The sequence below is a fragment of the Agelaius tricolor genome, unplaced genomic scaffold, assembly GCF_023055355.1.
Source record: "Agelaius tricolor isolate 1412-34295 unplaced genomic scaffold, bAgeTri1.0.p SCAF_1, whole genome shotgun sequence".
NCBI classification, from domain to species: domain Eukaryota; kingdom Metazoa; phylum Chordata; class Aves; order Passeriformes; family Icteridae; genus Agelaius; species Agelaius tricolor.
Window position 1 is genome coordinate 67,593,433 of NW_027269261.1, and position 72,089 is coordinate 67,665,521.

The window sequence follows — 72,089 nt, forward strand, 5'->3', positions numbered from 1 at the left end:
CATGGGAAATCATACTGTCTTTTATAAGAGGGTACAGAAAATCTATCCAAAGGCCAAAATGTACAGTAAGCTGCTGTTTTGTGAAAAACGAATATCTATTTAATTGCATTTATTTGCTCTTTTTTTTCAGGTGTCTGTTTATTCTTTTGTTTTTGTACTAAATCAAATACAGTGAACCTAAGGAATTGAGGTTTCTACAGGGCTTTAGTGAGGTTCCCTGACTCTATGTACAGTAAAGAGTGAAAATGTGCTCCATTCTTCTCATCATTCCCTGTATAAAGTAGTAAAAAGCGCTGCATTTTAAATTGATTAACAGAGTTCAAAATTCTGATTTTTAGAGACAAACAGATGACAAAATTGTTCCTCTACAAGAAAGTTGTTGTTTTATTTTTTTCTCTGAAGATTAGATTTAAATGCCCAAGGGTTAAGAGCACATAGTGCTTCTGTAGTACTTTTTATAGCATAGCAGATGTGTTTTGCTGACTGACTCTAAATTCCATGTAATGCATCAATTGCCCGTGACTACTTATTTTTTAATTCCAAGAACTTTTTCTCCACAGCAGAGGGAATGATTTTATTTCTTTTTTTCTTTCTTTTCTTTTTTTTTTTTTTTTTTGAAGAGTAGGCCTTCTGCATTAAACTGTGCCAAAGGATGTAGGCAGTGGAGAGAAAAAAAGAAAAGGCTAGTGTAGCTGCTGTGACAATAAGGACAGATTTCAGTCAAAGAGGGTAAGTAGATGTAATAATTTTGAATGTGTTTGTTGAGTGCTCTTGTCTCTAGTATTTTAGGAAAGTGACAAATCCCTAAACTCTGCACATATTTGTCCTGCAGTTAGACACTGAAAACTCAGCTAGCATCTAAGATGAGTGGTTACATGAACACAGCCAGCATGTGTCTATTGTGTACAGCAGTACAGCGATAGAGGTGGCTTACAGGAATAAAAAGAGCGGAGGCAAACAGGAAAAGGTAGTTTAGAGAAAAAAAAGGGGGGGTGCATTTTTCCTTTTCTGGGGAATGAAAACTCAAGGATTTTTCCAATTCCAATGCAATTGAAATTCTAAGCCATTTCTATGTCTTTAATATCGACTACTAACAAAACAACACTTCTTTCCTTGTAAGATCAGTAATTTCTGTAAATTCTGAATGCTGTTTAACTCTGTAAGTATTGCATCTTTCCAGCCTAGGTTATTACAGGATACTTTAACACAGCTTTCTAAAGACTTTGAAAGCACCATTACTTTTATTTTCCACATTACTTTTATTGTCTTGACTGAAAGCTTTGTTCCTCCTACTATTTGGTGAATATTTTATGGCACCTATTCCATCTCCTAGCTCTTTGGTTAGTATGAGTATAGTCTTTTTCTTACCTGCTGGTCTGAATTAAACACCAGACTCCAATGAAATCTAGTGAACTGAAGAGGATTTGTGATCAAGACACAACAGGGGGAGCATTCCATGGTAGGCTAAGAGCTCTTGAAAAGAGTGTCACACCAACATCCCAGTGAGTCCAGGCAGACTTGCAAATGCTTCGCATTAGAAAAAAAATAAAATTGTTTCTCCTTGGTAATGTAGCAGCAATTAAAAACCATTAGGGTTCGTAAAATGGAGCTTTACCTCTGGCCATCAACTTCGTGCTGCTGTCATCATCAAACCAGTGTAATCTGATAATCAGCCTTCTCTTTAGACTGACATGGCTAAAGTCCTGTTAATAATGGCACACAGAAGTATTTGCCCTAGTGATAGAATCTCATTTTTCAAAAGTTTTGATTTCAAATACAAATTACAACTATTAAAGATGTGCTTTCCCAGGCAGATAGCTTTTATTAGTGACAGTCTGAGCAATGTTCAAACAGAAAAGTATGGATGTGCTGTATAAAGAAAAAAACCCAAAAATCTCTAAAAGCTATTTTTACAAACTGCCACTTCTGCTGAGACATAAGAAAATACAGGTGGAGAAGCTAAAGGGAGAGTTGATACATTTTGCCAGGGAACTTAGAGATGTACCTTGTGGAGATAGATCTTTAAATCTCACTGGGTAGCAAATATCCAAGGTATTTCTGCAAAGCTTGAGCTTTGCTTGCAGCTCAGTTATCTGCTTAGGTGACAAATCAACAAATTTTTAAGAAAGCACATGCCCTTCAGATAGTGCTCTGGATCTGATGTTACAGTGTGAAAAGAAATCTTTTGAAATGTGGAAAGTGACATGCGGAAAGGTGGAATTTCAGTGCTTGCACAAATATTCAGTAGTGTGTGATCTAGCATACATTTTCAGTCTCAGTTGTGTTTCCATTAATAAATATATAAGACTTTAAAAAAATATAAACCAGAGAGTGTCAGAACACTGAGTACTATTCTATACTACAGGTATTATTCTTGTTTTAGGGATGACTTTCTTTTGTCAATATCTTTATACTGGATTTTCATTTTTTCTTATAAAGAAAAGTGTATTCTATCTGCAACACGAATAAAAAATGACACAATGAGTACTGCCCAGTGCTCTTTCCAATATGGTTAGTCAGTAATCCAAATTATCCCTGGACATCTCATTCTGAAAATGAAATTAGAGATTAATAGAATCATATAGGTTGCAAAAGACTTTTAAGATCATTGAGACCAATCATTAACCCAGCACTGCGAAGTCCACAATTAAACCATATTCCCCAGTGCTACATTGACAAGCCTTTTGAATACCTCCAGGGATGCTGACTCCACCACTTCTCTAGGCAGCCTGTTTCAGTGCTTGACAACTCTTTCCATGAAGAAATTAGTGTACAATCTAAACTTCTCCTGGCACAACTTGAGGCCATTTATTCTTGTCCTGTCACTTGTTACCTGGGAGGAGAGACCGACACCCCCCTGTCTACAACCCCTTTCCAGGCAGTTGTGGAGAGTGATAAGGCCCCCTCTGAGCTTCCTTTTCTCCAGGCTAAACCACCCCAGCTCCCTCAGCTGCTCCTCACAGGGCTTGTGCTCCAGACCCATCACCAGCTTCATTGTCCTTCTCTGGACTCACTCCAGCACCTCAAGGTCTTTCCTATAGTGAGGGGCCCAAAACTGAGCACAGGATCTAAGGTGTGGCCTCACCAGTGCCAAATAATAATAATTACTGGATTTGATGAGTGACTTAAGTGATGAAAGTACTGCAAAAAAAAAAATCCTATGTAAAGCTATAAAATACAATCCATAAAGATAAAATATTTTTTTATAATTCTCAAAGAGAAGCACAAGGAAGTTACAGGAAAAAATGTGCTTGATTATCTTAACATCAAGAAATCAAGTGAGTGTAAAATATCAGATAAGTTCATATACTATCATTGTTTCATTTGCAGTACTTTTGAATGGAACTAAAGCAAAAATCTTTATTTCAAATTTTGTCAGAAGTTTTTAAAACATCTATTTCATTGTAGGAGCAAATTTTGACTCTAACCTCTATGGAATAAATAGAGATGCTAGGTTTTTCATCAATTCAGGAGTGATAGTCTGCAAATATAGACATGAGAATTTGAGTCTGGTTTTGTTGATTCATGGGATAATATCCACCTGTAAAAATTGGTGAATTCCTTCTTTAGGGTCTATCTTGTGGCTCTTAAAGAAGCAAACCTCCTGCTTCCCTAGAAGGAAGGAAGCTCTAGAAGGAGAGGAATTACACTAAGCAGTGTGGTCATCTCTCCTCAAGAGAGAGGGCAATTATTTATTTAGAAACAACAAGTAAGATAAGGCTGTGTTTTCCTTCTTTCAGAAAATGTAGAAGGGACTTGGGAGAAGTTAAATAAAACCCCATTTGTGACTATCTTTATGTTCACATAAGAAGTGCATCCTATCCCTCCCAACCACACACACCCACTCAATTTCCTCCACAAACTACTGAGTTTCTGCCTCGTGTACTTTTTGCAGAAGAACCACACTGCAGAGAGGTGTAGAAACTCCTTTCTATCCTTCTCTTTCACTTTCCACTGCCTGTCATTAATGACTTAGAAAACACTCCTGACAAAGAATTAAAATTTTTTTTCCTGCTCTTAAACTGTGCAAATGAGGGGTTGTATGTCCCAGACCATCACTGGAAGGCAGAGGCACAGGGTTTACAGAGACAGTGATGTACTGCCTTAATTCTACCCATCAGGATATACGCTGATGCTAAAACAATTGGTTACTAAAAAAAGAAAAAAAATACCCAAACAAGATACTAAACATTCCTGTAAATTGCATGAGAAACAACATAAATCCATGTTTTCTGACAAAAATAATCCATCTCTATTGATCCTTTGTTTTCTCTGACTAAGATTCTAATTCCAAGCTCATCAAAGCACAACTTGCTCTGATGTTATTAGATCTTGTTCAGTTCCTCACAGACTTAAGGGGTTTTACTCTCAATATGAGCATATTTTAACTTCCTAGATTTTTCAGCACTGGTTTAAATATAGACAGCAGACTACCTGAGATCTGCTTTACCAGGTATTATATATAGATCAGACTTGGAGATGGTGGTAAAATTAAAAAAAGATGTCCCCACTAATATAAAAACCAAAAGCTTTGATGCTTAGCTGCTGTACCTATGAGTTTATTCCAGAGTTGGACAGCAGCTTACAAGCTTTCATGCAGAATTTATTCTCACTTTCTAATGCTACAAGTAACTCACCTATTTACACCAGTAAAGGCATTTTATGAACAAGGGCCACATGAAAGCCTTGGATTCAGCAGGGGTTCATACAACCCTGAAGATAAAAGGTTAGTCTGTACTAGCCCCATGGAACTGCGGGTCATGTACCCGTGCTGGGACACAGAGCATGGACTCTGGTGTGCTCAAAGGAGGCAAAGGAAATGGAACAGCTGCCAAGCTGCACAGCAGCCACTAGTATCCATTAATCTTGCTAGAAAAAGAAAAGAAAAGAAAAGGGAGGAGGAAAATAACAGGTATATAGAGAGCTCAGAACACATCTAGGCAGGAAAAAACCCAAAAAACAAACCAAAAATAAAGCCAACCAACAAACCAGAATAAGTTTCTTAGTAGAATAAGAATTAATATTTGGGAGTTTGAAAGGGAGTTAAACATGCTCTGGAAGTGGGTTGGAGTAGTATCAATGGTGATAGTGCTCTGAAACTGACTTTCAGACCACTTTATGTGGTGCTTTCATAACTGAGGTTGGCACAGAGAAATTGCTGTTGACACACTGCTAAGAGATAATGTCAGAACTCAGTAGACTCAGAACAGCAGACAGGAAGAGCAAGAAAACTGAGCACTAGAAAGATGAAACGTGGTGTAGTTAAGCAGGAAATTTATCAGTTGGAAATGATGAAAGAAAATTATCTGCTAGTTATGTTTCAGAAATCCACGTGCCACCAATGACACAGTGATGACAAACGAGAACAGGAAACCCAGATACTTTGGATAGAATAATGTGCAAAGTTTTGGTTATGTGTTCGTGAATAAAAGCATTTTTTACCTGCAACTAGATAAAATAAAAGAGCAAGTTAAGTGAAATAAAAGGAACTATAGTAAGGAGTGTGCAAGAGTTGCTCATCTTAGCACAGAAAAATACAAACTGACAGTATAAGGTTATTTACCTTAAAGGCAATACCCAAGAAAAGAATTTCTAAAAAGCAGTGTTAACAGGAACAAGCTGTATAAAGATATATTTAAGTAGATTCACATAAAAAGATTACTAATCATCTGAAGGATGAAGCCCTACAGCCATGCTTCAGGTAGCATTGGAGAGGTAAGAAATTCTTAAATGATTTGATAAACTTATGAAGGTTGAATTTGACATTATTAGATTCAGCGACCATGGACATAACTTTCTACTGTGTCATGACAGTAAATTCTGTAGGGTCATTTTAAAAGTCCAAGAAATATCAGACCTATAATACCTGCAAAGACAGAACAACCTATGTGGAGGAAGTGCGAAGATAAAAAATGGCTTCTTTTTAAAATTTTCTTTTTGTTGCAAACTATAAATTATGACATACAATATTTTTCTACTAATTCAGAAATTTTATAAATCTTCTTTATAAATTTTATAAAGAATAATTGTGCAGCAATCTGAAGAAGAAAAAATTAGAGCAAAAAATTCAGAATTAGTGATCTAAATGTGAGAGGGACTGAGGGCCCTTGAAATACAATCTCTTTTGCTCAGACCAGAGGAAGCAAAAATTATCACCAGTTTACAAGCATTTAAACATATCAACAGTCACTGAGGATTATATATTGCAAGTTATGCTCTTGGTTAACAAATTTGAAAGAGAACACATTGATGAAAAAGAAAAAAATATGCAAGAAACATCAATCTGTAAGTGTGTATTTTCTGGAAAAAGAAAATAAAATCTGTAAGTTCTGTTGACAGGGTCACAGGAAGAAGAACACTTATTCTATTTGCTTTCCAAATAAAGCAGAGAATCTGTATTCCAAACACCTCAGACCAGCACTTTCATAAGTTTTCAATTCAAGAGAGCAATAGATTAAAAATAAATGGGGTGTGTGGTCAGACATACAGAACAAAAAAAAAAAAAGAAAAAAATATTTTTAAACTTTCTTAGTTAAAGGAAGGATCTTGGTCAAAATGAGACTAAACAAACTCAGTCTTGGCATAATTTCAGTAAAAACAGAAAGCATTCAACAACTTTAGAAGCCAAAGCCACCAATTGGTTAACACAGTTTTGTTCTTCTTCTGCTGTACAAGATTTACATACATCCATAACAAGTCTCAGGTGAGAGGTATAATTAAGCCTGAATTGAATTTTGTGCACAGAAAAAGGCATTTGAATTGCATCAAATAGCCTTATATCTGAGTTTGCCTGAAAAAGTGAGTGAAAAGTGACTGAATGAAATGATTTGCCACTGCAATGAGCTTTAGACAAAATACTTGTCTTGCCATGGGAAATTTTGCTAAACTCTGATGATGCTATTTTATATATCCAGACTCCAGGGTCTGGAGTAGCCATTGCAATGTAAGGGGTTTTTTTAATATTTTCTGGATTTCTGTGATCCAACCTCTCATAAAAAAGGAAAAAAACAAATTTAAACGTGTTTTTGTGTTTTTAATTCCAGCTACACAAAACTATAGAGCAGGGTTATAGAACTATAGAAGGGCTGTTTCAACTTCCCAGTAGTCAGTAAGAGTCTTGATAGGAACAGAGCAAAGACCTAAAGAGGTGCTAAATGTTTTCCAGCAGTGACAGCCAGCCCCTTAGCTGGCTAGGCTACTAATCTTATTTCAGTGTGAATCATGAAGTTTTGCATGCTGAAGTCCCTTCCTTATCACATAAAAGACTATTGCACTGCTGTGCTGATTATGCTGCACCCCCTGGGTATTTCTAAATTTACCTTAGAAAAAAGAAGGGCTTGGAAGTAGTCCTTAATTGCAATTAATTGTTCTGCCAGTTGTGCCCATACTCTCAGTAAGGTAAGAAGTAACCTACACTACTTTTATTAACTCAGCTGTTTTCCTGTTTATAACTAGAGTTTTAATTATTTTCTTAGACCTATTTAAAATCACACTTGACATTTCAATGCTCCTTTAAAGAGCAAATCTTGACAGCAAAAATATCTTATGATACAACATATGAAAGTCATCATTATTTCAGTCAAACAATCTAATAAAAGAGTAATTAACTAAATCAAGCATTGTGATAAAAACCAGAACAGAATATTATCCAATTAGGCCTTATCACAACCTCCTCATTTTAAAAACCTCTTAATTTCACCAGCAAATCTTCACCTCTTGTACGTGACAGGCACAAAATGAATTTTCATACTTGGACCTTGCAACCTGCCCTCTAAGAAAAAAATTCCATGCTTTTGGTCTGCTAAATTGCAGAACTTAACTAGGCAAAAAGGACATCTCCACTACCTATGCTGTTGTCAGCTGCTCTCCCCAGCACTGAGAGCCTTACTGGCTCTCAGGCATTATGATCCAATAGATGGTCAGGAAAAGGTCTGGCTAAACCTCAGCTCCAAGGGCTCTTAGAGCTGCTGAGGTGGTTGTGACCTTTGAGTGGGCACTCCATGTGTTGGGGAAGCTGAGAGAGGAGCACAACACAATTTTTATGAAAGATAGGGTCAGATCCCTGAAGTCTGGGGGAAACATATTTTAATTAAAGCACAGAATGTGTGAAATCTTTGGTTGCCCAAACTGCACAAGCCTGAAGAGCTGTTAAACGAGCCTGTTGTAAGTCTGGGCGACAATAATTGCAAAAATGGTCTATGAAAAAATAACTGATGACAAAACCAATTTGAATGATGGTAAAAACTTCACTAGCTACAGACTTACTTTTGCAAGTAAAGGCACAAGCATGCCTTTCTTTCAAAACCATGACTCTTGAAACATTCAGCTTTGAAAAGCCTGCAGAGCACCTTTTTATTAAAAAATATTGTCAGCAAAGCAGGTTTGAATAAAAAAATTGCAGTGAATTTCATAATGTGAAAATAACACCTTAACTTCTAGGTTTTGTACAACTTATTAAGGATAAATTTTGCAATATCATCCTTGTAATGAGATTATTTAACTAGATCATCTTTGTGTAATAATGTATTCAATGTACTGCTTTGAATTATAAATCAATTACTTTCAACATAGTACTAGCCAGAAGCTGTGCTTCTGACTAACAAATTAACTAGAGAATTCCTCTGTTACTGCTAATTAAAAAGTTCATTGCAAATGTTAAAAACTGGGAGCAGCCATGGCTATGGCATTGCTACAAGGATAAGGCAGCAGAATTCCATATGGCCATGATTATCCAAATTTTCATGTGCTGGAGGTTTTTACTGGCTCCAGCCCTCCTTGTCTCATAAAAGTCTATTAATATTTCAGAAGACTGATACAATGTTGCAGCTGTAATGGCATCATGGACTAATTCATTTATTCTGTTCTCATGATATTTTCTGTAACAGTATAAACAATTAGTGCAATTGGTACAATGGTGGACAGAATTATAGTCAACCAGTTACAGAAGGCATGGTAAACAAGATAAATCAGTGAAACTAATTCAATTGTGACAGTGGAGAATGCATCATGAATGGAAAAGAAAGAAGTTGTGTCAGTGGGAATGATGATAATCTGTTTTCCCTCACCACAAAACTCATGTGAAATAAGAGCTCCATTTTCCCTGTCATGAAGAAACCAAAGAGGTGAAAAAATAGAAGGAAAGAGGATGGAAAATAATCAGCTAGTCCAAACGGGAGGCACAACCCAACTGAGCAACAGAGATTTTGTGAAAGAGCTATAGGTGAAAATCTTGGTGTCCCATCAAAAACTGTAACAAAGGCCTACCAAAAAGCATTAGTCAGAATCTCTGTATGCCTTATCTGGTTTTCATGAAATTATGATGTGGGCCACTATTAAGGCATTCAAGTAATGCAGTGCATGAGAAGGATTTATCTTAAAACAATAGTCTGTATTGGAAGTGCAAAACCACCATGAGAGGAATTAAATGTACACAAACTTGCATAAATACAAGAACCCTTCTTAGTTTCAGACTTTTCCTTCCTCCAAAGAAGGCTCCAAGAAGGGCTATGATGAAATGGAATATGGGTTTTAGAAGATACCCTGGGGAAATGGTTGCACAGAAGGTGGGAAAAAGCAGCACAGAGGACAGACAGCCAGGCTGTGACAGCCACAGAGTCATTAATGTCACCTTTACCAACACTGATTTTCCAACATAGTCCAGAATCCAGGTCACAAGCAGACTTCCTTCGCTTCCACAAATCTCTCAATGATTTTTTTGCCCCACATGATTCCACACAACCCTTGTGATATTTTATATCCTCATAATCAATGAGGTCTACCTAAAAGCTGCACATAACACAGTCCTGTAATTTTTATCCAATCTTAATGATTTGTGACATTATATTTGTGTTTGCTGAAAACAATAAAGCTGGTAATCAAACTATCACAGCAGTGATGAACACCTTCAATATGCACAATCATATTAAATAACAGTGCATGTTATTTTATAGGACATATCTCCTACCATCCCTCTGTAGTCTGGAACCATTGGGTTCATTACAAAAGTCATCTTAATTAATTTTCTTACACATTTACATACAATTTGAAATATCATTGGTCATTTGAAAGAAATCATAAAAAGAAACTGGGAGCACACATTCAGTGAAATACAAATTAATACTCATTTTAGTAAGTCCAGAAACTTTGAAAATACAAATAAAGCTGACTTACTCCCTTTTTAAATAAATCATGTTTTCTTGAAGCTCTTCTGTTTTAATCAGTGCATTGTAATTGCTCTTTGTTGCACTTGATTTCTCCTAAAGTATCTACCCCTCATCCCCAAAACTACTCCAAAGTGCATACTTATACAATCAAAATCTCCAAGACCATGCTATTTTGCTCCAGAGTGATCATTATGTGTATTTTTTAATTGCAATAATGCCAGTACTTACACAATTTTCTACTTATTCTATAACTGCAATGCATTAGCAAGTCATAACTAAGTTTCCACTAGGCATGAAAACATGTCACGTATAGAAGACCTGGAGCTTGTATCTTCAGCATGGACAAAAGTGTGACTTTCTGCTCCCTCCCCTGTGTCCTTGACTCAATTTTCCCTATGTATTCTCAGAAGGCAGATTCTGCTTTCTTCAGTTTATCAGTGGGAAGCATAGGGATGGTAATTTTTTCCTTTTACTAGGTTGGGGTACTTAACAAAGGGTAGCTCATGGGATAGGAAGATTAATGTTAGCGTGAGATGTGTACTTCTCTAAACTGGAAGTAGTTTAATTAATAAAGATAGCTCACTTGCTTAACACTAACTTTAATACCTGAGACAAATATTTAAAAGATTTGAAAAACTTTGTTATTTCAATGAAATTCCCCCTCCAAGTGGTAAGTTTCTGACCAACACCTCTATCTGCTGAAAGTTCCCAAATAAAATGACTACAAAATATGGTAAAACACTGTGGTTTTCCATAAAATTCTAGAGAAAATTTACAAGACTTGGATAGAAAATACTAAATGGTAATGCTGAAGGCAAACATGGTTATAGCCTTAGCTGCCTCCTCAGCTGATTATAGAAGACAGAGACTTACACTATGTTGGGGGGCAGGGGGAAAGAAAAAATTAATTCAGTAAGCATATTTGTTCTTTACATACACACTTAAACTTCAAAACAGATTTGAAATTGTGATTGGTGCAAGGTTCATGTGGCTTTAGGTCACACATGCCTTTAAATCACACAATCTGCACAAATACTATATTGTGTCTTTATTTTGTATGTACAGAATGGCCAGGCTACAGGATTACTGGTTACTATACCCAAACATCCACAGCTTCCACATGGGTGCCTTGGGCTAACCTGCTCTGCTTATCATCCATTCACTCCCTGTTGACTCAGATGTCAGGCTCTTTATTGTCAAGAATATGTTTGTGCTTTCCCGACTTACAAAAAGATCAATTCCCATCCAAACCTCAAATGTTTTAGCTTGTTTCCCACTCAGATCCATTTTAACACCCAGCCCTTTTTGCAATTCCATGCATTGGCTCAGGGGGAATTTTTTTGTTGTTGTTTTTCCTTCTTCACACTCAGAATTCAAGCCCCTCAGTGCATGACCTTGTAGTCAGGTCTTCTTGTACCACCACAACTCAGGTATCAGGCAGGTTATCAGGTATCAGGGATTGATTACTGAGAGCTGTAACTTAAAAGCTTGGGTGGTACAGGTGCTCAGGGGTGACAATGCAGACACATCTGAATGGCTCTGCAGGGTCTCTGTCTGGCACTGGGCTAGGAAAGGTAGACCTGGCCAAAAGCAAGCGGGAGCTTGCCCAGGCATTTGCACATCCTTGCTATCTTCTAGCTTCCAGGATTTTTGCTTAGATGTGGGGCAATCCCTCAGCTTGCTTTGTGAGTTGATGCCAATCCATGAGAATCTGAAAATTGACAAAGAGTTGAAACCTGCTGCTCTGAAATTCAGTGATGTTACAAAAATCCTACTCTTCCTCCTGGGTACCTGTTCAAATGCTTGCATTTTAATTTTTTTTCTTGGTATTATTATTCTGCTAGATTTCTACTAAAAGTAATTTTGCATCTTTCTTGCAGAAAAGAGTAGATCTATTACTAATACTAGATATAGATAGCAAAAATTATGCATATCTGTATATGAAATTTAAAAAAATAAGTTCTGTTGCACTATGAATATGAAGTGTTACTCCAGAGATTCATGTTAACTAGCATAAATCTTGTAAAAAATATAATCCATGTTGAAGAGAATTTAAAAAGCCTTATGAGAAATTATAAGCATGAAAACTCATGTAATGAGAATAAAAAGTATCATTCCAGGGCTGATACTAGAGCCAACAACATGAAATGTACTGTATTTGGAGTCTGGCAGTAACATCACATATTAAAGATAACCCTGTTCTTTATGATGATACTTCATTCACAGGAGAACTGTGAATGAACTTTTCTCACTTCTTATGTGAAGCAAAAACATTATGACAGCTAAATAACAATATTTAACACATGATGACCAAGCTGCTACAATAGAAAAACTAATAAAAATATAATTTAGAACTTTCTACAATAAATAGGATTATTCCAAAGCATATTTACACATATTAATGACTGTATAAAATTCCAGGCACTGCTTCAGCATCCTTTAAACAAAATAACTATTGCATTTTTAAGCCAATGAATATCTGATAATATGGCAGGGATATTGAAGGCTTTGGCAGTCAAGAAATTAGCAGGCCTCAAGCTCTTCAAAAATGAGCAATAAAATTACAAGATTACTTTAGTCAATAAATTGACCTGCTTCTAGTTTTATCTTATACACAAGGCTAAATTTCAAGTTCTTGCTTTTTGCTTGTTCTGAAAATAGAATTATTTTCCCATCTTTTCCATCTTCTATGAAAATAAGTCTCCTGTCTCAAACTTCCCATGGCAAACTCTCTACATTTTCTACTTTAGGTAAGACTGCCTTTTCCCAATGTATAACTAGGGCAAGTAGTTTCAGGCTGAGCATCTCCCTGCTTCTTCACCTGCCTCAGGAATCTCTTCTTTTTTTAGCAGGTGCACAATAGACAAAAGCAAAGCTTCCTGGTTAAATATTATGTCTTGGGAAACCATGTAGCTGAGGAAACATCAGGCTGTGTCCAAACTATTGCCTCCTGCCTCTCAATAAACTCATGTTCAGGTGCAGCCTCCTCCCAGCCCAGGTATATAATAGCAATACAGGTGGGAACCTCAGAGCTGCATGCATCCAGATGCAAATGGTTACACAGGCCAGCAGTCTTGTTCTGTTTTAATCTCTAGCACTACTAAAAAATATCTGAATTGGAAAGCAATTCCTAGTTTATGGATCTCATCAAAAATCTGGCCTATGCTACAAATTGATGTGGATGACTGCTGTCCACCTATCACTGTCTTCCTGAAGTGCTCTGGTTTCCATTAAACAAATCTGGACATACAGAATGTCTTTAAAATTCCCTGTCCCCCCTCCCTATTCAGACTATGGAGAGAAAATAAAAAACAGAATACTCGCAGGATTTCCCTAGAGGTCAAGCACAGACTTTTTTCTTTGTCAAAACTAAGTTATTTTTTGCAAGTAAGGCTTTTACCTGAAATCAAGTTTGGTTAAATGTATGCTTTTTCTGCTACGATGAAGCAGAATAGGGCATACAGAAATGAATCTCCTCAGAAACAGATGTGAAGCTGATCAAATAAGTGTGGGAACTGATGCAAAAAGCCCAGCTTCTGCAGAAGAACAGAAATTACAAAGTAAACTTCCAATGGCTTCTGAAAGAACCTGTTACCTCTTCACTTGCTTATCAGATGAAAAGTGCTGCATTGCCTTGATTGTAACGGACCAAGTTCTTAACTTTTGGGAAGAAAAAATGCCCAAGGGAAGAAGAGATATTTGCAGTCCATGTCAATACCTCTTAGCAGGCAGCTCATATCATTGGCTTGTTCCTGGCTACTGAACCTGAAGAACAGTGCACTTCACCTTAGCTTTAACATCAAAATGCTTAAATAATCTTGTGAGAGAGCTAGATCGTGGTTCCATTATGGTTATTACCTAGTGTTAAACATCCCTTAAAATATCATAAAGCACCATGAGTGTTTTGTCAGGTGGAAGAACAGCTAACATCTCCATCTGGACAGAAGAAGTGGGTATTTAACACATTGTTTTTTAGAAGTCACTTGTGGAGACAAGATTTGTGTAGCACCTCCCTCTTGCCTGTACAGTGAGAGGGCACTTTACAGTCTTTACAAGAAGGGAAGGTAATCAACATTTCTACAGCACCTTCTACCTTTTAAGTCTTCTTGTGAAACATTTTATTTTTTTCTGTGATGAAGACATTTTGTCCTGAAATATTAGAAAACATCATGCAATAAGATTCATGACTATACCGACATGAATGTTTTTATTGGTTCAGTCATTGTGGTTTTGTTTCAGAAAATGGAGAAGGTTTCTCCAAGACTATGCAAGGTATTTGAACATGATATAGTGATAAATTACAAGGTGTAGCAAGAAAGTACAAGTTACAAGAAATTATTCCGTGAGATTATGCATATGTTGGCAAATAAAGTTTAAGCAGTCTAAAAAATTTGCTTTATTCTTTTCCAAGGCATTTTGAGACCACAAATTTATTATCATTTATTGAGGCTCAGCCCAGAAATCCTTTAAAGGAATAATTTGCATTTCATACATTCCCACCAAATTTCACTGTAATTTACATCAAATCTTATTTTGATACTCTTCTAGGGCTAATTCAGAACTTTGATTTTTAGCCAGTTTGGCCACAAAAATCCCCACATTAACTCAGCTTAAAATAATATTTGGGTTATTTTCTGTATACTTAATCATTGTGTCCAACATCTCTGCTTCTGGTCATTATACCAAAACGCTGTACCCAGCATTTTGTCACATAAATGCTGTTAACCCAGGATTGCTTAAATATTATGTGTGTTTAGTCCTTTTAAGTTCTTTCAGAGCATTTCAGTGCAATTATGAATTTTCAGATGTTTATATGAGCCAGACTAAATTTATAATCAAAATCACTACTGGAGAACTTCCATATAATTCTAATGAAACACAATTTAAATCAAGAGAGTTGGAGCAGAATGAACCTGGAGGAGGTGGCTTAGACCTTTCTTCAACACATTTTATTGAGAATGGCTTTCAAAATGGCATTAGATGAAGGTCTTACACTTTTTGTCTGCTGAGAAAAGGGAATTTTTGTTTTATCCTTAGCAAACCAGAGATAAAATGACAGTTAGGCACCATGGAAAACAGGACACCTTCAAAGCTTCAAGTGTGTGCTATTTTGCTGAATGTTTAGGATTTCACTGGAATGTGTCAGGTACAAGCTCAATAAACCCCCAAACTAAAAAATGTTTGAACTCTAGTTATAATATAGAATCATAGCAAAAGCCATCACTAGAGAAAACACTGCCTAGAAAGTAAAAGGAATTTTGTGAACATGTGAACAAAAAGGAGAGAATAAATGAACCTTCACAATAGTTTTGAAAATACAGAACCATCACAATGTAGCTCTTTCATACCCTAGTCTGAAATCTGACAAACAGCCTAGCCCAGAAACTGCATCACTATGCTTTTTAGAGATCTCAGCACAGGAGATACTGCCACACAGAAGAAAAAACTAACTTTGTTTTGTCAAGTCTATGTCAAAACAAAAATCCCAAACTCAGTTCTCTGTCTTATATGTAGTCCAATACCATCCTTGTAAAATAATTTCATACACACACTAGCATGTGCCATTGCCTAAATTATGATATGTTTCTTAGTTTAGAATAGATACATACTCAGGTGGAGTCTCCCTGGAGTCATGGCAGTTAGTTTAATGGGAATGTATAACCAAAAACCAGCAGAATTTACACTGCATTTAGATAGTCTTTTCTCACTCACAGATCTCTGAACATTTGAAATTTTGACAATTTCACTTTGCAGATGGGCTACTCAAGGACTGTGTGCAAGGACTATCTGAGTGGTCCACTGATGGCAAGAAAGCTGGAGGCAGCTTTACTTTTGTAACAGAACTCCCTTAATTCCCATCTGGAGCTCATATGACTGAGATCTCACAAAACAACTCCATGAATAAAAATGTAGCAGTATTCCCTTCTACAGTTACACAACAAAAATTATATCTGCTGTGCCTACTTTACTAATGAAAACATTTTCCTTGTGGTGGGAAATATTTGGTCTTATGTTGCAAAAATACATTCAACATTTCGAGTAATATGATTTGAATTATAGTGGCATTCTGATCCAAAGATGAAGAACACCTTTATTTTTTTGTGAAATATATATATATTTTTTTTTCTCATAATATTCAAGCAATTGCTAAAATAATTTTCAATCTTCAGTTGCAGAAAAGGCATTTTTACAGGCTAGGGGCAAAGATATTTAAACAGTGGTTTCAATTTTACTTTGGTAGATAATGCTATAACACTCTATACATCACAGAAGATATTGAGTTTCTAGCTTTCACCAAAACTTCATGAGCTTACATCAGGCTTTTCCTCCTCTACCTAAGATCTTAGGCTTTCACTGTCAGCAAAAATAATTGTTTGGTGCCAAAAACAAATAGCTAAGCCTACCAGCATTAAAAAAAATATTATAATAAATTTACAGGCTTGAAAAAAACTCTGAAAAACTCTGAGAATACTTATCCTTGACTATCAGAGAGAAAAAATAGTGAGTTATCACTTCAGGAGTGATGAACTTTATGTAGGTAAATATCATTATTTATATATTAGAGTGAGTTCTAAATTCTTCACAGTTATTACAAACAAAATTATATGAAATAATTTACATGAAAACACAGCCCAGTTCCTCTTTTCCTTTAAAACCTGAAAATATACCTTCTAGTCCTTCAGTTTTGCCAAAGATCTTTGCCTGTTCTTAGGTTCTTCTTGTTTGTAATGAGCCTGAGATCTGTGCTTTAATCCATACAGATAATTACTGTACTCACACAAAGGCTGGTCAAAACTAATTAGAAGACTATGAGGAGTAGTCTACACACCCATACAGATCTTGGAGCTTTGGTAGGAAAGAGAAAAAAGTGCATTCAGCGCCTTCATCTTCTCAAAAAAATATTCAAATTTTTATTCTATGACTATGGAGGAATCCATCCAAAGTATTACTTTTCCAATGAATGCCTTCACTCCTCTGTAAAAGAGCCTGGTTAAATATTTAAAGGTACTGTAATTCAATACAGAGCTTCAGTTCCCTTCTTCAGCAGACAATATCTGAGCTTCCCATCAGAGTAGTTAAGACCCATGTGTGATAGTGCTTCCATTTTACCTTTCCATTTAAGGTCCAGGCTAGAGGTGCCCAGCTGCTCATAGATGACCTTTGGTTAATCTTTTTGCAGGAATTTTCTGTGTAACAACCTAATCCTGTGCAAGTTACCACTCTGTCAAAGCCACAATAGCAAATGTGCTCCTCCAGCTCAGTGTCCAGCATCTTTATTTTGATCATAGATGCAGTTTGACTTGAGCCAGTAGGTCCACCATGGTTCAGTGACTGCATTTCACAGCTCTTGTTCAACTTCTGCCATATCTGCCACAGCAGCAACAGAGAACACTGGAGAATTGGGGTGGCATTAATGTCAAGTGAAAACGTCTATATGCTTAAAAGCACAGATATCTTATGGACTGGCTGACTAAAAAATCTTGTCTGAGCATAAGATCAAGCCTTTGTGTTGACAAAAGGAATGAAGAAAACATGCCTACAGAATATAACATTTGCCAGCTTTAACTTATTGGTGCTTGATGTGACAGATAAACAGTAAATGTAACAGCTGATGAATTCATACCACTTTAATAGAGATTAAAATAATCAGAACATTAAACACAGAGCAGGAAAAGTGTATGCCAGATCCTGTGGAAAAACAATTTAAATCAATTATAAGTGTATTATCCTTCTAAAAAAACCTGTACATATTTTCTATGGTTGGATATGCTGAATTTGAGTGTGTGTTAGCTCATCCTCATTGCGGTTTGAGACAATTTCAGACTCTGATTCATTGATTCATACTAAACAATGGAAGAATTTCCAGGGTATTTTTTTTTGTATATACAAGTATGTCATACATAATTATTAGTATAACATACTGTACCTTGCATAAAGCCTAGTGATCTTATACAACCCATAAGAGATTTGCACCATGAAATAAACTGGTTTACACCTGCAGTTTGTCTGTGCTTTTATTCCTTCTATTAAATCTGCTAATGTTAGTATTAACAAAAATTCATGGCCATAAAATACCAGTAAAAACCCCCAGAAGAATAAGGAACACTAAGTCCATGTTACTAACAGATGACTACAATGTACCATTGTTTTAGATGTTCATTAAAAAAGGTCAGTGGAGTTGTCATTGGATATGTTCATCTGTTGAAAACAGTGAAACATCAGGACAAATTTTTAAGTCCATTGGAGCAGAAGACACTAACCAGAGACTTGATTGAGGAAGGCATGGCCTGAAAATCCATGGACTTCTAAAAATTAAGTGCAAAACATATCCAACAAAAAATAGCTTCAGAAAAAACTCATATCATCTTCAAGCAAGCACAAATTTAATGCAACATTAACACTAAATTAAAGAACCTAGAGGACTTACCAGTCACTGTAAATATCTTGCTAAATCAGTAGGTTCTTTTTTTCCTTTCTTTAACATCACAACACACCAATAAAGCTTCCTAAGATGAAGTTTGCTAAGCTTAAGCAAGAATGAAAAAACAATAGGTCATTATCAAGGATAGCAGTAATATTCATAGTACAAGCCATAGCAATAATCAAATTCTTAAAATGAATAATAATAATAATACATATACTGCTGAAATAATAAAAATGCATCAAGGATCTCAGATGAACATAAGTGACACAGCTCTTCAGTGAATCTGGTTTTATGTTCTATACAGTGGTCTTGCCTCTGGTGGGAGCACCTCATTTATTTCTGCTTCATGGATGAGAAAAACTGCCAAATATTTAGAAGAATAAAATTGCTAAGCATAGTAATGTTTTGGTGTATAACTAAACCAGTGTATCAATATCATGGCATCCAAGTAGCATACCAACTATATTGATGCCAAATAGCAGCACAACCTGAAACTAAAAGATGCCTCAACTTTTGTTCTTCAACTAAAAAATTTCTCCCTGCTTGCTTTTATGCTAACACTCAAGTGTAAAAATTATGTGGTTTACAATCTTGAAAGGCTTAAAAAAACAACCAAAGTTCTGTGTCACAGCTATTTCTGATTTGAGCTTTGTGATTATTGGTTACAAGGCAAAAGACTTCAAATAACATGTTGGAAAAAAAAGCCCAAGGGTAAAAATGTGATGGTGATTGAACAGTAACTACATCTCAGCAGTGTGGTGCTTCCCTCATGAGTTCACAGAGATGGATATGGTCTCAGTTTTTTCTTTGGTAGCTAGTGTTATGTTTGAAGATACTGTTAAATGGGAAATGACAAATTAGGGAACTTGTGCACTTTGATAAAGGGAGTGGTGTAAGTCTGTAACAAGTGAACAAGGGAACAGCCACTCTGACCCTTGTTTTCCTGAAGTCTGTGAAAGCAGCTTCTGGAGTAGAAAGGGCATCCCAGCATCCATATCATATAATCTATTTGTCACAGCCTTGCTGCTAACACTGTGACTAGTTTTGCAAGTTCTGGCAGAAATAGACTAGAAATAGCAAAAATAGTGACAAAAAGAGGCAAGTCTACTCCTGTACAACTCCTGAACCCTAGTGAGGCACTAAAATCTGCAGAGCACTTCTAAGGCTGCAGATTGTTCAGCCAGAACCACAATCCAGTACACTGGCTGATTGTAGCAGGTTGCATCTGCCAATTATGTACAGACAGGTTATCTACACCCTGCTGAGTGTGTGAACAGCACCTGCAGACACATCCCTCCCACAAGACTTCTGCCCCTACTGTGATTTAACAACACAGTTCACACTTTTGGGGTTGTTTGTTTTGTTTGTTTTTGGTTTTTTTTTGGTTTGGGTGTTTTTCTGGTTTGTTGTTTTGTTTTTCTGTGTGTGAGTGTGTGAGCAGGCAGGGGGAGAAGGGATATAAGGGGGAATAAGTGGCCACCTAAATGAAATACAAGCAAAGATAAAATATTACGAAGTCTAAAATAGTGTGATTTAGAAATATTTCTTCTATGCAAGAGTAATTAGGCATTACTAGTAAATTAAAAAGGAATGATAATGATACATAGCAGCAGAGGATCTGGTAACTCCTTCTCCAGGCATTGAGAGTAGCATGCTAATGAGCCATGTCTCCAGCATGGTATCAGCATGCTGAGTCTGATTGATCATATGCATGTTCATCTTGCAAAGATAGTTTATCACTGTTGCATCACTAAGTTCCTTCATAGAACAGCAAGAACAAAGACTTGGGAAAAAAAAAAAAAAAAAAGAAGTTATTCTGTTTATGCAACTGGTAAGTATGCCAATGTTTGACCTGAAAGTGTTGGGATTAATGGGTGAACTGGAAGGAACATTTTGTATTGCTATTGAGCATGATGAAGTTAATAACTGTGTGGGCTACTGTTTCACATTTAAAAACATTTTCCAACTTATGTGTTTTGCAATGCTGCACTGCACCAGTGACTGACAGAATGGCAGTAATAGAACCAAAGCAATGTTTCAGAAAATAGAGAATTTGGGAAAATCTCCTGGTAACCCAGAAACCTTGTCATAGCACAAGCTGAAAGAAAAAGAATTAGAGGCTGTTCCTTTCCTCCAGTGCTGAAAACCCAGAAGTATTTATGAGGTCATCCCTGTTGCCTGTATGTGATTTCCCTTTCTGCTTCCACTGCCCTCCACATCACTGTGTGCAGGTTACTCCACAGAAGTCAGTTCTCAAAAAGTGTTCTGGCATTTCACAAGAGCTTTTGAGGACAGGTGTGCTCACTGGCAATGCAGATTTTCATGCATCCTGAACTTAACAGAGACTTGACTTTATTTCTTTATAACAAACCTCAGTTTCTGCAAAGACTTCCCAAAACAAAGAGCTCACTTGTGTAATGCAGTCAAAAAGCTTTGTGCCGAGTGTGCTCTTTGGACAGTAACTGATGATAAGCAAAACTCATATTTTTGATAAGCAATAATCGCATCTGCAAGAAGTTCTTGTTCACTTGCTCTGCTTTTACTTAGAAAGCTAGATCTGCATGTTGGATATTTGGCACTATGAGCTTGTCTTAACCTGACAAACTGCAAGATTAACAGAAGGAAGTCTATCCAAACATGAAATAAAATAGATATATCAATAACATTTACCCCAAATTCTATAAATTCTGTAAGATTAGGGATGAATTTGTGTCAGAGCATATGTTGACTTCATCTAAAATGATACCTAATATATTTGGAAATTTTAGCTATTGATTTATGCAAATAATGTTTAAGTCCTAATGTCTTAATTAGTGTTTTAACTGTCAATACATACTTTCAATAAAAGAACTATTAAGTAATTATGTACTAGACAACAGGTAGACGTATATATGCAAATAACAACTAGAATTATCTAGATTAAGTCTTAAAGCCTATTTATAAAACACAGAAAGTAGCACACCTACTACTAAACACTTATTTTCAATAGATCTTTTGAACAGTGCAATTAGCTCATTAACATTTATGTTTAGAATTGAAATACAGGAGGTGATTGACATGGAACTCAAGAATTATGCAATTCAGAGTCTTTTGTCACAAAAATAGCAACAGAGAGACAGATTCTGGAATCTGCTAAGAAGAAAGCCAGAAAGAAAAGGCTATTTTTTTAATGATGAAGAAAAACATCAAATTACATCTGCTAAAGTCAAAGGGGTTTTTTTTGCTGTTGATTTTATTTCCTTTTTCTTTAATATTGTTTTTTAGAGTATGACACACATAACAACTCCCAATGCACGTCCTTGTATTTAATACTGTTTTTCAGAGTACCACACACATAACAACTACCAGTGCACATTCTTGTCTATTCACAAATAGAGTTTTGGAACAACAGAAGCATTTTGAAAAGTGTATTTGTAGTGCTTAAAGCATTTCAAAATCTTAAGTTCCTTGTTATAGCCATGCAGAAGACAGGTGAGTCACTTGACACAATGGGGACAGCCAGGATCTTTTGGGGATCCTGAGCGGAATGGTTGATAGCATTAAGTCATAGCTACAATTAAAGCTTTATTTCTCAAACAGAATTTTATTATTAGCATAGCATAGACTATTTTGATCACAGCAGCACAGACTTTTTATAAGTGGAATCGGCACCATTTTGTTAGAAATGTGGCACAGAATTTATAGCACAGCTTAGCTGCTGGTTCCTAATCACCTGGACTCCCCTGCAGATCTGATCAGCTCTCAATACTTTCCTTGCTATTATCAATATAATGGTCAAAATCTGAATTTGAAAACACGCAAAAGGGCACAAGTTGTTCATTCATGTCAGGCTGTGCCCATTTTGTTTTATGCTCTGGTTGAAAGGAAAAGCCTTTCCAAATCTTCTGTTGCCACCTGTATCTAGGCTAGGATAAGCTGCTTGTGTACATCCTCAAACATTTCACAACCCAAGCTGCTGGAGGAGAGACCTGTAAGAGCTTTATTATGGATTTGTCACTTACAGTGTTCAGTGTAAACAAGACTAATCAAGTTTAACAAAAGAGAGACTGAAATATATATTAACTCAAAACCAGACTTACATTAACAGGGCAATATTGCTAACAGAGAAAAAAGATTACCCTTACAAAAAAACCTCCAACAAAATACAGCGCTAATAATAATGATAATGATACTCATAAGTTGCTCCAGTGCTTTGCCCTTTTGAAGTCTGGTAATTTGCCTAATTAAAATCCAATTAAAACAGACAAAGAGCAGAAGCACTCCCTTCTTCTGTCCTGCTAGCATCATTTCTAATTAAATATGGCCAAGACTGATGTGGCTTATGAGAAGTTTGTAGCTATCTGTATGTATTAGACATGTGCAAGTAAACTACCAGATTGGGCCCTTCTCAGGGGAACCTACATGGAGGAACATCCAGCCCAGGGGTGGTAAGTAGCAAAATATGGAAATCCAGATGCTCTGCCTTTTAAAGAGGGCAGATGGGCCTTTAAAAAGCACAGCTTTGTCTAATCAGAGACAATTTTTGGTAAGAGCTTAGTCACCAAATAGGTTAGGCAATGATGTAGAGTCCTTCTCTTGGGCTTTAAAAATCTCAAATTGAATGAATGTAAGAATTAGATGTTACATGACTGAGTTAGCTTTTAAAAAAGTAAATTATCTCTACTCTGTTAAGAAAAAAATACTTTTGGATAACAGAAAATGTTTTTGGAGTTCTTTTCCCACTTCAAGGATTATCTATGAAGCCTGTTGGGTAGACAGTATGATTTTGATGATTTTACAATACAATTTTTAAAAGCTCTGATTTTTAAATCATTGTTCACTTACAGAATTAGGTAACTTAAACAGTTTGAAATTACCTGAATTCTGTGTGATTACAGGTTTGACTAAATAAAGATCACCTTTGAACTACCAGGAGTTGTCTCCCTCAGGATGCTTGAAGGGTAACATAAAACAGAGCATAAACTGCATAAAGAAACCAAAGCAGGGTACCTCTTTCTCCTGTTCAAAGTAATCATTCCACTTCTCTTTCCTTTATCAGCAAATTCTTTCTGTCAGCATGAATGAATGCACTCAGGCATGGGAGAAATATGTTTTTATTGTATTCATTATGAATGCACAAGATTCTGGCATGGTATGACTTATGAAAGACATGAAATAAAAGAAATGAAGATGACTCCTTAAGCTGAAAAGACATTTGTAGATACTGAATCCTAGTCACTTTCAGCATTTCAATTTTCAGTCCATGACTAAAGATCTACAACCCTTCTGGGCATAGGAAAGGCTGGAATGCCTATATAATAAAATTCAAATTTTACCTAGCATAAGCACAGCCTAATTTTAAAGGGGTCTTTGCATATGTCAAGATGCACAGTTAAGAAGAAAAGAGGTCTAGTTGCCTCTTCCACTTTCTGCTGCTCTGGCAGTATTGATACAAACTAAAATGTAAAACTGGGCAAAGAGATGCCCAGTCTCAACTCCTACAGCACAAATTCCTTGTAGCAACAAAAGTAATATACATAATAAGCTAAAAGAAAGCTGTGACACATGCAATTACAGCAGATGAGACCAGGGACTTCAGCAGAGGATCAGAGTGCCCCAAGGTATTGAGTACAAAGAAGTCTGTCTATTAAATGGTTCATGCTTTCTTATGAAAAAGTGTAATTGTCCAGACATTTTAATTTGACTGTGCTATACTAAAACCTTGATTTTCTTTGGAAAAGCATGTGATTTTCTTTCAGGCCATAAGTGTTGAGATTGTGTGCTGGAGAAATGCTACAGAATATATTTTGTGGGTGAGGAAGGGGGGAGCAGCTCTTTTTCTGTTTGCACATATTTCTGTCATCATTTAATTATGTTCTTGGAAATCGATAACTCATAACTGACAGCAGCAGGAAGGTAGCTGTTTGCTGCTTTTTTTTTTCTATTTATCCTTCCTGTAGAGTTGCTGAAAATGAAAATTTGCTTGTCAACATTGGTGGTGAAGTGCATTGTTCACAAACAAAGGAGAAAGAAAAATATGTCTTAAAGCAAGAACCAGAACAAGAAAACAAAACAAAACAAAAAAAGTTGCTGCAGCATAGTGTTTCCCAGTGCAGTTGAATTCTCCTCAGTACACATTACACAGAATTTTACTAAGAAAAGACTCTGCATTCAGTTCTCTATGGGTTCATAAGATAATTGTGTTTACTGCAGAAAAAAAAAAAAAAATTGAGCAAAGACATAAATTTAACATAAGGAAAATGTGCTTAGGAAAGATTGTAACATAATCCATTCCTCAGAGGAATTGGAGAAATCCTATTTGTTACAGAAGTCTAAAACTGAAGTAGATGAATATGAGAAGAATCTTCAGGCCAAAGGCTCTGCCCAATCATTTCTTTCAATATTTCTAGGACTGGACAAAAAGAAACAGAACCTGAGCCTTGAGGAGTACTCAGAAAAGCAAACTGATGACTTTGACTTCCAAAACATGGTCAGAGGTTAATTGAGGGCTCACACATGAAATATACATGTTTTAACAGTCCAGTATTTGGATATCCCACTGATTTAATAGATTTCTTAAAATTTATTAAGTCTGCAGTAAATTCTATATGACTTTGGACTTACATGTTTAGAGCTGATGCTAAAAAGAGATTGAAATAGCATAAGATCCTAAAGAATTTTAGGACTGTCTGTTTCAATTCCAGAAGACCAAAGATACCACAATTAAGCAAATACATCAAATATTTCCATAATATCTCTGCCACTTCAGAGAAAAATACAAATTATTTGAAATTTTTCTGCATTGCTTATCCCATACCTATTTACATGACAAAGTACTGTGGTTTAAACCTAGCCAACAGCCAAGCCCCACACAGGCATCCACTCTGTCCCACCAGCAGGATTGGGGAGAGAATGGGAAGGGTAAAAGGTGGAGAGCTCACAGGTTGAGATAAAGGCAGTTTAACAGGGAAGGCAAAAGCTGCATAAACAGGCAAAGCAAGAAAAGGAATCAATACATTGCTTCCATGGACAGGCAAGTGTTCAGCCACCTCCAGGAGAGCAGGGGCTCATCAGATGCACTGGAGACTTGGGAAGACAAATTTTATCACTGCAAAAGTCCCCCCCCATTCCTATTTCTTTCCCCCACTTTATATATTGAGCATGATGATCACATAACCCTGTGCTAGCCACTGTGAAGAAAATACCTCAGATAACAATGATCACATTTCCACTAGACAGGAGAACTATGAATAAATTACATTTTAATTTAATATTCTCTGAATTTGAAAATATTTCTATTATAAAAAACATATGCAACCTTGGTCTAGCATTTTCCTGGTATTCTAAGTGGGATATAGGACCTGTAGGTGTTCCCTAAAGCTTGTGTGGACTTGAAGCTGTCTGAAGCAAATCTGAGTGATAAAAAACCATAAAAGCATCTGTTATACCTATCAGAAGGCTGGAATTTCAGGGGATATGAAGAGATCAGAGACCTTCTCTGTCATTTTTGGAAGAAAAAAAAAAAAAGCAGTGAGTGGCCCCAAAATATGCAGAACTGTTACTTGGAGACAGAAGAATGTACTAGGCAAGTCAAAGCACATGGGACATTTTTAGAATAACTGCTTTGAAGGATTGCAGTAGGGGGAAAGAGGTGGCAAACAGTGGGAGAAAATGTGTGTTTCTTTGAGTAATATTTGTAAATGGTGAGTTCAATTCAGAGTAGAAAAAGAGCTAGGGGGCTAAAGCTGGTGGGGGTTTGGGAGGTGTTTTGTTCAGAGTGTTTTCCAGCTGTTGTATGCTGGCTGAGCAGCAGAGAACACCTGGAAGGGATTTCAGCACTTCTGTTCTTATGTTTTCAATTTAAACTTGCCATTTGCTGAACATTTGTTACACTAGTCTACAGCAAATAAGTGTTTCAAATAGCTTTACTTATTTAATTATTTGTTTTGCTGTTTATCCATGTACTTTGATGATAGTCACCCTCATTTGCCCCCTGACATGTTCAAATGATTTAAACTATCTCAGGATCTGCAGTGTTTTACATGTGCACAGCAGTTTTAGATCACTTTTGCTCAGCAGAAGTGTCTCTCTTCCATCCTACTGAGTTTAATTAATACAGAATGAAAAAGCTTTCAACTGAACAGCAATCTAAGAACCTAAAGGATTAATAGAAAAGTCCTTTAGAAATAGATAAAAAATTTGAAGGATTTATGAAAGTCAATTGGATGCTGCAAAGGCACAGCTACACATTACAGTAATACGTATTTAGCTTTTCCTAAAGAAAGAGAAGGGTGAGCAAAGAGCCCATATGAAGCCATTCTTGTATTTGCTGATCACATATCTGTAAAAAACTGAAGCAGTATTAGCTGTGTGAAAGCATTCAATAGTGGTCTTTTATTCTCAATAGGCTGAAAGTGCCCCTGTTATTTTCTTTCTTTCATGCTCTGGATTTTTATGAAATCTTCCGGGCTGTTTTCTCAGTGCAATAGCCTCTAAACTGTGCCTTCATATGGCCTGAACTCCAGCACTGTTCTCACATAAAAGGCTTTAGGCACAGATACATCTAAATTCCATTGCTCAAGAGTCACACAACATGGATGAACTTGAAATGCATATTTCCCCAGTTGGAAATCTGAACTGTGTCATACATAGGAAGGTACCAAACCATGAAAAACTGAACAGAAGATTATCACAGGGAAGTTCTCTTGTTTAGCGAGCTGAAACAAATTTGCCACAAGTCTCCTGGCCTGAGTAATCTATTTAAAAAAGTAAACTACAGAGAATAAAAGTGTGGCCATCTATAGACAGATTTTTCAGAATGGTTAAATGTGGCAATAAAGGCACCATATCAAGGCTAACAACATTAGGGAAAATATTAACTATTTTTCCAAAATTGCTTAAAATTTTAAAGTCTTTAAAAGTAAAGAAACCAATATTAACCAAGCTTTAAGGAATTAAAACAACAAATATGTATTAATGCATATATGTTGTAATCCTATTAGGTCAAATTTTATTATTGATATAATTTGTTATTGTCACTACTCCAGCAGTTCCTGGGAAACCTGTCAAAAGTGAGGTGACACTGTGTCAGACACTGCTCAGCTGTACAGAATGACATGTCCTTGCCCTCAGACCTTTCAAAATCTAAGTCAAGACCCAACAAATGAATGTAATCACTGAGAAAAGAAGAAGAAAGTGACAATAAGAATGCTACTGAACAGCCATCATAAAATGTTTGGATTAACACTTTTCCTGAAGGCAAGGTTATGTTTTTGTAGGACATTAATTTATGTGGTTTTACGATGATATTCAATTATGTGCAACTTGCCCGTGCTGGCTATAGCATGCATTTCCTCTCTTCTGGTTTTATTTCACCTGTGATGACCTTTGAGAAGTTGTCACTCAGCAATAAATAATCAGTTACAACTGATTTCAATAATCTACAATATTTTCAGGGATAAAAGGGGTTTATTCAAGAAAACTGGAATATTGTTTCATTTACACAGCAGGGATTCATAAGAAATACTAAGATTGAAGAAAGAAGAAAGAAGGAAGTCAGAATGGAAATGTGTGTGTGTAAGTACGGGAAGGAAAGCAAAACTATTTAAAATAATGGCCATATAATAAGGGACATTGTTCCCAGGACACTATTTCCACCAGCAAAATCTAGGAACATGCTCTTGATGTCAAAACAAAAAGGCTGCAGTTGAAAAGCAGACAACCCATCAGCAAAGGAGCCAGCACCCTGGCTCTAGCAGGGTGGCAGCACACGACACACACCACTCCTTCCCTTTGCCTGCCAAGAGAAGGAGACAGGAGACATGTGTTCCACACATATGCCAAAATAGGAGGAACAGACAGTGGGCAGTGATGCGCCTTAAGATTTGCAGTGGCTGAAATAAGCAAGATCTGAAGCAGAGATTTACCCCAAAACAGTTGATGGCTCCTGAAGGAGAAGAAAGATCTGTCTGTCCAGTCTGTCAGTGTCAGTCAAGAGGAGCTCTGGAGATGCACAGGACTTGACAGCTGGTGCTTGTCTTCTGTACTGTGCACAAGTGACCTTGGTCAGGCCATGTGGACACACACAGGCTGCTTCTCATCAGTACGTGAGCAAGAGAGTGTGAAAACATAAAATTGACTTGCTTTAAAACCTTGAAAAGAAACATATTTTCCCAACCCATAAGATCTTGCACTGAGCTTTATTATGCTAATGCCACTGCAAAGCAGATTTCAATGCAGTAGCTAAAACCAAGATACTTGATATGTGCTCTGGCAGCTGAAAATTGTATAAGAATAGAAACATATTTTCACAGTAGACCAAAAAGAAAGGCTGGTTACCAAGTGGGTTTCAAAGGGAACCTCTTCAAGTGAAGACAGCACAGGAAACTTTAATATCAAACTTTCCACACCTTTAAACTGACCTGGGTCCTACTAGGCTAGTCTGTTGCATTATTTCCAGTAATTTGTTATGGGAAAACATACTTTTATATCTACTGTGAATTGCACAAGCTTATGAAATGCATAGCACATGGACTTTGAGAAAGAGTTTGTTTAAAAGAAGTTGGAATATATAATATAATGTTAGGTGGTCTCTAATGGGAAAAAATAATAGTAAACTGTCTATTTAGCAGTTTACTATTATAGCTATTACTATTTAGCAGCTATGTAGCAGTAGCAACATAGCTACTGTTAATGTTGCTGGACTCATTAAACCTGCAGAACTGCTGCACAGCCCCATGAACATGTAGACTTGTAGCCCAGTGCATGAACTATTTCTGTACTTCCTAAGATGCTGCTGCATTTGTAGTGGCCTTAAACTGTCTCAGGCTGACAGTCTTGCTTGGTCTGGTCTTGTAGTGGCTGGTCAGGAGCTTGTTTCTAGCTTTTTTTGTCTGTAAACACAGGTTATTAATTTTTTCTAAAGACTGGGTGGTTAGGCCTAATTTGTCTTATCTTTGCAGAGTATACATTTTCTCTGTAGAATGCAGTAACAAGAAGTTATTCTACACATGATGAAATATTTATGTCCCTATCTTATCAATGGGGGGATTTGGCTTTGTGCAGAGGTGCAAAGGCCTGTCATTACAGCAGAGACCTTGAAAATGGGGACACAGGGTACCATGTAGAGACAGGAGATGATAAGAGGAAGGACAGGTGATGACAGTGAGGGTCCAGGACTGTAAAAACTCATCTCCAGTACAGAAAATCAAATATTGGAGGAGAAAAAGGGGAGGTAATCAGAGGCAAAACGTTAAACTGTACTGTCATTCAAAAATTTCCTCCATGTAATAAAGTTATTTCTTGTATTTTATTTCCCTGTAATAGATCAACAACAACAAACAACAACAACAACAATAATTCAATAATTAATAAATAATTAATCATTACTAAGAAATTAGATTCTACAATCCAGAGTAGAACTTAAAATTAATAAATTTCATTTAGAAGGAAGTGGGAGATGTAGATTGAACATTTTTTTATGTCCTAGGTTTTATGGATGGTCTTTTCATTTTTTCATTGATGTAAGTCCATGTGCTGAATGAAATGGGAGCAAATGGAGAACAAACTTGATCTTTTCCTGAAGACATAAAAAAATTAAAATTAATAATTAAAATAAAATTATAATTAATTTTCATGCCAGTGGTAAAATTTTAATCAAAGTATCAATAACTTCTTGGCTTTATATGAATTTACTTTACATCACAAAATCTTCAGGAAAAGATCAGTTTTGCTCTGCATTTCTTCCCATTTAATGCAGCACATGGACTTACATCAATGAAAAAACAATTGGCCTAAAACCTAGGACATAAAAAAATTTCAGTCTATATGTCCCATTTCCTTGTAAATGAAATTTATTAATTTAACTTCTATTCTGGATTGTAGAATTGAATTTCTTGGCAATCTACGTACAAAACCCTAAAGATACTGGCCAAGGTTAAGTCCAAAATAATTCCTTTAAGCTATCTCCTTCATTGGAAGAACACTAGATTTGAATTGACACATCAAAGATCAGAGTGTGTCAGAATAACTTATCATTTCCCATTGAATAATGGTGTAAGTGACAATGAAAGGGCAAATGGCTCAGGTTACATAGAATATATTTTAGAACTGTTGGTATGGATTAGCAAGGATAGGACTGTGACGGGAGATCTTGGTATTTTCTCAGTAGAACTGTCTGCCAGTTCTCAGCTAGAATCCTCTAAATACAGGAACCAAAAGGCCTTAAATATCTTAAGTTAAATCCTATTCGAGTTCCATTAATTCCCCTATCTGATGTTGGAATAATTACTTTATTCTAGCTCAACTGTATGTCTAGATTTTGCCAGTCTACTGACCCACAGGGCTTTGGAACAGCAAGAAGGTTTCTACAAAACACAGGGGTCTACATTTTCTTTCTTGAAAAAGAACCTGTTTCAATGTGTGTACATTGGAACATCTTGAGTCTCCAGCTCCAGAAAATGCTAGCAGCCACAAAAGGTTAAATATAGCCAAAAAGAAAAGATTTCTTTTAATTCAAATAAAACATGAGTTTATAAAATTAACTGTTGTCTATTTAAGCGGTATCCAATATGGTATTAAAAATATAATAAGGGCAGCTTTATTCCAGTCTGTCTACTGGCAGTGCCAGCTTCTGATAACAAGAGCTGTGTCTGTCTCCAGTCACTCAACACACAGCCAAAGTATCTGGTCTAGGGTCTGGACAGCAGCTTTTGTTGGCAGGATAGCAGAATGGTTCTGGCTCCTTATTTTATTTTTTTTTTTTTTTTATGTCTGCTAAGTAAGCAGAACAATAGACAAACAGAAATAAGTTGTGCAAAATATTGATTGGTATTCCTCACAGGATCTGCACCAGGCAGCTTCAGGACAATCTCCAGCCTTCCAGAGCCTTTGACAACAAACACATTTTTTTAATGATTTCTGCAACTGACACATTCTCCTTATGATCCTTCACAGACTTAAGGTTTGTGGTTTGGATTATTTTACCAAAAAAGAAGTATACTTAATATGTTTGAATGCTAAATCTCAGTAGTGTTTTATCTGAATGAGATAGCTGTGAGCAGTCACATAGGTACCATCTCTACCTCCAACAAATCATGTCTCAGACTTACTTGCCATTGCTAATATAAGTTATTTAAATTTTTTAAGCAATCTTTTTTTAGCCAAGGTAGTTTTCTATGATGTTGCTCATTAATTAACTCCTTTTATACCTGTGCCTGTCACCACATTGCTTGAAAACCTATCCTGAAACCGTTTTTTTAGATTTGATATTTGTTAATGAAACCTTCTATTTATTAAGCTTTTATTCAAGTCTAATATATTAACATGAAAATCATCAAAAAAGTTGTCAAAAGTGCCAGCTTCACTATATGAACGTGCTAGGGAATTTGGTAAGAATGTATTAGGCATGAATGAGTAATAAGGAGACTCAATTTCATCCCTTTTCTATTCACACTGGAAAAGTAATTCCAGAAGTAAGAAAAAAGGTAAATGAGAGGATTTAAATATGTCCCTTAATCAAAACCAACAACAACAACAAAGAAAATAAGTAAAATATAAAATATTTTATATATATAATGATGCAGAATTTTAAATTTTTATAAATAATGTGAATGTCCCAGTTTCATTGCTAATTTTGCACCATCACATAATGACACACACTGAAGGAAAAACACAGTGTAAAACAAAACTCTAAGAGCACCATGATAGGTTTTCAGTCTGAGAAACCTTCAATGAAATGTTTTAACTACAAAACAGCTGTCTCTGAGTGTTACTCTTTTTTCCAGCTACACCTAGAATGTTTCATTCCAGACATCTGAAAAGAATTCTAGCAGAAACAAATAGAAAACATATTTTCCATTCCTACTTTCAAAGGCTTCTCATCTACCCACCAAGCCCCCTACTCTTCCCACACCTGGAAATGAAAAGACTTCAATACATCCTCAAACCTACAAACAATTCTTTCAAATGGTATATACTTTTAAAAAACTGCTGTGCGAATACAGAAATGTTAAGACAAGAGAGTCAACTAAGAAGAAAAAAAATTTAAATTAACTGGAAACCAGATAATGTCACAAATTCATATAAACAAAATTATCCTCCTTAGGAAGTTACAAAAGCTACCTGGAATTAAACTTTTCACAAGGCGGAGTCCACATACAGCTTGGTGGCCACTAGATGTGTCCCAGACACATAGCCTGGAGCACTGACAGCCTGATGGCTCCTCCCAGCTGAACAGCAGCTGAAGAGCAGCTCTCCTCTCTGCACACATTACTACCAGGCCCCCCAAGGAGACACCCTGTGATTCTCCTTGTGGGCATCCCCAGTGAAGGCAAGGGCAACACATCTTACTGGGGCCAGAGGCTTTCTTAAGAGAATGAGAAATGGCAAGTTTGAATGGGTCAATGTGGCCCAGAGCCCCTGTGAGGACTCTAAAACATCACCTCTCAGCCAGCTGGTAAGCGACAATTTAATTAAAATATTTTAGGGAGCCCAGTCTGAGTTTTTTTTCTCTCCTTCTACAGGTGCTGGAAGATTACTGGAGAGATCTGGCAGAGAAATTGAAGATTCAGAAACCAAGAGACCAGGATTTAAGTCCATCAGGGTAAGAGAACTGCATCTGGACTGCTTAGAGGCAAGAGGAAACAGGCTACATGTCATTAAAAGGCAGGAACAAGAGGTCTGCAGGTTCTCCAGTTTTACTCTTGAAATTAGTTGATACATTTAGTCACAGAAAACTAAGTGAATGAACCTTCTTACCTGTACTGAAGTCCCAACCTGAAGTGCAAGCCAGCTGTTCAGTGCACTGCCCACAGCTACATTTAGTCCAGGGCTTTGTTGTACCACGTCTTCCTGAGCCAATTAAACTTGACATTTTGCACACTCCCTAATTAAAATGCAAATGAAGGGATGAAATATGTACAAAAACAGATTATGCGGGTTAATTAGGAGGAAAACATATCTTGACCCCAAGTTCATTTTCAGGTGGATTTTAAACATAACCTGCTGACACAGCTGAATGCAGAGTCAGGACACAATATGGTGCTTCAGTGGAAAGGCTCTTTGTCTATAACAAATGTTATGAGGTCCCCAGAGGACTGCTTCTATAATTGTTCCTCTGCATTTGAGATAAATTAGTAAAGAGGTCTGTTTTATTCCTGCCTTTAAAATTATGTCTCATTCTTCTAACACACATTTCTCAGACTGGCTATCTAAAAATTTGTCCAGCAGTAAAACATTTATAGTAATTGTACTGCATGTACCTTCAGTGTACCCATCCCATCTGCAGTTTTCAATGCTAGCAATCAGAGCTGAGTTAGTGGACACTTGAGAGGTTGGTCTGCTCCTCTGAGCACTTTTCTGATCTTTTCCACTTGAGAGGTTGGTCTGCTCCTCTAAGCACTTTTCTGATCTTTTCCACAACAGAAAATTAGAAAAAAGTCAGCTGAAAAGAAAGCAGGTACAATAGAATGACCTTGTGCGTACTTATATAGTGAATGGAAAAGGAAGAGATCATATGAAAGCAGTTGTTGAAGACTTGGAGAGGAATCAGAAAAAAACCAAAAAGAATGTGTGATAGAACTTTGTCTGCCCTTTTCCAAGGCAGTATTTCCCTGTCTTCAAAGCAATTTATAAGCATTGTGCCACGTTTAGTTTTTTAAATGTACACTTGGAATTATAATTTTACATTATGTGCTTTTAGTAAGCAAGTGCAATTGGACCTTTTAAAAATTACTTACAACAAAACTAGCCCTCCAGAGTTTATAAAAATGTACCTCCACTTTCCATTTTCTGGGTCTAAGAGGAAGGCAAACTTAAAAAGTATTAGTCAAGGCAGGAAGAAGTGTTCAGCCTGCAAGGAACTTGGAGAAAGTGGTTCAGGATTGCAGGAGGAAAGAGCTGAGAAAATGATCCAGCACTTCAGCATGTCTGAATATTAGCCTTAATTGCAGAAGCTCCCATTCACTGGCAGTGTGTCATCTGAAGAGTCATTTCACACACTTTATAGAAAGATAAGATGATTGTTGAAATACCTGATTTAAAGCTTGAATCCTAGTTTTACTGCAGATTTCCTGCATAAGTTGGACAACCACTTCCAATCCTGATTTTTAAAGCCAGTTAACACACAGCTGTATTCACGCACAGACAGGTGCTTTTGAAAACACAAAGGCACCATCTGCATTTTAGGTTGCTAAATGCTTGAAAATCTGGCTCACTATTTAACTGAGTGGCACGGCCACTCAGGAAATAATCAGGTTTCTTTTTTCCTACATTTTGTCCATTCAATATTTTCTTTCATTAGACCTGCTTCTCTCTCTCTTTCTCTCTTTATATATATATATATATATATATATATATATATATATTTCTATTATGACAGATGTTTTACTTTAATTGTGGCATCTAGTCACTATGGAGAAAAAAAATCTATTCTCTGGAAGATACACATCGGATACAAACCACAAAATTGGATACAAAAACAAATGCGTAAAGTGCTCCTCAGTTTAGGACATTTATAGCTGTGAGAAGAGTCATGTTCCAGAGCATGTTCTTAGTAGAGTTCAGGGTAATATTTGGATGATTTTAAACTGGGATGTCGCTTGTCTTCATCAGCAGAACAGTGGATTTAACAACCCACAGAGTCGCTGCAGTCCTAGGCCCTGTGTGCTGTGCTGTATTAGACTTCATAACACATTTTGATTAAATCCTAAGGAGCACTCAATAGTGGCCAGAAATGGCAGTAAGGAATCATTTGACATTTACTATTTCTATTTGGATCTGTATTTTTCTTACAGTATGTAATGTGAAAAGCAGTTGGCTTGGCAGAAATTATCTTGCCAAGACATTCCCACTTGTTTTAGTTACTACATGTCACTAGATGATAAACTAGAGCTTCTGAAGGTTTGGAGAATACATAAAGCTGAGTTTTCAGCTGAACTTCAGCCAGCAGAATCCAAACTTTAAGTTATCAAGCATACCAGGCAGAGAACCACTGGGGACATATGTGAATTGGAGCAGTGTCCCTAAACTCACAGGTAAGTCACTGGGCAGCTCAGCAATACAAACCACAAAACCTCTTGCAGCAAACAGCTTTCTCAACAGACTGGATTTTTTCAGCATCCTTGAGTAGCTACATGAGGAGTACAGGAGCAGAAAAAAAGATTTTGAAGTTTCTTAGTAATGTAATAACATGGGCTCTTGAGCACAGTCCAAGTTGCCTCTGTTAATGCTGCCAGCAAAGTGGTGGCATGAACTCTGTCAGTGAAAATCCAGCAGTGAAGCTGGAAGGCAGAGCCTCAGCTGTGAAGGGGGCTGAGCAGGCACATACAGCATGAGACACTTTTTATCAACCATAACCTCATTCTACTGGAAGAACATTTCATCTTCTCACATTTGAAAATATCTCCTGGTGACAGTGGTTATAATTTTGGTTTTATATCCAAGCATTAATTGTGAAAACAGAAAGCTCATACTCTTGTTTTTCTTGCTTGTTTGCTTATTTACCTATTTTAAAGGGGGGAAAAATAGGATATATTATAGGGATAAAGAAAGTACTTTGATAACTTTCTTCACTAGAGGCTTCCCAGAAGGTATGAACTTCATTAATTTGAGCAATACATTGTGTCTAGTTTGATGATGGGGAAATCAATAATCCCCTGCATTGGTGGATCACATCTGAGAAGCACACAGACACTATTATAATGCTAGGTTTTCTTACTAAAAATAATTCTTCCCAGCACCCAATTGCAGGACTCCAGATTTCCCCATTCCCAGTTAACTCTTCTTCCAGCTTCTCAGAAAGTATTCTTGTTGCAAGTATTATCTATCTATGTTCGAGTTTTCTCCATGTCTAATGTACATTAGACAAATGCAGCAGTTCTAAGAAGGTGATGAATTCCTTGAATCTTGTTTCCACCAGTATGAAAAATCCCTCACTGCAGTGCGCATAGACTGCCTTTAAAATTACACTTCTTATTTGTGGATGTTCAAAAACATTCAAAATTAGAAAACATTAATAGTTCCAAAACACTTAGGGCTTGGAAAGGAGAATTTTTTCTGAGAGACAGACCCTAAATTTCTGAAAAAGCCATGAAAGAGTAAGGTCTGTTCCATAAATCACTTATGAAAAGACATTAACTGGGAAGATAATATCCTTTGCTTTAAGCAGACAATTCTGTTTCCACTAATGATTCCTTCATATTTATTTCCAGTAACATACATACATACATACATATGTATGTACATATATATATAAGTCAAGGAAAATTAATAGGCCCTATTTGTAGATATTAATATTCAGAATTCAATCAGAGTTCAGTGCATTGGCATTTTACTCCAGTCACCAGCAGTGAAATGTCAGACATTCTAGGAAACTATCTTACCTCTGCAAAAATATATGTGGCTTTATTATTACCCTAGTTACACTGCAGCAGCGTGGCTGCTGGCTGTGAACAACAAGATGATGACTGCATTAGTAAATCCAGTCAGAGCCAACCCAGGGCCTGACACTGTGCTGTAATTACACATAAATGATCTCACCATTCCTCAGAAGTTTCTGTTCTTCCTGCTAACACTCTTTCCAAGTATAATCAAATATTACACTTGCTTCGTCAAAAGCATGAGAAAGAAGATTTAACAGAAGAGAACAAGATTCTGTGTGATTAAATTTGGCATGAGGAGAGAAAATGGCTTTCATCCCAATAACAATCCTCCTTGCAGCAGGGATTCTCAGGTCTGTGGAAATCTTTTAGCCTAGAATTTTAACAGTCATTAAGTGACTTATATCCTCACTGTCCACAGATATTCACTGGCTGTTAGCACTTTATTAAAATTGCTAGCTTCAAAGGCCTGGTTTATTTCTCAGCTTCCTGTAGCCTGACAGCAGTGATGACACACTCCATGTGATGAACTCCAAGACCAAATATGAGTTTACAATGTCACAGAAATACTTTACTAAAAGAACAGCAGAAGATACAAAGTACAAGAATTAAGGCTACACATTCAAGATTTTACACAGGCTTCATTCCTTCCCTCACACAAGGAATATTGATGTAGCTAAAACTCCATCAGTATGTGATGAACCCTGAGCTAATGAATAATGGGGTTCCCTTTTGCTTTTGTCATAGGACCCTGCCTTATGTAGGGAAAAAGAGATTCTTTGATTAACTAAGACTGCTCAATGAAGATTATTTTCTGTTAGTTCCTGGCATATGCAGCTCTTTGCCTTTTCTAGTACTCAAGTACTAAAGTCTGAGAACATACAGTTCACTACAGTTTTGTTTTCATGTGAACAATATAAAAACATCTCTAGCCTTTCAAATAAAGAAGTCAAAAATAAAAACTATATTGGAAAGGCTTATTTTAGAAAAAACAAACAAACAAAACCCAACAAAACAAACAAACAAACAAAATCCACAAAAAAAAAAAAAAAAAAAAAAAAAAAAACCCAAAAAAACCACCCCACAGTAAAAGGAAGTACAAAGACACATTGAAGAGAGAAGTTTGTGTTGGAGGTAGAAGTTAGCATCAAATGTTTTATGAATGCCTCTGTAAAGCCCAGTGATAGTGGAACCAGCCCAGAGAAAAGCTGGGATCTGTACCTGTATTGAAGAATTAGAAATTTGTATTGCCACCAGCACAGTGTGAAGCCAGGCCTACTGTTGCTACACTTTCATGAAGTAGCTATGTGTCTTCAATCCAAACATTGTACCATGACTGGAGAGCAGCAATGTGCTGCATTTACCATTGTTTTATTGCTGTGAGATAGGACAATGATTCTGCTCCTATGTCTAAAGGAAGACTATAAACTCAAATGAAGATAACATATTCAGATTAGTAACCTTACGTAGTCATGTTAATCTAAAAAAGATCACCAAAATTACACAGGAAGCAGAAGCTCAGGAGGGAGCTTGAACCCTTGTGAATGCCTTCAAAACCTGACAGTTCCCACATGGCCTCAGACTGTGAACACCCCATCAATTTCACACATACAACTGCCTTTCCTCTTCTAGAAATACAGCTTGAACAGAGTATCACACCTTTAAATGCTATTTAAATGTATTCATTGAAAACAAATTTTGCAATATCTAATCAATGCCACAAATCTAACACTGAAATAAATTAGATCCCCTGTCAATAAGTGTCTGACACTTCTTAATTGATTTTGTAAATCTCTCTTGTGTCGAGTCTTTCTTTTCCACTGAGGAATACAGCAGGGGAAATACTGCTTGGTACAAGAATCACAGATGAAGGGCCCACTGTATGTTAGTTCATCAAGTGGCTTGGGGACATCAAGTTTAGCATTTCCAAATGCTTAAAAAAATGAAAGAAATCACATATAAAATGAGGCATAAATAAATATTTAAGTGTATCTCATTCAGCTTTGGATTGGCAAAGTGATGTAACACAAGAGAGGATGTGAATATGAACAAAAGCATGTGCCTAAAAACATTTCCCCATACCTTGCCGTTTTTTCTAATTTACTGTACAGTCTTAAAGCCTGGCTTTCCTAATCAAAACATAAGATTTAATAAGAGCTGCAGCTGAACAGAACAAAATTACCACACTCTCTAATATTGCAAACATAATTAACTTTGAATTATGTGAATTAACCATGCCTGAAAAATTATCATTCAGCTCTGAAATTAAATTCTTTCATACCATTAGATTTGTTTGTTAAGCTCAAGTAGGCAAAAGCAGTATTTAATAAAGTAATAACAATGCTCTGCTGAGAGTGTTTTTGAGATATATATGGATTTATCCAAAATAAATCATGGAAGTGTTATTATTAGTTCACTTGCAAATACTGTATAAAGCTGGATCTGCATAATAATATTATAGAAAAATTTCTTGTCACTTCAGGTTATTCTATGTCTATTAAACTTATTTTTCTGGTTATCTCTTTACTTTGATCTGGCCATACTGTTATTTAGCTGTGCATGCAATGCACAGTATAAATATGTTAAACACAACACAGCATCAACTCCTGAAGTAGTTATAATCTGAAATAGTTGGGAAACTTTTTACTACTTCAGAGTTATTTCTAACAGTATGCTGGATGGAATTGCAGTCCCATAGGTTTTGGCTATATCATTTTTCACCCTCTACCTTCAAACTGACAGTTTGATGGTTATCATGTTCTTCCTTCTTCCTCACTAAATTAACATTCATGAGTGAGAATCTTTGCAGTGTTTTGGAAACTTGCATCTCAAAAGGATGGAACCAGGACAAACAACAGGGTAAGAATTCTAATATATCTCCTGAAGGATTCTGATAAGCTCTCTAGATTTATTTACTAAGCCAAACACCAATTTAACCTACCGAGATTCTTTCACAGTAAGGATTTCCATATTTTTTCAGTACTAATATTGTAGAAAGGTGTAGATGAGCAGAAAAAGCTAACTGATGTCATTGCAAATGTAATATCTCTTCACTTTGAAGAGTTTCTGATATCAAACTCAAATTAGTAAATTTCCTATCTTGAGAGGCTTGTGAAAACCTTGTAGTAATCTGGCAGCAAATGCTTGCAAAACAATTTCTGACAGCTACCCTTCAAAACAAACAAAAAGCTAAACAAACAAACCCAAAATCCAAGAGAAAAAACCCAAAATAAGCCCATACATCTTACTTTTTATAAATCTCCAAATTCTTGGATTTTGTTGAATACAATGCTTGTGAGAGTCACAATGATTACCTCTCTTACCCAAGAACTGTTGAATCCCACATCCCACATCTACTTCTTGTGTGATAGCCAGCTCTTTTTAGCCACTCATTTCTGACTCATCTTACTGCATCCCATTTTGTAGTAAGGGGAGGCTCCCAGGTGAGAGTCTGTCTGGAGCCTAATTTTTCCTAGTTATGAGAGTGAGGATAAACCCTTTTTTGGATCTTTTCTGCACTAGCTGGCACTAAAGGGTAAAGACAGGGACAAGCACTGGATGTCTTCTTCATCAGGGATACATTCTGAAGGAAATGGAAAAGCATTCTTTGCTCATTGACACTGCTTAGAAGCAAAGGAGGGAGTTAAGCCCTCCTGAGGCTGTGGACCCCACAAATTATCTCAGAGTGTACTTCCACGAGAACCTTTGTAATTAGTATCTGTTGAGTTGGGCAACACACAGGTAAAGTGCCCTCTGTTACAGTTTTGGCACCATTTGATGTGCTTTTCCAAGCATTATGTAGAAGGGTTGTTTTGATGGAGCAGTAATGAAAAGCTGTCTGTGCTGTTCATTTAAGGCTTTTGGCTCTGCAATTCCTTTTTTCAGGGTGCAGTAATGAGCAGGGAAATCCACTGTTAAGCTCAACAGTGAAAGATCTATGCTTTTTGCTACATGTTTTTACCTCCACCTAACCCTGTGAAAGTTTTTCAGATTTTCCTTTTAATTCTTGTCTAGTAGATGATTGCTTCCTGAGGAAGTTGCCTTAATCAAGCAGGAGTCAAGAGAAAGAAAGAGGGGAGTAACTTTTGCCTATGATCATCCAAAAAAATCAAGTGTTCTTTTGAAAAAACTGACCAGCCAAAAACCCTTAAGAAGTTGTTTTTTGTTTGTTTTTTTTTTTTATATTGCTTGAAAACATAACGTCAGTTATTTAAATTCCATATGTGACTTGCTTAAAGATTCCAGAGACAAGGGAAGCAGGTATGTTGTCTTTTATGTTTCTTCATAGTCAATCTGGAAATAGAAACATTGAATTTTGAGATACATGACAGCAGAATGACCTATTCCATCCATGCAGTTTTCTGCTTCCAGCATTTAATTTGTTGGTTAAAGCAAGAAATATTCACCAATTTTCTAAATGATGGAATATATCAGTCATAAATTATTGGAGTGCAGTATCATGGATGTACCTATTTCAGTCTGTTCAAATAGCAGAATTTCATATAGGCAAACCAAAATATATGTCTGCTTATTTAGCAGATAATAATGTTGTCTTAAAAGTTTTATACTTATTGGTTCTTCCTGAAGTTAAGAAAAATCTATTTTCACAAGAACATTTAGGAAAAATAATATGCAACTTGCTACTGCTGGCTCTTCATTTAAAAATTACCTGCACTAACACTCCCACTCCCATCTGAATTAAAAGAATAATTTAATTTTTTTGCTAGAATAGCAGGTAGGGAAGTCTAATTTGTAGTGATCATCAGATAACACAGGAGGACACCAATTTCAGTGGACTAAGCTAGATGGTTCAAAACAGGTTTTGAGCATGAAAGCACAGAAGTGATTTGATTAAGTCTGTGTGTATGGAGACAATGAGAGATATGCTGGCAAAGACAGATAACAATTCAGCTTGAAATAGATAAGTGGATTAAAGTTAATACTGATATAATCTTGTGCCTCAGGTAAGAAAAAGTTGAATGTCTTGTTGCAGGAAGACTCGTGCTGAAAGATCACAAAGGAGTATGTCAGAGCACAGTGGTCAATGGAGAAGTACTTCCAAATTTCTGTATATGACATTCCCTTACTTATTCAGAAGCTGTCTTTCTAAAATTTAATTACTAAACTATCTTAAATTGTAATGTAAATTCACATAATGATGTGATCACTGATGTAATATATCACTAATAGCTAGAGATATATTTCTAGGATGAATATAGAAATGTTGTGTGGAAGTTTCTTTCTGAGTAACATACGAATATCAATTTTCTTTTTTCCCCCTCTCATTTTATGTACTATAAAAATTTTTCCTCCAGCTGGCTAAAGTCCACACTTTTGTAAAAGTCTTTATAAAGACTATAGAGTCCCCGAGCTTTTCTATTCAGAAAAAAAAGTTTCAAAATCCTTGCAAAACTTGTTTTGCCTAAAGCTACCTGCAGCCTTTATTAAATTTATTCTTTGGTACAGAACAGTCAAAAAATAGAATGCATACCTTGCCTTGCTTTTCTGATTTTTCTTTTTCTTTTCATAATGCTTATGCAAAGCTAAAATAGCATTGAGTGGGGAGATTCTTTTAGAAATTCCCTTTCCAATCTCAAGGACTTGTAAATTTGTCAGGCAGGTATCAAGCAAGTTAAATCTAATTAATTGTTCACAAAGGAGCATTTTTTGTCTTTGGATCTTTTTTTCTCTTCAGATTACATATAAGGAAAAGGTCATGAGAAACTTTCATTTTCCTCAAACCTTTTTGTGGTAAAATCACCAGCAGTTCTTGGGTAGGACAGAAAACTCCTATAATTTCTTTTGAGTCTTTGGTCTAGAAGTCTGAAAGGCAGGGAGACAGGGTCTCCTGGCTCTGCAGAACAGTGGGTGCTTTCCTAGCACAAGATGTATTTCCAGTCTTCTGAAACAGAGACCTCAACTGGGGCAGTTCACAGGCAAGTCAGAGTTCATTATCACCCCTGTTTGGAGCCGGGAATGGACTGGGCTGCTTTCTCAGCTCCTTTCCAACCTAAATGATTATGATTCTGTGTCTATGATTCAGATGCTGTAGCTTAACAAAAATAGCTGTCTGCCAGCGAATTTCAGACCCATATTTAGAGACAGTATCTTATTTAGATGCCAAATTTCTAGAAATAATTCTGCCTACTATTTTATGAGTTGTAAGAGGCTATAAATGAAGTAAATGATAAGAAAACTCAAAATGACAGATCCACTACTACACCTGTATTTCACCCAAAGCTCAAATGCATAATCCAGTACAGCTAATTTAGGTACTGTAATTATGTATATAGTGGACTTCTAGGAGATGGTGACTTACCTCTCACTTCTTTGAGACTGTAAAGAAACATCTACAGATAATAAGATCCCAAGTAGATGGAGCCAGTTAACTTGGGTCTTTTGTGTCCACTTTCTCAGAAGAGTTTCACAGTTAAAGAACTGTTCTAGGAAGCTGGAGCCTGAAGTTTTGTTTTTCCTGAGGAGAGGTCAGATTACTTTTTGAAAAGATTTTGCAGTAATCTGCTCAGTGCACCATAATGGTGCATCTTGAGTGAAAGCAATCTTGGGAGAAAATAATTATTCTTTTTCTTTCTTCTCAAACTAGGAACGACGAAATCAAACCCTTCTCTGACTCACCTATGTCCCAAACATAATTAAAAATCAAGTAAGAAATAAGGCATAACCACTGGAAAAAGCAGACAAAAAGGACAGGGGGAGGAGAGGAAGGGGGACAGAGGGTGTCAACTTCATTTGGGGAAGATTGTTAAAAATGGATGAAAACAATTTTTAAAAGCTAATTTTGATAAAACTGGAGAACTATTACATATAATATATTGAAGACCAAACTTTTAAACCTACAAAAGCTGTAAAATATTTAGCAGGATCACAAAAAAATATTAGCTCAATTATGATTAATTTTTAAATTTCTGATGAAAATATTCAGAATCAACATTGTCTTGCATAAGTGCTAGAGAATTTTCTTTTTCTCACTTAAGTGATTTGCCTGAAAACTTTCAGTCAGAGGTAAAGAAGATCTTGTAATTAATGACATGCAAGTCTTGCTAGGCACACATGAGTTCAACTTGCATCCCACTGATGAATGGCATTTTTGGAATATTCTCCTAGTTATATTCAGAGCAAAGCAGTTGACAAAAATGCTCAGATCAGAGTGCATTGACACAAATAAAGCAGTAGCAAATTGGAGCTAATAGTCTATTAAACAGCAGCGAAATCCCAGCCAAGACAAATTTTGAGTATTCTGCTCTGAATAGAGCCTGTCACACATTTCTGGATTTTTGTTCAATGATGGTTTATTTTTAAATGATCTTTCAAATAGTAGTGAGGTCTATATATGTCAGACCAAAAAACAGAACAAAACACCATGTGCATGTTAATGAACTATAATTACATAATTATTATTATGCAAAACAGAAAAGCAGATGTCTTTTTTTTTTTCAATTTAGAAGAAGGCATTTCTGAAAACATCTAGGGCTAACCTTGTGCAAAATGGATAGAGGGCACCCCATATATCACTTCTGCATGTAGAGTATCAGTAAGGACTGCTCTGCAACAAGACATCAGGATTTTCCTTAAGGTAAGAAAAATTCTTTGACTTCAGGAGGACTTACCTAGCCCCACCCAGCTATGAAGTCTCAAATACCAGAGTGTGGAGAGTAAGAGTTTAAAATTGACACAGGAAGTTCACCATCAACAAACCAAAAATGCTGTTGAAGAAGCTCCAAAATTGCTGTTAAGCTTCCAAAAAACTGCAGTGGCATATACATTAACCCATTTCCTCCTGGAAGGAGCAAGAAAACACACTGAGGGAAAGAGCATAAGAACTGAGCATACACTGAATTTTATTGCTGACGTAAATTCCCACTTTCTCAAAATAAAGTGATTAGGAACTATTAGCTGAAGTTTTTTCTCTTCTGAAGAAGTTTCTTGTTTCTAAGAACTCCTCTAACTTTCCTTCAGTCATGTTGTAACTAGAGTACCACCTAAACCTATATGTTTACATATCAATATGTCACTTCAAACAAGCTTTGGTGATAAAACAATCTATTTTTATTTCATGGAAACCCTTACTTTTTCCTTTCTTACCCTTTAAGTTCGTTAAAATGCCATTTTCAATATTGTTATCCCCAAATCAGCCCTTCAACACCACGCCCCTCTTCTGTTTGTGACATTCCCATTCCACCTCCTCCTAGTTCTCAAAACAGGACATTAGTCCTTCCTCCTCTCTTCCCTCCCTTGCATCAATTTGTGTGACTTACAGTCTGACCTAGGTCCCAGAATCACACTTAGTGATGGCTTAGTAGTGGTGGTGGCTGCAGCACACATCTTGCACCTGCAAACCTGTAGAGGATGGTGCACTTTGCACTGAGGATCTGCTGCACACTTTATGCTAATTACTTAATTGTCATGGATTAACTGATACCACAAAGCTTCATTCTGAGTGGAATGAACAACACTTGTGACTACTTGCACCTCGTTAAGTTAAAGTCCATGCAGCGGTAGAAAGAAAGCAAGTTCAGCAGAGCTTATTTGCTTCTGGAAATCGAGGTTGCCAAGATTTCCTATTGTTCTGTTGCCAGTAGCTGTCTACACTGGCAAAACCATCATCACTTCTTGAGCTAGTTCACAGGGTGGAGAGCCACTGAGAATCATGTCTCAGCTTTTGTTCAACACAGCTCCTTACCTGCATTGGAGTTTGTGTTGTAGGTACAAATACGAAGGAATGTTTTCTTCATTAAAAAAATCAGTGTGTTTTACTCAGTTTTCAGAGTAAAATGATACAGTTTTCTTTTTCTTTTTTTTTAGTGTAGTCATTCAATTTCTGCATAACACCGCCCTGATGCTGATCTTAAGCTGTGTCTGTTGCTTTCACACTCTAATTGTTCCCTCACATTATTACCCTGTCCAGTTACTGTTTCTATCCATTTCATATTCCCCAAATACGTGCCCTTCCCCCCTCCTGTCCCCCAAACTGATGGGGTTGTTGGTTTGTTTTTTTGTTTTGTCTGGGTGTTTTCCTGAATTTAAATAAAAAAATTATCAGGGAATAGCTGACTCGGGAAATTAAGCTCTTGCAAAATTATTAGCAGCTTGATCTTGAATACTAAGTCTTAAGCAATCTTAAACAAAGAAAACCCTGCCTTTAGTTCATATTAACTCATGTCCCATTTCCCTTACCACCTACTGGTGAATTTAGAGGGTTGGAGTTTTTTTTCCTTAGATGTAGCTATGTCAGATTTGCAATACAAGTAAATAAATAACCCAGAACCACCCAAAATATCTCAGGGATGGTAGTGTAGCTGTTCCCATTAAAGTGAGACCCACATCACTGCTTTTCCAATTGTTTTACAGACCTGAGAGATTAAATTAAAAGAATCTACATTGTTCTGAGGCTGCCATTTCAATGTTCTCTCTCTATTTAATATATTGAAGTGTCCTAGTGAGTTTATTTGCAGATCATTTCAACTGTAAATAAGTAGAGATTTCCTAAGGGCCCTACTCACACAGTATTTAAAATGTGAAACACAGTACTTGTCTTATCAATATTGCACTGTCTTATCTAATAAAGAAAAAATCCAGTATCAAACATTTTTCTCATTTTGTAACAATCTGGAGTATAGTACCCAATTACAAAACATGAAGATTCATTTTTCTTCCAAAAATATTTATAACTGAAGGGAGACCATAAACTCACCCCAAAATGCCTAGGAAATGCACGTTTATCTCAAAAATAAGTATGTCAATAAAAACACTGGTTTGAAATTTGAATTATAGTAAGGTAACAAAGCAGGGACAGGAGGTTCCTCTTCTGTCACCTGAAACCAGAACTTATTTTCCTGGCTTTTAAGAACCATTATACCTTCAGAAATGTAACTAGAAGAGAGTGCTCAAGGGAGAGCTGTCTGTTCTTCAGCACTTCAGGATTACATTTTAGATGAAAAGGTTTGAGAATCACTTTGTAAGTGTGACAAGTTCTATGATACAATTAGTTACATATTTAAATTCTCCTTTTGGAATAATTACGGCCCCTTGATTCTTTAATGCTTCAAACTTGCAACATAAGTTTATGTGGGAAAAAAAAACCCCAAAACTACATCTGTTAAATCTTTAAAATATGTACTTCATATGTGAGCAATATTTAGCTGGAATGATTCTTTTGACAAATTCTACTCCTTACTGCTTTTTAATTTCTCATAAATATGTCTCCATGTGTCTGGAATGAAAAATTAAGTAAGTAAGAGGAAAATGGGCATCGTAGCTCACTTTTTAAAAATAATTTTTTATTTGTCAACAAGTAAATGTCAGACTCCAGATGACTGGGCTAATATTTATGCACATTTCACAATCACCTAGAAAGTTGTGATCTCAAAGTATTTCCTTGAGTTTTGAAATAAAGGTCAAGCCTAGATTAACATAATGATTCACTCATGCCAAAAATCTAAAAGGGTTCTTCATGTCTTGTTTATTTTTCTCCTGATTAACACATAAAGCAAGTAATTTCTTTCTCAAGTTGTAGACTAAATTTAAAAAGTTAATTGGCCAGTTGTCTAAGTTATTAGTTGCATTTGAAGAAAAAACTCTACACCCTTAGTAAAGATACAGTCACAATTTAACTGTAAACCATATTTGGGGTTAATTTTTCACTTAAATGTCCTCTTACAGATGAGGTTGATTTTTGAACTAGAAGGGACCACTTCCTAACAAGAAATTACTGCACTCACTTACACACAGTCTGGACCCTTGAACATTTATTGTCAATTTGGATACTGTATGACACCTTGCTTAGCTTCCAGCTGCCACTCCAGGGATTCCTGGTTCTCACAGCAGACCTACATGACCTCTGCTGGTCTCCTGGGTCCTGGAGTGTCTGCAGTGGCTCTGTCTGTATTTATACAATTTTAGAAAAGTAGAGTGGTTGTGGTTGGAAGGGATCTTGAAGATTATCTTGTTTCGGGGACACTTTTCACAAGACCAGGTTGCTCAAACAGCCTCTGAATCAAGATTCTCAAGTGGGAGGGTATGAACCCACTGAAAGTTACCTCAGTGTTACAGAGAGTGTGTTCACACAGCTAATTAGCAACAGCCTTTGCCTTTCACCTCCCTTGCTTTAAACTCATTGGGTGAGAGATTATGGCAGATTCTCTATTATAGCTTCTGCTTTTTATGTTATCCCCAAACAGTGATTTCTACTATTATTGTATTATCTCTATGGAGATATTATCACAGATTCTTAAAAGGCATTTTGGACAATGATTAAATACTTCTAGTAATCTAAGTTTAAGTGAAGAGTATTGAACACACAATTGCAAATAATGCATCAGAGGTTTCTAAGATTGCCCTTAGTAGTTTTCATGGACACTATTAATGCTTCACAATTTTTGCTGACTTGTTGAACTATTGTCGCTCAGTGAGGTAATATTTTGACTGTGTGATCTGCAATGTTTTTGAGGTATCTGCCCAAGCAATGAGATAGATAGATTTTATATGACACACAAAATTTAGAGGATTTTTCTTATGTAAAACTTCTGCCTTCTAAGCTGTTCCAGCAGGAAATTCTTTTACTAACCTTCTCCGGTTTTTACTTTGATTTGCTGTTGTTGTTTTTGGGGTGTTTTTTTCTTTTTCTTTTCCAGTCTTAGTTTTCTGTCTTACCAAGTTTCTAATCTGTGCCAGTATTTTAGTTTCTATTCCATGACTAATTAATTTTTCATTCATCTCAATAACCATGAAATTTGGATCACATTCTGTTAAGCAGTGTTTAATTCTACAACAAGCTCAACTGACTTATGTGAGATCAGCTGAAAAGCAAGTTTAATATTCAAAATAAGTAAGGAGAGCAAAATACATCTTAAATATATACCAGACACATGATCATGGTCATTTTACTGTAGGGCAGCAGATTAACAGTTTCAAATTCAGAACTCCCAAATTTTCCATCACATCTATACAGTTTTATGGCTTTTTTGGAGAGGACAAATTGTGAGAGAAAAGTGGAAAATTTAATATTCAAATTGTGATTTCCCTCATTTGACAAGTCAATATGTAAAAATATAGTAAATAAATAAATAAAAAATGCCTATACACTGAAGAAAGTTTATACAGAAAAAAAGTGGTATAACTACCTATCTAATGACATATAAATCTAATTAGTCTTATCTATAAATTATTACACTCAATAAAATTGTTACTAAACATTACTAATGAGCTTTTTGCTTACAGTGCTCAGTATACTGACAAGTAATGTAGTTCTTCAGTAAGAAAGCAGAGATTTAAAGGAAATGAAATTCCTAAAATTCTAGGTAAGCCTCAAATTTCTTCCTTTATGAAAAGGAAAAATTGCATTTGTGTCTGATGTACTACAAAAATAATACAATCACTTGCAACTACTGGAGCAAAATACAGCACAGCAACAGTCAAAAAAGTGAATTGCTTTTCCTTCTGCAAATTAATTTCTTGCAAATACTGGTAAGGTTTAATTTCTCCACCACTACTTCTTTTGTTAGGAAATAATGAACAGAAAATATGTAAAAGTCTGTTGTCTGATCTCTCTGCCACTGCTGCAAGTGTAAAAAGGAGCTGGGTCCACAATTAAGTCCCACTTGTTGGCAGCTAACCGAAGTTAAGAAATCTATGGAGAGATGCCACAGCACATACGAAATGTGAATGTTACCTTCTTGAAATGCCAGTCTGTTTGGCAACTCTCATTTATATTCTTTTGTATTTTCCAGTCATGAGACATATTTCTATCTAAACAAAACTGTGTGAAATTAGACAAAAAATAACACATTGCTAAATGACATTTTTAAAAGATCTTGGAGTTTTTTTCCGGAACTATATGAACAGCATTGATTGCCATGTCTATTAACTGAACAAATAACACCAGATTCAGATTGCTTGGACTTTACTTACATCCCAGTATGTATGCAGTTAATTTTACTCTCTGGGGAAATCCCTCATCTCTTTGATGCTCTGCATCCCTACAGTTGATCTGGAGTGGATCCTGCAGTGAGCTGTTCTTAAGACCTTATCAGACTTTTCTTTAACAAAACTTATTTTCACTCCCAGAAGATACCACCAATGACCATGGATTTATATTTGAGTCAGCCAAATAGTAAACTTTAGGATGTGAAGATTTAAGCAGAATTTAGACTGTGTGAACTTGACTACTGCAGTGATCACAAATAGAAGACCCATTAAGGATAATAACATTAAGCAAAAATATGTTTTCTATAGTTTTCTAAACAAAACCTGTAAGATAGAGTATTGACTTATTCCACAAAAAATGAAGCCTATAGCATTTTTAAATTCCCCTCTATATTGTCAAGACTCAATTAAATATTTATACTTTTAAAATAAAAAATATATTTTATATATATATATTTATAAATACAAATATAATTTATATTTATACTTATTTAAAAGTTCAGTCAAAGAAACAGAAACTGACAAAAAAAGAGAACAATAAAATAAACAAATGATTTTGCTGTTATCAACAGTCTGGTTAGAAATTGGAGCTAATTTTCAGGGGTAAAGTCATCCACAAGTCCAGGTGTCATCTTGAAAATGAGGAATGGAAATTTTTCCCTCGCTCTAGGGACACAGCAACGAATTCAACTTTAAAATGACATTTGTAGCCTAATAGATGCAAGGATACGCTCAATTTTCATCAGCACCTTTGCTTCCCAAAGTTGCCTCTGTCTTTCCATTTTTCTTGGGTATACCACATTATTGCCCAACTATATCTGACTAAAATGTGAAGAAAGAGAAAGCAATCTTTCCCAGTACTTCTAAAAGAAGGTGAGGCACATAAACATCAGGCTTATGTCCCTGCAAAGTGGATAGAGATCCCCCAGGCAGCTGTGATGACACTGGCACATGAATGCAAATACATATTAGACATTGTAATCTACATGATGCTCATCACAGAACATGGATATTTGAGGGCAGAGCAAAAAGCCATTGACTATCTAACTCACTTTTCACAGATTAAAGAAGCTTTTCCTGGTATTTTCTTCATTAAGAAGCTAACTTCTGTAAATGTCTAATGTATTTTGTAAAAAGCTTTTAGGGTTTATACAGTCCTAAAATGACACACAACAACTTCCAACCTTCAGGGTGGAAATAAAAGTTTCTGGTTTTATTTATCTTCTATTCTTGATCCTATATATTTTTTGCTCTCAAAATTTAATTCAAATACTATGCAGCTTTTCAAATGTTTCATCTAAGAGTAATGGTGTAATTAATACAAAAATTTTCAGTGCCAACTCACTGATATCTGTGTACTCTCCTAACAATCAATAGAATTATTGATAGGAAATCTCTGGATTTTCATTTGTCTGAGGGAAGAGTAAAATCTGGGCTTTTTTTGTACCTTTTACAATAACTTCCACAATTCTTTACATAGTACATCCATTCTCTCTTCTCAAGCAGAAAAGCTTTCACCCAAGAAAATGTGAGTACTGAGCACAAAAATAGAAGGACTAAAGGTGTAAGCTACAGGAGGAGTCTTTCTTCCTTTGCCTTGAAGTCTGATGTTTCACCACTGCTCAGCTCCTGTCCCTTTTCTGGGGTACAGAAACAAGATTGACAGCTACCACTAAAGGTCATTTTTCTGTATTCCATTTTTCCTCTTTTACAGAATGACATGTTTTTTTGTGATTATAACATTTTTCCAATTAGGTCCTATAACTGCAGACTTAATAGAAGTCTGAGCCAATAAAAATTGGTGTATTAGTGTATGGCTAGTTTTCCAGGAAACTAAAGGTAAAAATTCTTGTGTTTGTACAATGTAATTTAATGCCATGTCTTAAGTTTAACTTTTAAAAAATGAAATTAAGGTGCATTGTGATAAGTAACAGTGTTTGATGTGCCTCAAATAACTGGTTTTAACTGATGACTGTATCACAACCTGTAGCGCAACCTGAGCCTACTGAACCAAAGCATAATTTGTGATGAAGAATTTTGTCAAACACTCACATAAGATGTGTATGCACACAGTGGCATGGCTTACAAGTTTCATACAAATTTGAAATACTCAAAGATGTTGCAAAGAAGTAAATGCCAGGGAATTCTTCTGGGATTCTCTTCCATGGCATTAGAAGACAGGCAATCAAAACAGTCTGATTTACACATCACTTTTATGCAGAGCATATTTTCCTTCTATGGGGATTGACTTCACAATTCAAATGTTATTGCCTTAATTGGAGGCTTTAAAAGACCAACACAACAAAAAGAGTAGTAAGAAAATGAATAAAAACTGAGAGGTACAAATTAGACATAAAATCCACTAAGTCTCATACCAATATGTCACAGACACAAGGAAAAAAAAAGCATTCTCTTATTACACAAAATACAGAATAACCTTGCAGTATTCAATATAACAGACACTACTGGGAATTGTTGGGTTTAAGGAGAATAAAACTTTATCAAAAAAAGGTATTATTTTCCACACTATGGTTAACTCAGGAAAATGGGACAATTAATGTTTATGGATCCACATTTTAATGGATAAAGTATGCATGAAACTGCCAGCTCAAAGCAGAAAATTATGTCTTGAAAGAGGTTACCTCCCAAAGGGAACTTTAGTCCAGGGATATCTAAATGGAGGGGAGAAGTTGGATCCAGGCTCTGCCTGGTGGTGCCAAACAGGACAAGAGGCAGTGTGCACAAAGTGATACACAGGAAGCTCCATCTGATTTTGAGGAAGAATTTTACTGTGCAGTGACTGAGCACTGGAACAGGTTGCTCAGAGATGTTGTGGGGTCTCCTTTACTGAAGACCTTCAAGAACTTTCTGGATACAAAAAAAAAGTCAATACCATCCAAGATTGCGAAATGTGGCATATTTTAATGGGCACATTAACTGAGAGCAAGCAAATAACATAATTTGGTTAACCACATCTGTGGGGGGATAGAATGTAAGAAAATAAAGATAGTGCAGAAGGCAATCTCACCCCTGAGGAGTTGCAGCTGTGCTAATCACCAAAGATTAGGAGCAGGCCTGCCCTTAACAGGCCACACCTGTGTCTAATAAGGATAAGTGCTATAAAAGAGTGGGTTTGCTGGGTGAGGGGATAGCTGTAGTTTGTTGGCTGTGCTGTGAGGAGATGCCCATGAGAAATCACCAAGAAGGTATGGAACTTTTGCAATAAGATGGCAACACACATCTAGAGACAAAGAAGGCTATTTCTTAGATAACTCATGCTGAAAATAGTGTCACTGTAGCACATTAGTTATGGCTTGTTTGAATTTTTTGCCTTAAATGTAGTGGCAAGGGGGTCATATGAAAATTCAGTGATCACAGGCAATGTAGGATTTCCATACAAGGTCCTGGCCAGATCTAGAGACATAAGTGATGGGTGGCTGAGGCAACAGCTGAAAAGCAAAGCTTGACTTCTCTGTTCCTTGTGACTTTTAAGACTGAAGGAGATCAAGCAGATTATTTTATATGACAGAAATCAGGGAGTGTTTTGTACAGTATTCAAATATACTCAATGACATCTTCAGTTTAGTAAAGAAAACACAAGGCTATGGAATGGAAGGGAAATAAATTCTAAGCAAAGCCACATTCATGTCTTCTCCCTCTCCTAGAAGCATGAGACCATCTGCACATTTTAGCTAGTTTTGTAATGAGTTCTCCATCACTTGATATTTTAAGACCAGAAGTGTGTTTTACTTTGAATTCCATTTCTCTTAATAAAGGAATTTATTTTTATGGACATCCTAACATCTCTTTTATTGAGAAAGAAAAGAGATGGCTGTAGTGCTTCCCCTTGACTTGTAGAGTGAAAAACATTTTAAAATCATATCAGACTGCATTAAGCATGTCTAGGAAGATTTATGATAAAATAGACTACAGTAACAAAAAATATGAAAACCACTCTTCTGAAAAGTCTTCTCAAGAAAGATATTGATTACTGCCTTGTCATCCTCCCAGCAAGGAGGGAGGGGGTGCTTAATAGATGGCACTTCCCAATAGCCTCAGAAAAAAAATTGTGCTTTTGCGTGCACTCACCACTGCAAAACTTCAGAAGGCAAGAAGATAAAATTACTTAGTATTTCTGAGTTGGCATCCAGAATCCCAAAGAATCACTGAAAGAATTGAATTGACTTTTTTTCTTCTGCATGACTACATCTGAGAAATTGCATGGGTATGGTACCTTTGAATTGTATTCAGTGACAAGATGGATTAGCAGAAATCATAATCAAAATGTTATTTAGTGTTAAGAAAGAATTTCTATTACTTTGGAAGGCTATTCTTATAAGAAGACGGAAAGTGGGTGTGTTTTCAATAATGTGCTTTAATTCTTTTATTTGTATTTATAACAAGTTTCTATATAAGAAAGCCAGTTCAACTTTAAAAATATGCCATAATTTCTTTAAAAATGCTGTTTTGGTTTTAATTTGTGTTGGAGACACATTAATATTCATAGTTTGGATTTGACTGAAAGGCTTGAGGTGATTTAAGGGTTTGTTTGGGTTCCCCACCGCAGCATTGCTCAGGACTACCTTAACTATTACAATCTGAACTCTTAATTAAAAACCACATTAAATATATCTGGCTTTATTTTTGCCTCTAACCTGCTTGAAATAAAGCTGCTCTTTCAACAAATAAAAGTGGTGAGATTCATGGTTATGTTGTTTTTAAAACCACTGCCTCTGATATATGAAGCACAAACATTCCAGAGAAAATAATTCTATTGCTAAAATGTCATTTTTCTACACCCTTCTCTAAAAATGCTAGATAGTAAAATCACATCACTCTTTTGCATGTGTAATTCATAATCTGTTACAGAAGCCAGAAAATGTTCTGTTACAGGAGGATTACACACTAACTAAAATGAATGCACTATTCCAAGAAAAAAGAACAAAACCAAAACCTTGCAAGAGTAGAAATTGAATTTCAAATACAACTAATGAAATGTGGCAAGGCACCAAAAAATTAGGGCCTTTTTGCAGTCCTTGCTTCAGTTGGGTGTACTTTTTTAATAAGTCTTAGAAGGGCCAGACTTTGTGAGATCTGTAAATGAGGGATGAAGGCTACTGGAGTGAGTGCATGAAGAAACAAAGCAGCACAGTGCAGTTCAGTCAATCAGAATGCGCTTAACACGGAAATTTGCTTAATTGAGATGTGTCCCAAGAAAGCAATTTAAGACTAATGATACCTAATAGCAATAACTGCTGTTTAATAGGGATGGTAATTCTGCTTAATAGGGATACCATCAGGTAATTATGGCCAGGTCTAAACTGCTGACTTCTGCTGGCAGAGGTGTCACCTGTCAGGCATCCAAAGAGATGTGATCCTTGATCAACAACTACAGGGAAGCTTAAACATCAAGTACAAACTTTGTTATTGCAAATCCGGGTTTTATAGGATGTCCCATGTTGATCAATGTAGTATATGATAGAGATAATTCACGCTACTAATGTATAAAATATTGTAAGATCCAAACTATATCTTTTGACCACTCTGGCTGGGAGCAGCATCTAATTCATATTCATCTAGTTCCCGGACTACCTTGAGATAACATCGGGTTCTTTAACGTAAGAATGGAAACTTCAGGGTGATAATCACCGGCTTCCCTGGGTCCCTGCGACCACTCAAGAGTGATTATCACCTCAACGATTACATCTACCACGATGATTAATGGGTGCACCCTGTTACATGTGAATACTGACTTTCCCAAAGTTCTCCGACAACATCTAGACACCTGGACTGGACTTTTGTCTAACTCTGCACATGCATGGCCCCTGTTCTGCATGTGAAGAGACCAAAGAACATTCCATCATCTCTGCCTCGGGCAGAATAAACTGTATAAGAACTCGCTGCACGAAGCAGCATTTGTGAACAGGGGAGACTCTGACACCCGGAGGTCAGATCTGTGTTCACCCAGTGCCGAACCTGGGCTCGACGCTGCCCTTGGCTGTGATGGCTTTTGACGATTGAAATTCGGTCTCGCGGACAAATTAATAAATAATTGCTAAATTTTCTTGTAAGTTTGGCTCTTGATTTGATAATTTATAACAATCAATAAGATGATATTGCCCTGTCCACCTGCTGATTTCAAAATAATTTTTTTTTAAGTTAAAAAAAAGTTTTTTTCTTTAATTTCTTCTATGTATGTTTTATCTTAAGTACTAAGGTCTTCCTCTATTTATCTCTGAACACATTATACCCAGCTTATTGGTTGAATTTATGCACACAACATTTCAGGATATGAACCAGACATACTTAGAGCAAAAAACTCTTTCAGAATTAAAGCATGCTAAACTTTTGCTCCAAATTTGTCCTGGTATTTCATTATATTATTTTTGTGGGTTTTTCTGTGGCTTTTGGGAGGGTTTTTTTGAGGGGGAGATGTTCCATTTGTTCATAGATTTTTTTTTGGGGGGGGGGGCTCTGTTTGTTTGGGGGTTTTTTTAAGTTTGTTTTGTGTTTTGTTTTTTTGTTTTGTTTAGGTTTTGTGTGTGTTTTTCCTGTTGTCAAGTTACTCCACAGTGGAGATTGCTTTTAACTCACTTGTTGAAATCGATGATGCCCTGGTGCACAGGTTGCTTAAGCTGGAACACCCAAATTCTGTGCCTTGCAGTCAAAGAACAATGCAATGATAGTGTGGCAGTCTTGCTGCAGCCTCCTGGAGAGAACATTAGGCATGAGGATCATGCAGGGAGCTATGCAGGATATGTTACTCTACCACTGTGTTCTCCTTAATAAGGTCTGCTGTAATTTATCCTAGCTCATACACATGCTCCTTGGGTGTCATTACATACAAAAGAGCTTCCCTTTGCTAAGGCAACATGACCTTCATAAACTCTGCTTTTGTTCTGAGCTCCTGCACCTGCTAGTGCTGTTCATCAGCCTCCCAGGATGAGAGATCAACAGAGAGCAGGAAGCCCTTGCTCTGTGCCTAATACCCACCAATCAGAATCTTTACAGCAGTGAACCCCTGAAAACATGAAAAGCACTCACTGAAAACTGGCAATGAGAAATGCAGGGAGAAATCTGTAAAACTTGACAAATAGTCTCTATTTCCTTTGAGGTCGCTGTAATCCAAAAACTTTTGGAAGCATTTCACTTAAATACAGTCTCCTCTGAGGGAGGTATAATTTGTCTAAGAGATAGAGAAAAGGTGGAAGGGTGGCTAGGGGAATGCAGTCTTCCAGCAAGTTATATGACTATAGAGAAGGACAAGCGGGTATAATTCAGCAGCTCGGGCACCAAAGAGTCACAAGAGGACCATGGAAGAAAATAGTTCAACAGTCTGTGAAACACTGACTCAGGAAAATGGAGTGGACAACTGACAGTTTATACAGCAAATGTGGACATTTACTCTCATCAATCTGTACTCAAAGAGGCTAAACTTATACAGGCCTATGAAGAAATGGTTTAATAAGATATATTTCAGTCTTTGAATTGTTGGCAAATTGTTCACACAGAAACTGTTTCTAGTATTTATGCTTTTGTAAGTAGGAACACTGTACTGTCTCTCTAATTGAATGAGTAATGTTCTAGAGATATTCTTACATTGCTTTTCAACATAGTTTGTCAAATCTTTTAGGTTAGATGTATACAAACAAATATTTGTATGTCAATACATATGTGTATACGTGTGTGTGTTTGGTATTAATTATGTGCTCTTGAAAGTGCCATCAAAAAAGAGGACAAAAAAAAAAAAAAGATCAATGAAAAGATGACAAACTACAAATATGCCAAGAACTCCTCAATGGTTTTCTTCCAACCTTGGCCAGAATACCACACATCTCTCATTACACAACTGACTATTTTAGCAGATAACTAAACTCACCTGTGCTGTGTTGACAAGTAGCTGGATAACACCTGGAAATGCTGACTCTTCCTTGGCAATGAGAGAAGCTTGTTGTTAGTAAGTCTCTTTCAATCAGTAAATTTTAAAGTATATATCTGTAATCTTCTATTGCAAAATATGTTTTTTTAAATTATTGAATTTTGGAGCAGGAAGGCATTATTTATTTTGTTACAGCAAAGCTGCTACATGAACCCTTGCTATTACTGAGGAGAAGAAAAGAAATGTTCTTCCTATCTACAAAGGAACAGAAATGCTGCTGTTGCTGTTTTCCCAATTACACTGTGTGCCCTGTGGCCTGCCACAGATATGACCTCAGCTGAGACTCTGTTGACACTCCATATTCACGTCTCTTACACAAGAAAAGAAGAATTTTCCACATTACAGCTGCTAGAAGTGCTGCTACACTCAGGAGCCAGCACTATTGTCTATAACACAGTTTGAAAAATAAGAAATTATCCATAACATTAATCGTAGAAGACAGAGCATGATGAGACAGTCTAGAGGAATTTCAGACAAGAAAAGGAAAATTAAAAAAGGATGGGAGTCCTATTTCCAAGATATTTATAAATTTATTCTGTGCACAGAGATAAATAAATAGTCATGAAAAATTATAGAGGTTTCTACTGCCTCAGGGAACAAGAAAAAATCTAAATAAACAAGATTTAGGAAAGCTCCCTCCATGTTCTGGATATAACATCTGTTATCTAATGCTTTTTCACAAGAGATACTGTTATTAAACAAATCACATAATAGTTTTTTTTAACAGGTTAAAAAAGAAATCTTCCATTGTCCCTTCTGACATTTTACTGGTATGCTTTAAAGTTATATTCCTCTAATAACCACATTCTAGAATTGTTAGCAGGATGCCTTGCCCCAGCAGAGACTTCTAGCTCCCAGCTCCCAAGGTGTTGCCCACAGCAAGCATCTCCTGTTAGCAGCATCTCCAGGTTGTGCACCCTGAGGTCAGATATCAGTGGAGGAGAAATGGTCACCATCACATGACCTTGTATTTAAGAGTTCTCTAGAGCCAGTGGGACTTTGTTTTGAAACAAAAATCTCTTCTGACTCCTAAATTATGGAAAGCCTTAACCCACAATAAGAGGTAGGGCTTCCTTTGAATTCTAGAGCATTGGACAAGATAAGGATGGAATACAAGCCCTGTAGGGGTCAGCTGAGACAGCTGTGATGGCTCAGCCTCAAGAAGAGCTGCCTTCAGTGGCATTGGAAGCAGTTTTCCCATATTCACAGGAAGCAACAGACCAGACCAGGTTATTCACAGAAATCAACAGAGGTGAACAAAAGACAATGATTGTAAAAAAAGCCAGAGCATGCTCCAATTGCAAATATTTTAAAAAGAAAAAAAAAAAAAAAAGAAAAAACAATTTTCACCAGAAGAGTAATCAAGTATTGCAATAGGTTTCCAATACAGCCTGCAAAATCTCCATCTGTGAAGGTTGGAGACACCCAAGTCCAGGTGTCTGAATTGAGTGTCCACCTGGCTGTGAGCAGGAGATTGCAATAGAAACTTCCACGTGTACCTTCCAAATAAGATGATGATTTTCTGAATTTCTGATTTGCTAAGACACAACTCTTTCTTGTTTTCTACTTGCCTAATCTTCTGCACTTTTACATGTATCAAAATATCATAAAAATAATTGTTGAAGGACTTTCATGGCTATAAATAAAAAAGTTAGAGTAAAACTGAATTAAGAAAGTTATAGGAGAATAACTGAAATAAACACAAGATATGAAAGAAAGGAGACAGTCTGGTAGGAGAATCAGGAAAAACAATTTTCTGTTAAGGATAAGAGAAAGGAAGCACTATGTTTGGGTCCTGAATAACATTTTCGCAAAAGCAAAAAAGGAAAAAAAGTGCAGTGGGAAAAGCAAAATGAAAATTACATTAACAAATTAGCTACTAGTCTATCTAGCAGCAGAAATACACAAAAGTTTACCTATGACTTAATTGTGGGAATTGACTTAACACTTTTTAAATTTTAGAGGAGGATGACTGCTGTAGGAAGTCATTTTAGGTGGGAAATGGACAATATACTTTTATGAGCCTTGTGTGCCATCTCTAGTGCCCATCAGCCATGAGGTCTAGTAGCAGAAAAAAGAGGTAGGACCTCCAATCCAGCCAGCTCCAAAACCTACCCAACACTGGCCAAGGCCAAGCCTGTCAGCAACAGTGGTAGCACCTCTGGGATAATGTATTTAAAAAGGGGTAAAAAAACCCCCGGAAAACAATGACTGCAGCCAGAGCAGGGGAAGAGTGAGAGGAGGCTTCCCCCTAAGGAGAAAGAAGTGACAAAGACAGTGTGGGATGAACGGACTGCAGCCTCTATTTCCCATTCACTTGCCCCACATGTGGGGAGGAGGTAGACAATTCAGGAGTCAAGTTAAGCCTGGGAAGAAGAGAAGGGTGGTGAAAGGTGGTTTAAGATTTGTTGTTATTTCTCATTTTCCTCCTCTGATTTTCTTGGTAGTAAATTAAAATAATATGCCCAAGTCTGTTTTGCTTATGATGGTAACTGGTAAGTGATCTGTCCCTGTCCTCATTTCAACCCACAAGCCTTTTGATATATTTTTTCTCCCTGGTCCAGCTGACAAGGGGAGTGAAAGGGTGGCTTTAGTGGGCACCTCTCATCCAGCTGGGGTCAACTAACCACACCTATACACCACAAAGGAAATTTAAAGTGCCTTACTTTATTTAAATTTTAAGTGGTGAATTTATTTTTAACAAATTTAAAGTGGTGAATTTATTTTAAACAACAAAATCTCTAGAAAATGAACTCTGCAATTTTCTGCATCATTCGATTTCTAGGAGAAAGAGCTGGGACACGTTTCTACAGGAAGAGGAGGGCAAGGCAGGTTTATTCAGTATAAATGATTCTCCATTCACTGCATGTTGTCAGAGTTCCCTTTTGAATCTTATCAAGGGGGCCCTGGCTTCCAAAGTTAGAACCTTTCTCTGTAGTTTACAATACGGATGAGCAAATATAATCCTTCCTCCAGATATTGTGACTAAGACGAGACATTCAATAATTTTTTCACATCATATCAGAACATACTTATAAAAAAAATGTGAATTAGTCCCACACAGACGCAGCTAGTCTAGTGTTAGAGTTTGGATCCCACATGCATTTTCAAAGCAAACACCTTGTTTTTTCTTCCTGTGCTTCCTCTGTCTCCACATTGTGAGACAGTCTCATGAACTTGATATGTTTCTGATGAGAGGCAAATGGGAATATCTGCTTAAGAAGTACATCTAGGATACTCCCACTACTGTGTTAGTTTATTAGACCAGATTAGTGCTTGCCTGAAAATAAATAAATAAATAGCATTGATAAAATAATCCCACCTTGAATATCATGCACATATGAAGTCTTGTTCTGTCCTAGATAGTAATGCACGTATAGCAAATCAGTTCAGAACTAGGCTTGCCTTAAAATATTGTTGCCAAGCAATACATTAGTATTAAAAATAAATTAAAGTCCTAGGGATAAAACCTAAGTCAAGAAAGAGAGTATAAAAGATTCGTAACTATTTTGCAATACTGGATTTAGCAACTGAACCATCAAAAAAAAAAAACCCAACAATTCCTGTGAGATTGAAAAGAACCAGTCATCATAAATTACTAACTTGTGGATTATCTAAGGAGATGAGCCTATCCATCAAATCACTTCCAGGAACACTGTAGGAGTAGGTATAATGCTGTTTCAATGCACACCAACACATTATCAAGAATAATTTTTAAAAATGCAGAAAACCCCAGCAGTCACTAATTCTCATTTGTGTGTAATTACCTTTAAAACATATGGAAAATTTGAATCATTCAAGCCACTGATGTTGTCCATGATCAACCATTCTTAATAAACATACATGATCAGGAACTGTTCTGCTTTCTTAGCAGTGAGATTGTAGAATTATCTGCAGAGACAAAAGCAGTAATAGGAAGAGAATATAGTATGCCCTGTGGAGTATTACTAGGCAGTACATTCATTAAACAGCTCTTATGATACCATAAATGCTTTAGTCATAAGAACCAAACATAAAATCCCAGACTTCCTAATACTCCAATAGGGACTACTTTGCTTCTTGCAATATACAGTTCTTCTTTTCAGAAAAACATACCAGTACCTATTTCTTTACTAATACAACTGGGTTTGCTACGCAATATGCCCAGAATATTGCAATTTTGTATATTTTATTATAGCTTTTATACATTAGATTGTCATGGTAAGACCTCTAAATCACTCACCTAATTAAACCTATACTAACAAAATATCTCATGACATTATAAAGGAACAATATTCTGAAAGGAATTTTGGAATTGCAACACCTTAACAGTCTGGAGCTGTTTTGCATATAGTGTTGCATGAAATTAAACAGGTCCCATATTTTACAAAGACAATAGAAAAAATATCTCAACCTGCAGACTAAATGGGAAAACACAGCAGACTCACAAATGAAGTAGATTCTTCTCTTGTCTAGACAACAAGTAAGTGGTGACTGAGAGGGTATTTACTTAGGGGATTATATATATAAGCAGTACACTGATTTGTAAGAAAAAGCATATAATGGACCAAATTTGCATAGATGATCTCAGCTAATACTAATTTTTTTCTTGTAGAAAATCTACAGTCTAGCAGAAACTGTTATGCATGTGGTTAACCACACATTGTAGACTCAGATTTGTCTACTACACATGACATTTCCATTAGTCCTTTAAGGTGCTCATTACTTAATCTGTTACCATTTAAAATAAAACAAAATAGGACTGACCTGTTGAAATGGATGAGAAGTGTTTTTAGACTTTGGAAGCATACAAAATAAAAATTGACATGTAAAACATAAATATATAGATATAAAAAAATCTTTTGAAAATATATGAAATATAGACAATATCTACTCATCCTGCATTTCAGGGTAGGTTTTGGCCTAGCATATGTCAGTTTACATGTGTCTGTATTGACTTCTGAGATCCAGCAGCATTAGTTTCTGATCCCCTTTCTAGTCCCATCCCCTCAAATGGGTACATCCTTCACTTTGGGAGTGTGAATAATAATGCAACTGAAATGAGTAAGCTTTGCTATCTCTGACTGTATGCATTAGGGAGGGTAGCAAGTGCATAAAAAAAAAAGCCACCAAAAAAGCTACCAGAATTGCAGATCACAATGTTATTCAATACTCATGACTTCTTTCTTCCTATCAAGTCAGCTGCTTCTGTTGCAATGTTTTATGATTTCAAGTCAGAGTCAGGGAATTTTGTGTGGATGGCTTTGTATTTCTGTTATTCTATTCTTCTAAGGCACAACAGACTTCATTGCTTTGAGGGGTTCTGCATCAACTGGAATCAACTGGTTCTGCATGAGCAGGAGGTTATAACAAATACAGCAATATTAAGCATATTTGGTAACCCTGGAATTTACCATATTTTTTAGAATATAAGAGATTAATAGTTTGAAATTACAGAGCTTGAAGAATCCCTATATGGAAATAGTAATATTAGAATTTACAATTGCTTTGAATAAACAGATTAAAATATATTGTAGTCCCCATTGTAGGATGGAACAGTTGATGCCTGTTTTCAGGGCTCTCTCCAATAATCATGTTTTTCCTTCGACTTGCAAGAGATATATCATGCAGACAACTGCCCCCAAGAGACATTGTTAAGTTAATACTCTCAACTGCCGTGGGAATCAGGAACTCTCTTATTTTTTCTTCCTTATTTTTCCTCTATTCCTGTATATTGAGCAGACTGGGTGTTCATTAGAGACACTGGTATCTTGTTAAGGTTTTCAGAGATTTTAGGTGGACTTTACATTTATCTATGCTTCCATTCTTTTAATCAAAAGGTGTCATCTAGAATTAATTCTTTTCTGGTTGTATCTCATGGGCCAGTCTTTTTAAGAGATTTTTTTTAATATCAGAGGGGAAAAGGTGCTGCAAATCAGTTGTCATTGTGCAGATATCTTGTATGAAGGGATATTTGGAGGAAAAAAATATGAAACCTTGCTGAAATTTTACTCTGAATATTTTTATAGGATTTTACAAACACTGAAAACTGAATAATTTCTCTGTTTCATTAGTCATATTCCAGCTGATCAACTTTACACAAACTACACCTTTTGAACATGGGAAATATTTCTTGAGTATCTTTGGGATGACTGGCATTATTTACCCTATCCTTCTCCTCTGGGCCCAGATATCTGCTATCACATGGATCCGACATCTTTAACATGCCAGCAAGATACAGATTGACTTATCAGTTCTAATACTGTAGATGTGAAATTACACATGAAAAGAAAGTCTCTAAAACGTGTACAATTATCACTTCTCAGTGGAGGGTCACTTTATTTCAGGGCAATGGTCATCACTTAAGGCCCATGTAATACCTGTGCCCTGAAAAAAGCACAAAATGACATATGTCTGTGATTTTCTGATTTTGAAAGTTTTCTTGAATATTTCCAAAGACAAGGTTATTACAGATTGCCACTCTTTGTTTCCTACTTATGTTTTATAATTTTAAGAGTGATCAAAAGAGTTTCTACTCTTTTATATATTTTAATGAGTGATATTTAAATAAAAAATAAGAATTATTTTAAAATTTATGAGTAGAATAGAATAGAATAGAAAGAATAGACAATTTCAGTTAGAAAGGACTTAAAATGTTGGAAGGGACTTAAATTTAGTATAGATTATTTCAGTAAGAAGGGACTTGAATTTAGTGTACATGCCTATTTACATATAAAGTATGTCTGTATGTTCATCTGAATTTTATCTGCACATAAACATTGTTTTCAGTCAGGATTATCCATAGTTGTTTATTCATAGTTAAATTATACAATATATTTATTTTAATTATGTTCATTTATTATGAATAAAATAATAGTCTAGAATAAAAGTTCTGCGACTAAGCTTTTTTCAGGGTTTGTCCAACTGACTTCAGTGTTTATTTTGCTTCACTAAGTCTCTATAAAACCAATCAAACCAATCACAGTTGAGATATTTCTTCACCAACACTCTTAACTAATGTGGTATTATCACTCACCATTTTTATTTCTTTTAAATTTGGAGCACCTTCCTGACTTTTGTAGTTTGGATACATTGCAAATAGTAAGATACAGACAATATCTGTGAAGATTTAGAAGAAGAGAACCTGGATTTGGTAAATCTAGCAAAATGCAGAAATGTAAATGCTTTGTCTTGAATTTGAGGTTTAATTCAATTTGGAGACAAAACTCAGATTGAGACCAGAACAAGAAATTCCCAGGAAATGCTTTAAAACACTTGGGAGTGTGTTTAAGAGAGAAATTCTCAGTGTTGTGAAGAGAAAGATGAGAGTGCATAAGAAATATAGTAACATATATTTTTGCTTTATTTCAGCAGGACACTAATTTCTAAGAAGATAATAGAGAGAGTGGCAGGTTGCTAATAAGAGCTTTAACATTAAGGCCTGGTTTAAGCCATTTAAAAAGTCATTGGACTTAATCTAGAAGAAAATAACTGCAGAAATATTCAGAGATATTCTTGTTGTGAGTCTTTTGAGGGGGCCTGTGGGAGCTGGGAGGGTTTAGTTGGGAAAAAGGAGGCTCAGGTGTGACCTTATCACTCTTCAAAACTATCTGAAAGGAGGTTACAGACAGGTGGAAATTGCCCTTTTGGGCAAAAAGGGCAATGGACAAAAAGACATGTCCACAAGCTGTGACAGAGGAGGTTCAAATTGCACATCAGAAATAATTTTTCCATTGAAGAGGTGGCTAAGCATTAGAACAGACTGCCCTGGGTGGAGGTGGAGTCACCATGCCTGGAAGTGCTCAAGAAATGACTGGAAAAAGCACTGGGTGCTACAATTCAGTTGACATTGTGGTGTTCAGTGAAAGTTTGACATCCATCCTGGAGGTCTTTTTCAACCTTAATGTTGCTATGATTTTATTCCATGAACAGAAAATTGAGGTCACCGCACAAATCAATTAGAAAAAGGACAGGTGACGGAATTAAGTCAACTGGACAAAAAAGAAAAATGTGATTATCATATGAGATAAAAGGAAAAAAAATAGAGTTTGAAATTGCATCAGAATACCAAGAAAAAGGAAATTAAGGGTGTGTATTTAGAAATTGATCAAGACTTAATATTGGCAGGTGTCCAGTATGAAATTATTTGGAAGTGGGAGAAGGAATATGGTCTCAAAACACCTTATGTTTGAATAAAAATAAAATTGTACAACAATGTATTAGAAGTTGAATTAGAAATGTCTCTCCTCTACTGAATTTCTTCATATTCTACGTGCATTTTTCAATTATTTCTAGACTCTGTGGAGGTTAACTATCATTTCTCCAATTTCTCCTGCCAGGTGTCTGGCTTGAGGCTACTTTACTTCATGAGGTTTCCAAAAATACACTCTGACCATTTCTGAGAGTAATAAAATATGTTGCTTTGCTATTGAAAACAAATTCTTAGTTATTTGCTGAAAAAGCTTCACTTTTTCAAGCTCTTATCTTCCATGTTATGCACTTAAATTTTGCAAAAATATTTTTCTGCAAGTGATATGGTTACTTTTTTTTTGCTGTGAAAAAAATTATCACATTTGGACTTGCCATAAATTTCTGGAATTGTCATTAAAACAATGACTCATAAGTGAAATCTGGTACAGCAAATTTAAAACAGTTTAAAAACTGCAAATCATGACTGGAATTTCTGACTACTGAGTGAAAAGGAATATCTAAAACTGGATAAGACTTGACGAGCAAGAAAAAATGAGAGCCTTTAAAAGAAGAATCTGAAAGGGCAAATACAATGAGTGGAAAGGGTGAGAGAGACAAAAGCTGAGAGAGAGGAAGGTATTAACAGTATTGAGACTATGGGACAGAGAGGTTCAGGGTACCAAAGGTAGGAAGAGGGCACCTGTTAAGTAGGGGAGAGATGAAAAATTGGAAGAGAAATTACCAGACCCAAAGGCTATTGCAGAAGTTAGCTAAAAATAACTGAAGGGAATAAGAGACCTGTACATCCTTTTAATCAATCTCCCTGCATTTTCGTCATGTGTTTTTCTCTCAATGGTTTTCTTTCCTGCCTCCGTTCTGGAGGTTTTTCAGGTAATTGGAGTGTTGCAGAAAGATTAAAAAAAAACCCAAAAAGTAAAATGTGAAGTAACTCTATAGAAAAGAATTGAAGGAATGAAAAAGAAGGGAGCAAACAAAGGAAGAAAAAGGAGAGAGGAAGACAAGGAAGGATTGAAATAGGAAATCTGAGGAGGAAAAAATGGAAATAGTAGTCATAAGAGTGACAATTATTTAGGATGGAGAAGAATTTTGAAGATTAGCTCTGCTGAAAGCAAAGACAACTTTGAATTTATATAGCAGGTTACTCAGTGCTGTGTCTAGTTAACATTTTTAAATCTCCAGCAATGAAGGCCCAAAATGTCTCTAGCAGCCTGTTTCTAGACATAACCATGCTCAGTAAGAAAATATCTTTCTTTATATCCAGCAAGGATTTCCTTTGGGGAATTCCCTTTTCTTCTTGTCCTTGCATGGATGAAGGACCGCTGGAATGGGGGTGTATTTTTTTCCTATCTAACTCCCTTGTAGGCAGAGGACATTTATCACCTTTCCTTTCCTCTCCTCTCCTCTAATACCGTGTGCCCAAACCCCTTAAGCATCTCAGGATCCTTTTGCTGTATTTGCATTATATCACTTGTATTGCAGGGACCAAAGCTGGATGTAGTGCTTCAGATGAGGCCTCATGAAGTCAGAGGATAATAATTTGTCATAGAACAATTTATTCCTGTTTATGTCCATAAAATAATGTTAGACATGAGATTCTGGAGCAGTGTCAAAACCACTACAACTCACTATCAAAAATAATAAATAATTACAATGAAGGGATCCTGAAATTGAAAGTTCATCCAGACACAGATGAAAAAAATCTGCATTGAAAATATAAAAAATAATCAGTGATTCACAAACCAAACTCAAAAATGTTTTAAACTAATCTAAATTTGCTTTTGGTGAATCCTATTCTACTAACTGTGAGGAAGAAGGAAGAATTTCTCTTCTAGACTCCAGGCTGAGTCTGCAGAATCTATGCAATAAGAAATATAGGCAAAATGGGAAAAAGAAATTATCAAGGGCCAATGGAGAGGAACAATCTCTTCTTCTAAAACACATATTAGAGGAGTTTTGAGCTTTGAGTCAGAAATTGCTGGGTCAGAAATTAACCTGGAGCCCCACAAAGCTGTTTCTTAAAAAATCACTTTTTAATTTGGAATAAGAATTCAAGTACCCTTACTAGGAGTGACATAAAAATGAACTATTTCAGAATAAATGGCAATGATGAGGTTTACCTGATGAGCAGAGGCTAAGCAAGCCATATGGTCACACATAGCTTCACAACTTGGTGGACTTGGACATTTAAAATCTCTGGCAGCCATGTATTTAGAAAATAACAGACCTAAATTTCACAAAATGTTTGAAAAGAAGAATAACATGGTGATGTCAGCACATATTGCAGCAGGCCAGCTGGCCTTTGTCTCTCCCTTTCCTGCTTCTGTCTCATTGTCTGTTGATAGTGTCACATTTCAAAGGAATTATTTTAATTCAAATACTTGAAAAACTGAATAGATGCTCCCTGGCCATGACCCACCAGCAGAATTCTAATTTCCAAAAATGCATCTCCAAATACATCCTTTCCATATATTTTAAAAATTACTAGAATCCAATACTTCTTGAGAGACAACTGACAGCAAGCACTGAAGCTTAAAGTGATGTGACAAACATGGCAGCACACTGTGGTAAAACAATTGAAGCTTGTAATTAATTTCTATCTTTAAATTCCCATCAGTAATGCTTTGTTGGATGACTCTGACAGGGTGGAGCTATCAAGAGAGAGATTTTCAGTTGCAAAGGTTACAGTACTGTTTGCATATTTACTATGGGGACCACAAGATAATGATTCAGAACAACACACAAGGAATACACAGACCTGTGCATTTAATGAAATCTCCACAGTATTAGTATTCCTTATGAAACATACTTAATATTATGGGGGCAAGAATCACCTTTGTGTTTCAAGTCAATGGAAGGCAGGAAAAACACCTTGTAACATTCAATTCAGAGGTATAGAAAGGAACCATAAATAGGTCACTGTAAACATTGTTCTAGGGATTTCCTTCATGAATCTCATCAGGCTGCAGCAAGGCTCAAGTGAAAGCACTCTGAAAAAGGAGACAAATATACTGACAGACACAGAATTTCAATTTAATTTCTATTCCACAAGAGGTTGGCTATGAATGATTCCCAATGTGATTTTCCTTTGAACATAATGCTGCTCCCTACCCTTTATAACAACAGGGAAGAATGTGAAACCAACATCTTGCTCCAGGTGTCAAATCTCCCATGGCAATGCCAAGCAAAAGAGACTAATCAAGTTAAAAAAAATGCATTCTATTTTCTTGTTAGAACTGTTCATGTTACAATTCTTATTTATTTTAACTGGTATAATTCATAACATGAAGGAACTTTATATGTGTGTTTACATTTATATATGTATATGTAAACATATAAACTTTTTAAAAAGTAAATACAGACTTAAAGGTTAATTTTCTTTCTTCAAAAGTGAATATGTGAGGAAATATTTGAAGTTTTCATTTACTGTTCAATGGTTAGATTGTTTTCTTTTTTTCTCAAAAGAATGTGGACATCAGGGCTCATATATATCCAAATAACAGGAATTAATGGAGTCTGGAGTCAGAAAGATGATAATACAGTCTTTTGAGCTTCCTGGATCCTTAGGAGTCTTTGTGTTGCATGTTCTCTTTTATGCTGATAGAGGTTTCAGAATCGCTGTAGAGATGGCTGCCTATCAAACACAAGAGGTGTTAGAGTAGCCAAGATTTAGCCAGAACAGGACATTCCAGTTCTGTATGTGGTCTTTCTTGGGGGTGGGAAAGCCAGTGCAGACTTTCTCAGGTATTTGATGTGACGTCCATCCAGTTTGATGGAGCCTACAACCCCAAATTTTGCTAGTATTGCTTATTTTTCTCCATTGTGTGTCAATGCAGTTTGAACAAAAAGCTCTTATCCAAACACCATGTTTAAAGTAGGTTAGAAAAATGTTACACCTGAAGCCTTGTACCACAAAATTGTACATGCAGGATCTCCCCTCCTTTGTCACACAGTACTCTCCTGTTGTTATCCATTTGCATTTTGGAATATCTGAGGTTACTTGCTTCTGCAGCTCTCTTGGAAGGTTGCTTAGAATGGCGTTATCCATTACCTCCTCTCCCTGTTTTCCATCAAGGCATATGTTTATGCAGTATGTTCTTGAGCACCATCTACTGGTACTGTTTCCACATCTGAAACATATACAGTCCTGAAACAAGCTTAGAATATTTCCTCTGGACTCAGTAATCTGGTATTCAGCCGCCTCGGTGCAATGGAGTAATGTGGTATTTATGCAAGTGATCTGGTCTGATATTGAAAAGAATGTTAATCTTAGCTGGAGAATGAAGAGAGATAATATTTCCTAATACATAACTGTTACAATAAGGGAAAAGTTTACAATTAACATTTCTTTACTCATCTCCTGAAATGTAGTAGAATTCATCTTCTATTTAAGACTACCTGCATAGCCAAAAAGGAACTGCAATTTAAAGGTCATATTATTAAGGACACCTAGAGTTTCATTTAAAATAGGTACAGTTTAGTTCAGGGAAATAAATATTAAATACTTTTCCAACTGTGAAGGAAATTATTATGCCAGCTTTATAGCAAGAGAAGTGATATGCCTGTAAAAAATGCTGATCTTAACCTGTTGACAAGTCTGGTTAAAATGTGCTTTTAGTATAACAGTCAGTGTTGCCCCAGAAGACCTCTGCTTGTAATTTATTCATTCTTATTTCAGAAAGGGAGGGAGTCTATGTTGAGAAAGGAATAATGCACTTTTTAAAATTCTGTCTCAGAGCTGCTAGCAAGAACTTTGATTTATTAAAACTGAAATAAATTCAAGCACCTAATTTTGGTGTCCTCAGCAGTTGTGACTTGTTACTCCCATTTTAGATGCCTGTAACATTGAAACTATGCCGGCTATTTTCTCATCCCTACGGCTCTGTTCTCACACTGGAAGTGTGAAACTACAAATCCAGAATGACAAATTACTTGTGATTAAATTTTTGGATAACTCTCCCTGCCATATTTGTACATGGTTAAGTAAAATATACAGCCTGATGCTAAAAAAAAAGCTGAAGATCTGTGGTATAAGTGGAGGCTTCTTCACTTCTTTGGCACAATGGCACTGAATTATGAGATCATTTTTTCAGTGCTGTAGGAGTATTCTTACAGAGAGTAAAAGCATTTTCTTACAGGATCTAGAATGACATATTGAAATTACTTGCTGCAGTCTTAGTGTCTAAGATATGTATTACCCTGTATCTTAGGGTTGAATCAAAACTCCATCTCAGTATGTAACAGGAAATTTCTAGAGTTAAAGCAGGATATGAATGAAATGATACAGCTTAAGAGTTTTCAAGAACTGGAAGCTGCATCTGGAACTTTGCTCTTTTTATTTCATATGGAAATATTTTTCCTAAATTTGCCTAGTTGTTTTTTGAATCATTTATGTTTTGGCCTTCATAACTTTTTGTCGGTAATGAAACCCAAAGTGCAGTTACATGTGGGTAAAAGACCTACTTTTCAATTCTTTTAATCCTCTTGCACCTTAATTTCTTCTGTTTCCTTTTCCAGTCCGCTATTACAAACCATTGAATGTAAACATAGTATTTGTTCTTTTAGGACCATTCATAATTTCATTGGTTTTAATGGTATACCCATTCCTCATCATTACACATAAGAAGAACTTTACACATCTGATGATTCCTATGTTCCTTCCTGAAGAACCTCTTGTGGAAGTTTTCCTTCCTGCACTATATCCTGAGCTTTTTTTTGTGTGCAGACCTACTTGATGTGGGTGTTTTTTCATGTGGTCTATCTGCCTGTGGCCTGCACGATTGCAGGAACTTAGTGATTCTCCTCTTTGCACCTTTTTTTGTGTATCACACATTCACATGCACTGTTGTAAAATAAAAGTGAACGAATAAGCAACTGTGCATTTTATAAACATGAGCATTAGAAAGCTGAGTTTCTATTTCCCCATCTTCTCCCATTCCTCTCAATCTCATTTCTTTTGTCCAAAGAGTTTTTCTCACTGATACATTTCTGGTCCTGTTGCTGTTCAGTGTGAGTTATACAAAGATCCAAGTTACCTTCAAACGAAATCTCAAGTATCATTACATTTTAAAGGTAAA